General features: G+C 44.2%; 2 protein-coding genes across 2 annotated transcripts; both read right to left on the reverse strand.

Moving 5' to 3' along the window:
- Positions 1 to 7368: 7368 nt before the first annotated feature.
- On the reverse strand, positions 7369 to 32200 carry LOC124662331 (probable glucomannan 4-beta-mannosyltransferase 6). The gene is made up of 9 exons (XM_047200182.1): positions 32098 to 32200; positions 13447 to 13847; positions 13154 to 13252; positions 12791 to 13043; positions 12557 to 12667; positions 10337 to 10473; positions 10130 to 10243; positions 7950 to 8335; positions 7369 to 7528 (listed from the first exon to the last, which is right to left on the reverse strand). Exons 1-9 carry the CDS (start codon positions 32198 to 32200, stop codon positions 7369 to 7371), a joined length of 1764 nt encoding a protein of 587 aa, XP_047056138.1.
- Positions 32201 to 32354: 154 nt separating this feature from the next.
- LOC124662332 (probable glucomannan 4-beta-mannosyltransferase 6) lies at positions 32355 to 38626 on the reverse strand. The gene is made up of 9 exons (XM_047200183.1): positions 38514 to 38626; positions 36406 to 36820; positions 36152 to 36250; positions 35785 to 36037; positions 35547 to 35657; positions 35318 to 35454; positions 35111 to 35224; positions 32936 to 33321; positions 32355 to 32514 (listed from the first exon to the last, which is right to left on the reverse strand). Exons 1-9 carry the CDS (start codon positions 38624 to 38626, stop codon positions 32355 to 32357), a joined length of 1788 nt encoding a protein of 595 aa, XP_047056139.1.
- Positions 38627 to 72089: the final 33463 nt, after the last annotated feature.

Raw genomic sequence — 72089 nt, forward strand, 5'->3', positions numbered from 1 at the left:
GAACAATGGACTAAGCCTTGAATTGCAAGTTTTGCGTGAACAGGATTTCACTCAAAGTCATGACCAGTACATGGCTGCCAGTAGCCTACCCCGCGGGTGAAGCATATGCGTCATACTTCGTGGTCTCTTCATGAGTTTACTAGAGATCACCCAAATCTCATAGATTGCGACGTTTAACAATCGGACTCATATAGGTGTGTTATTTCAAGAATGCTCGTAGGACAGCATCTTTGCTAAAATAGCCAACATAAACACATTAAGGCTTGTTGCCAACCTGCCTTACAGCAACCGAGAGTTGTGCATCTTCACATAGAGAGGGTTACATAATACTCTCCTCAATTAAACCACTAGTTTGTTCTTCCCAGGTCCTAATTCACGGGATCTCCGATCACAAAGGTTGGGTTACCACTATGGCGTAACATCAACGGGTCTCAAACCCATCTCCCTCGATGCACTTTCTATCACATTACGTGATAGTCCCTTTGTAAAGGGATCTGCTAGGTTTTTGTCTGTTTGAATATATGTAACAGTTATTACTCCGGAGTTTCGCAATTTCCTACGGACTTCAAACGTCTCTTGACGTGTCTTGATGACTTCGCGTTATCCTTAGAATTGTTCACTTTGACAATTACAGTTTGATTGTCACAATTCAAAAGGATTGCCGGAACAGGTTTTTCAACCACGGGCAAGTCCATCAAGAGCTCACGCAACCATTCTGATTCAACAGTGGTTGTGTCTAAAGCGAGAAGTTCTGCTTCCATAGTTGACCTCGTCAATATGGTTTGCTTACAAGATCTCCATGACACTGCGCCACCTCCAAAGGTAAATACATACCCACTTGTGGCGTACGGATCAGCTACATCCGAGATCCAATTCGAATCACTATATCCTTCAAGCACGACTGGGTGCCCTGAATAATGAATCCCATAACTCATTGTACCACATAGGTAGCGCATGACCCTATCAAGTGCATGCCAATGATCAGTACCCGGGTTTGACATGAACCTACTCAACTTGCTAACAGCAAAAGAGATGTCGGGTCTAGTCGCGCTCGCTAAGTACATGAGTGAGCCAACGATCCGAGAATATCTCAATTGATCTATGGCAATCCTCCGGTTCTTGCGTAGTGTCACACTCGGGATCATAAGGTGTTGAAGAAGGCTTGCTATCAATATAGCCGAACCGGCTCAAGATCTTCTCAACATAATGGGATTGCGTTAGAGTAATCCCACTCTCGTTCTTAATCAGCTTGATGTTCAGAATCACATCGGCTTCTCCCGGATCTTTCATATCAAAGCTCTTTGACAAGAAAGACTTGACCTCGTGTATTACTTTCATGTTTGTACCAAAGATCAGAATATCATCCACATACAAACATAGTATAACACCTTCGCCCCCACCATGGCGATAGTAAACGCACTTGTCGGCCTCATTGACAACAAAGCCTACGAAGTCAAAGTTACGTCAAACTTCTCATGCCATTGCTTAGGTGCTTGTTTCGAGGCCATATAAAGATTTCAGCAACTTGCACACCTTTCTCTCTGCACCTTTTACTACAAACCCATCGAGGCTGATCCATATAGATTTCCTCTTCCAACTCTCCATTAAGGAAAGCTGTCTTTACGTCCATTTGATGAACGATAAGACCATAGGAGGCAGCCATGGATAGTAGTACTCGAATGGTGGTAAGTCTAGCGACAGGTGAATAGGTGTGGAAGTAATCTTCGCCTTCTCTCTGTGTGTAGCCTTTCGCTACAAGCCGCGCCTTGTACTTTTCAATAGTACCATCAGGTCTTAGCTTCTTCTTGAACACCCATTTGCAGCCTACAGGCTTGCATCCGTGGGGTCGTTCTGACAACTCCCAAGTTCCATTAGAAAGAATCGAGTCCATCTCATTTTGGACAGCTTCTTTCCAGTCATCTGCATCTGGAGATGCATATGCCTCTGCAATGGACGTGGGAGTATCATCCACAAGGTACACAATGAAATCATCACCAAAGGATTTTTCAATCCTCCGTCTCTTGCTCCGTTTAGGAGCTTCATTGTCATCCTTCTCAAAGACAATCTCATGTGATAGTTCAAAATACTCATTAGATGTACTAGATTCGGGAACTATCTCGGTAGAAATTCTAGCAATGCTATGCATATCTTTCATAGGAAACATATTCTCAAAGAATGTTGCATCACGAGATTCCATAATAGTATCAACATGCATATCGGGTACTTCAGATTGAACTACTAAAAATCTATAGCCTACACTCCGCGGAGCATAACCTAGAAAGATACAATCCACTGTCTTTGGTCCGAGTTTGCGCTTCTTAGTAATTGGAATATTGACTTTCGCCAAACATCCCCATGTGCGCAAATACGAAAGTGATGGTTTTCTCCCAGACCACTCCTCGTAAGGGGTTTTATCTTTATTCTTGTTAGGAACTCTATTCAGGATATGACATGAAGTCAATAAAGCCTCCCCCCACCATGCCTTTGATAAACCAGCAGTGGCTAACATGGAATTCACCAAGTCAGTCGGCGTGCGGTTTTTCCTCTCGGCAACCCCGTTTGATTGGGGCGAATAGGGAGGCGTCCTCTCATGAATAATGCCATGTTCCTCACGGAATTCATCAAAGATTTTAGGAAAATATTCGCCACCACGATCCGACCTAAGACGCTTGATCTTTCTCTCTAGTTGATTTTCAACTTCAGCCTTATAAATTTTAAAGTAGTCTAAAGCTTCATCTTTAGTTCGCAACAAATAAACATAGCAAAATCTAGTCGCATCATCAATCAATGTCATGAAATATCTCTTTCCACCTTTTGTCAACACACCATTCATCTCGCATAGATCAGAATGTATGAGTTCTAGAGGTGCCGGGTTTCTCTCCTCGGCCGCCTTGTGAGGCTTCCGAGGTTGCTTTGATTGCACACAACTATGGCACTTAGAACCTTTGGCAATGGTGAAATTCGGAATTAAACTTAAACTGGATAGCCGAGACATTAAACCAAAATTAATGTGACATAAACGAGAATGCCAAACACTCGTATCATCACTAACATTGCCACAAATATGGTTCACAGACTTATTACTGAAATCAGAAAGTGAAAAGCGGAACAAGCCTCCGCACTCATAGCCTTTACCAATAAATTGTCCAAACTTGGAAACAACTACTTTATTCGACTCTAAAACAACCTTAAACCCATCTCTGCATAGAAGGGAGCCGCTAACGAGATTCTTGTTCATAGTAGGGACATGATGCACGTTCCTCGACTGCACGATCTTCCCGAAGTGAACTTCGGATCTACCGTGCCAACACCACGAACGAAGCATGTGACCCATTCCCCATCAAGACGGAAGAATCCCGGGCGACCCGGTAAGAAGTGAACATGGATATGTCAGCACACACATGAACATTAGCACCTGTATCAATCCACCAACATGGAGATTGAAGTACCGAAAGAACAAGTAAAGAGATTACCGTACCCATCAGCATTGCTAGCGGTCACCGTGTTGACTTGCCTCGCCTTTTTCTTGCGGTCCGCCCTCTGCAGGCGGTCCTTAGAAAAGTGGCCAGTCTCTCCACATGTAAAGCAGCTCGGATCTGCTTTGTTTATCATCTTCTTCTTCTTGAAGGTTGTAGTCTTCATAGGCTTATTGAAGGAGGGCTTGTTATTCCCTTTGTTCTTGCTCTGTAGGGTTTCTTCGCACCATGTTGGCGCTAGACCGACCCTCTCCTTTCTCGGTATTATCCTTAGCCCGAGCTTTCTCCTCAACATCAAGAGATGCTATCGGATTTTCAACTGATATCTCCCTGTCTCTTGTGTTTGAGAGTTGTGGCAAAGTTCCTCCATGAAGGGGGCAACTTAGCGATGATGCATCCAGCCACAAACTTGTCGGGTAAGGCACACTTAAGGAGCTCAAGCTCTTTCGCAATGCACTCGTATCTCATGAGCTTGTTCGACTACGAACGGTTGTTAACCATCCCGATGTCATGGAAGTTCTCCATGATGTACAGTTCATCTGCTCGCATCGGTTGCACCGAACTTAGCATTCGGTGCCTCCCGGAGCTCTTTACCATCCGTTATGTGCATGTACACATCACACGAGACGATCGACAAGAATGCTCGGAACGCATCCGACAAAGAGAGTATTGTTTTCCTTGAACTTGTTCCGATCTTGATCAGATATAGTTCCTTCGGGTAAACCATCGGTAACATCGAACACTTTCGGATGAGTAAGCCGCAGCATGGCCTTATACTCGCCATCTCTTAAAGTGCACACCGGTAAACTTATCCGGCCTCGGTGCATCGGAAAAACCAGCCATTGTTAACTCAGGAAATTGCCTACAATTAGGTTTTTGGATTGTTGGATAATTAGGCACAATTTCCATGATTAATTCCAGAATATTAAGCATGACGACAGTAACTACTAACATGTGAAACTCGAACATACTAGATGTAGTGATCAACATGAACAGTAGCATAGCAAATAGTACAACATCCATCGCTAAACGGATCGAGATATGTCGCACGTACCGATCTGGTGGAGGTGGCGGTGGAGGTGTAGCGGATGATGTCGCAGCGGTAACGTTGTTGATGACAACGTTGTTGATGACGGGGACGACGGGTCGAAGTAGACGGCGTTGTAGACGACGGTAGGCAGCACCGCCCGACTTGGACGGAAGGCGACCCGTGATGGAGAGCTTGAGCGAGTCGCGCGAGCGCTTCCCAAAACCTAATTCGCCCTCTCCCGTACAGGATCGCAAGGACGAGCGGTTCCGGAGACCTCGCTCTCCCGTTCGCCGATGCACGTCGGCGCGCGGGATGGAGTAGGCTACGATGGCGGCGCAAGCAGAGAGAGGTGAAAACCCTAACTCGTGTATTAGATGTGTTTCTGCGGTAGCCGGGCAGGAGATTATATAGGCTCGGGAAACCCTAGGCAACGTGGGCCACGCCCACGTCGCACGAACGTTTCGAGTCGGTTACAACGATCCGGGAGCGACCCGAACCGACTAACTGCGACGCGTCCGTCTAGGACTCTGTTCGTTTTCCGGAGTAAGGAAAGTCTCGGCTCGAGGCTCAATCCACTCACCACGAGCGCGGCGCGCGTCGGGACGTGACGTGACGTGACGTGACGTGACGTGACGTGTCGAGTCGAGTCGAGTCGAGTCGAGTCGAGTCGAGACGAGCGAGCGAGGAGGAGGAGGAGCGCGCGTGTAGCACTCCTATTCTCACTCACTTACTAGTGGTGGAACAACCCACCTTATAAGGTGGTCTAACTTCCTCCCAACTTTCCATGTGGGACTAAACTTCCCACCTCTTGCCACTCCCTAGTAAGCTGCCACCAACTTGGGCTCAAACTCACAAGGCTGCCACTATGTGGGCTTTGAGATTTATAGGAAAAACTGAAATCTAATTTGGGCCACTAAAAATGGGCCCAATATTTCAACAGAAACGAACGGAAAACTCTAGAAAAAGGCCGACCTTCGCGAAGGGAAGGCAACTCACTCCGCACGCGACAAGTGGCGCGCTGTGGTGCCAGAAAATCCCTGGGAAGTTGTCTCCCTGCTCGCCACGTGTCGCAAGGAGAAGCAAAGTGGGGATGAGGGAGGAGAGAGAAGGCAGTGGGGGCTGCGTTTTTCCCTTTATTTTCTAGATTCGGTTTTCCAAAATGAAATATCTTGAGAACCGTAAGTCCAAATGACGAACCGTTTTCACTTTTGAGATCCTCTCGTCGAGATCTTCAAAACTAGATCCCATGTTGATAGGTTTGGAGATACTTTTTTCGTACTTCCAATAGTAGTATGATTGTACGCATGGTGTGTACCTAATCAGTATTCGTGTTTCAACTGAAAAGTACTTCTGCTTTTAGTGTGTTTGGTGCAGTTTTTCCCTTTACACGCTAACTGTACTCGTCCGTGTGCGGGACTGTACCTGTACTTACGCGCGACTGTACCTGCTCGTGTGTGCACTGTACGTCTGTACATGTACTTGCTCGTGTTCACGACTGTACCTGCTCGTATGCGCGTTTGTACCTGCTCGTCTGCGTGACTGTACTTGTACTCGCTCGTGTGTTCAAGCTGTACTCGTGTGTTGTGCGTGGGCTGTACTCGCTCGTGTGCACGATCGTACTCGTCCGGTGTGCGCGACCGTACCTCCTCGTGCGCTCGACTGTACTTGTACTCGCTCCGTGTGTGCAATCTGTACTGCCTCGTTGTTCGCAAATCGTACTCGTGTATTGTACATAACCGTACTCGTGTGCGCTGATCGTGTTCGCTCGTTTGCACGTGATCGTACTCGCTCGGATGCGCAATCTGTACTCGTTCGTCTACGCGAATGTACCTATGTTTTAATAAAAAAATAAGAATATACACTTATATGTTGTGAGCTAGCAGTAATTGATTTTGCATGTGATAGATAGCTACGTGCGCGCGGCAGTACGCCCATACCTCACGCGAGAAATCAAGTCACGCGTATTCGCGCCTCGCGCGTATTCGCGCCGGCTGATGAGCCAGCTAGCCCGCGACGCGTACTCGTGCGCGGCGGCGCGTGTACTCGCGCGCGAGATTGGAAGAGCGCCACGCGCGGGATTTACGTGGGACGGACACGCGTCAGTTTTTCGGGACGCAACTTTCCCTTCGTAAAGGTTGATCTTTTTGTAGTGGTACCCGAAACGAACTCTTCAACAACTCTAGTCCGAACTCCGGAAAGAGTTCTGTGCTATGGAAAACGACTGTGCTATCGATGTTAAGTTTTTTTTAAGAAAAAAAATCCTGTGGGCGACGAGAACAAGCACATTTCTAAGACAGACGAGAACAGTTTTACCGTGAGATTTTCCTCGAAAACCGGCTCAGCCGCTCGATCAGGGCTACTTAGCCCGCACCGACATAAGCATAGGGCTCTGAGTGAAATTAACTCTGTTGAGACATCTACCTAAAAAAACGCTGTTGAGACATCAAGTTGGCTGTTTGAATGTGAATGTGAAATGTGCCTATATTGTCGGTCCGTATTTTTTCCAACATTCCTTGTCTATTGGGGGATATCTGGACATTTGTCTCGGGAATAAATACCATGGTACCCATGGGTAGGGGTGTGTCTGCTCGACGAGGAGGAGCACCTGGAGCTGTACCGATGGGCGAGAACGCGGCGGAGGAGGCAGTGCGGCAGTGCACGCCGGACAAGGGCCGTATGCTGTCCTTCTTGACGCCGAAGAGGGGCATGTTTATGTCCACAGCAAGGCCATGGCGGCACATAAACAGTGCGCCATGTGTACCGCGTGTGTGTTGCACAGAAACACCCGGAATAAAAACATTTGTAATCACTTGGCCTAACATGCATATTTTGGGTGAAATTGCTCGATCTTGCAAAATTTAATCAGCTACAGGCACTGACGCCCAATATCTCAAATCCGATCATGAAGTACATAATCGACTGGGGCAGCGCGAACAGGTAGAAATAACCGTGCCCGTACAAGAAGTCATAGCATCCGGACACGAGGAGCAACGCGCCCATCAACAGCTCCATGCCATGGAACCTGTAAAAAACCAGCTACTATTACATATCAAATATACAATATAAATAGTATGCATCTCTTTGATGTAGAGACCGCATCTCTATCTTCTTCTTTTTTATTTTATATTTCCTCAAAACATGTTCGTGGGCTCATATAAATTGTACAACTTCAAAAATTGTCATTTGGGTCGTGGAGGTGAATTAGTGAATTATTTCATGTTAAGCGTAGGTTCTCAATCTATTCTGGTTAATTTGGAACCAGTAGAAGCTGCTAATTGTACTTTCACGTCCTTATGAACGATGATTTTAAAAGTTCCAACACCTTGTAAGACGGTACGTACGAATAATTAGAGAATGGAGAACATGTAATGCACTTTATTCTGACATTAGTGCATTTTTTTCATATGTATTCCCAGCGCCAGAATCTGAGAAGAACTAATTACCTTTGTTTGAGGTAATCACCCGGTGTAACGGATTTCACTTTTTGGCCAACATTCCCCGACTTGTGCGTGACGATCCACTCGTTGGCCCTGCCAGCCTCGAAAAGCCCGATGAGGATGGCCTTAAACCTGTGCAACGCCATGGCATTCTCGAACGTCATCCATGGTACGACTAGATGGAGAGAGCGTTGTGGAATCCCAACTGAGTTAAGGAGTGTTGTGACCGTGGGGATGTAGATCATCTCCCATGTTGGGATGGCAACCTGTGGGAACAAGAGCTTGGCAGGGAGTAGCACGCTGAAAAAGAAGAAGGTGAAGAAGGTCGACACGATCCTCCGTGCAACGAAGAAGTCGTAAACGATGTAAAACTTCTTCCAGATTGAAACTTCCTGTATTAAAATTTGAAACGGCTAGGAATTAATACATCAAATATGCAAAAAAAAAGAAGAGAAATATAGAACACTAGAAGGTCTAAGAGGGACCTAGAGCTTGCATTATAAAAACATTCATAGTACAACTTAACACAAGTACCCAGTAAGAAAAAGGAAATTGCACTATGGTCCATATGTTTACAAAAAGGACCCCATACTTCGGATAAAAAATGTAACAAGGTACAACTCCACGAATTTAGGCACGACCGATTGGACCGTTTCCAACGTCGCCACAGATGCGCCACCTGGACATAGGGATTGCCACAACATCACCACCAGCGCAAGAACACACCAGCAGTAGGAGCTATAGATGCCTCGTTAAAACCACATTGCTGCCTTCCAAAATGCAACCCAAGGAAGAGGAAGAAGATAAGACTAGATCTCCAATGGATCACCTTTCAACTAGAAGAGTCAGCGAGGAGGCATTGTTGCGGATATACTTCATGGGTATGCCAACGAAAAAGAACAATTTCGGCAAGCCCAGGTGGCCCACATATGGTGGATGGGCCTATGAGCCAACCGGGCAACCCAATTGTTGATTGACCAAGACATGGAGTCCAGTATCAGAAGCTCTAACCGGATCCGATGACCGCCATAACAGGCCGGATCCGTACCAACATAGGTTAGCCAGATCATTACGTGTACGACAAGTTGTACCAATTAGGTTAGTACTAGTAGAGTCCAACCTGGACTACTCCTTGTAAACCCTAGATCCGGACGTCTTTATAATCCGGATCCCGGGAGCGCTTTAGGCAGAACCAATCCTCTCATTGTAATCGCGCACCTATTGCCCTTATAGAAAATTATATCAGCACGCAGGGTTTCGCCACCGTTGCGAGATCTGAAGCTGGTTAACATGTGTCTTGCAGTCCCGAAAGCTCCCCGTGTTACACCCACCTCTCTCTCTACACGCTGTGAGGTACCCTCCATGGGAGACTCGTCATTCGCACAACGACAGGCATAGGCCGACCATCAACATGTAGGCATCGGAGCATGGCCTAGCGCATCCCCAATGATGAGTACCATATATGGCAGCAGATCCAAAATGGAATCCAATATCTGAGGAGCTTATTAAGGGATATCTGTTACCAGCTCTCCCTCTAGCGACCTTCCTACCAATATAGAAGCCGATTGGAAATGCCGAGGCATGTGCACTAGGGAACATGGTCAGGACGACACTAAGCGGGACCCAACTGTTGCCCGACTACCTCGCCCATCCCCACCCCGAGGGAAGAGAGGGGGGGGGGGGGGGTAGAGAGGAGGGGGAGACGAGTTACAGACTCCCAATACAACGAAACAAGATATAATGTGAAGCGGGACGAAGTAATTGCCATATTAACACAATTTTTTGTGGAGTCTTCATAAAAATACATATATGTTGATTTGGTTGTAAAAATCCTGAAATTTAACCCTTTTAAGCTTACGGGAACACTTATTTTATACGATTTGACATATATGTAGAACCCTTCAACAAAGTGATACATGGAGCCCGGGAAAAAAATGTGCTCTCTTCGTTTATTCTTGTGGTACAAAAAGAGGCAAAATCACTGTTCATGTATATGTGATGATGATTATTATTGCATTTTTTTTTCTTTTGTTATGTTTGGATTTGAGCGGTTGTGTATGTTAGTCATGCAGAAGCCGGTGTAATATTTTCAAAATAACAAAACATCCCTTATCGAAAAAATGTAACGATGATGATGTAAAGTTGAAAAAGAAAATTATAAAAAAAAGTTGAAAAAGAAGTTCGACCTTAGCGGCGAGGATTTCCCAGAACATTTTCTTGAAGAGGAGCGCGGGCCCGCAGGACCAGCGGTGCTGCTGGGACCGGTAGGCCTTGAGAGAGCTGGGCAGCTCGCTCCTGACCTGAAACACACAGTCCGATCTCTAATTAAATCTTAAACTAGTGATCAATGAAGGGCCAGCAATGCTAGTTGCCTGCTTGATCACGGTTGTTACCTTGACGGCGCCGACGTAAACAAATTCCCAGCCGAGGAGCGCTGCTCTGAGTGCCAAGTCCATGTCTTCCGCCGTCGTCCGGTCATCCCATCCGCCGGATTCCTCGATCGCCTGCCTTCTCCACACTCCGGCACTACCTGATTATTGCTTACGTGTGCACATGAGAGCATCTCCACTCGTCCCCACGAACAGGCCCCCGGCGAGCGTTTTTTCCATCCGGACGGCGAAATTCGGCTCAGTCGCGCCCCCGGTTCCTCGTTTTCGTCCGGATTTGGGCCTAAATCCATCCGGCGATCCCACGACATCCCCGGCCCCCCGGGAGCGCTCGGGACTCCGGACGAGTGAAAAGCGCGCGAAACGGCGAGGAAACTTCCCGCGCGTCCGGTGGCCCCAACTTGTCGGCGAGAGAAGCCGATCGTCGTCCTCATCGCATCGTCTTCCGCGCGCCGTAAAGCCTGCCGCCGGTCTGCATTCGCCGGCCACGCGGCGAGTTAATGTCGTCGTCTTCCGCGCACGCATCGTCTTCCGCGCGCACTAAGGCTGCCGCCGGTCAGCTCGCCGCGGACGCGTCGCAATCCACGCGGCATTTAATCCCCGCGCCAGCCACGCCTATATACGCCGGTCCGATCACCGCGAGGCGTACCCCCGTGCTCCACTCTCCTTCCACTCTCCCCCTACTCCCAAGATGGCGTTCTACGGCGACGACGGCGCAGCCAACAACGGCTTCCCCGCCGGTCGCTGCACACGTGGGAGGGGCACCTCCTCCACCGGGCGGGGTACCCCTGCCCGCCGGACACGAGGCCTCCCGGAGGCGGCCGGCGGCTAAGTGCGGCGGCGTTCCGATCCCGCCGCCGCCGCAGGGCCATGCCCTCGACGTCGCCATCGAGGAGGCGAGGATGACGATGACCGACGAGGAGCGCGCCGACCCGCGCCACCACCCCGACAACTACACGCGGTGGAACTCCTACTTCCTCCGGCGGTGGGAGCGGGAGCTGGCGGCCTACGACGGCCCGCCGCCTCCACCTGCGCGCAACAACGCCGTGGGCCGCCGACGGTGGTGGAGCGCGCCGGGCCGGACACTCGAGGCCGTCCTCGAGCACATCGAGGGCGGCAACTTCCCGGTGCTCACGATGCCCCCTCCATCGGCATCGAGGGCATCGGCGAGCCGCCGTCGGGAAACGTCCGGCAGCCACGGCGCATGGCTGCCGGCTCGTCGTCTTCCGGATCGGCGCCGAGGTCATCCTTGGCGCCGGTGAAGAGGAGGAGGCGACGTCGCCTTCGACGCCGGTGCGCGTCAAGAAGGAGCCGGCGTCTCCGCCGGCGACCGGAAGGCGCAGCAGCGGCGCCCTCGTCATCCGAGAACAGCCTTCCGAGCCGCGAACCGGCCGGAAGAAGAAGACGAAGAAAGAGGCCGCCGCCGCAAGCCAGCTCGCCGAGGAGGAGGCGAAGCGCGCGGAGGACGCCGCGATGGCGGAGGCGATCGCCAGGTCGCCGCACGACATGGAGGAGGAGAAGCGCGCGGACGACGCCGCACTGGACTGGGCCAGGCGCGACTGGGAGCGCCAGGAGGAGGAGCGAGCGGCGGCGGCTGCCGGACCCGGCCGCCGCACGCCAACTCGCCGCCCGCGCCACTCCAACCGCCAACGACGACTTCGCGCGGTACCGCCGTCCTGCGACACCTCCATCCGGCGTCGCTGTCCCCGTCGTCGACCTCGAGTCCTCCGACGACGGCCGGTACAATCCATCCCCGGGGTGGGGAGACGCCGGCCGGGCGGCAGCAGCCGGGCGGCGCGGCCGAAGGCCAACGACGACGGCTCCGACGACGACGGCGACGGCGACTACACGGTGTTCTACCGCCATTTCGGCATGTAGAGCGCCGTGTTTTATAATTAGCGTTTGCATTCCCCTAGCCGAATTCGAAATATAGTCGAATTCGGCCTCTATGTATGAACTCCTCCCGTTTTAGTCTAAATATCATTAAATTTAGTCTATATTCACCCGAATTTAGCCGTAGTTTGTCAAGTTTCCGTTTTTAAATTCGCATCGTCGACTTCGCCTGGGCACGCGGCTGGGAAACTACTACTCCCCATGCCAAATCTTCCTCCAATCCGGACGAAAATTTCGCCGGATTTGGGCGTGGGGAGCGCCAACGAGTGGGGATGCTCTGAGTACTACTCCAATAACAATCTCAGACAAGGATCAGTTACTATCTGAATATACCGTTGTAGCCGAAGAAGCTGCAGAGTGAGGACCCTGCCTGCTGCTCCACCTTGAAATGGTAGTCCATGGACATCTCCTGCATCCTCGTCAGCAAACACTCGTCCGCGTTCACTATAAAAGAGCAGCTCATATCAACAACTTTTCGTGAGCAGCTACCACTCCAACAGCAACAGTGTAGATTGAATTCAGCCGTTGCACGTACGTACATAGCCGCCGTGGTTGATGTAAACGTACCGAACTCCCAGCGCGTCTGCACGAGCGCGAGGCGGGGGTCGCGGACGAGGAGCGGGACGGTGTCGGCGAGGAACTCCGGCGCCGGCTGGAAGTCGGCGTCGAAGATGGCGACGAACTCGCAGCTGCGGGCGTAGCCGTGCCGCATCCCTTCCGTGAGGTTGCCGGCCTTGTGGCCCGTCCTGTCGTTGCGGGTCTCGTACCTGACGTCTACCCCGCTGCTGGCCCATCTCTCGCACTCTGCCCTCACCAGCTCCTGCATGAACGCCACGCCGGCCGTGTAAACTTGAAGTGTGGATCATGCATGCATATATACTTGAAGTGGCAGGAGTGGATAGATCGATCTGATCTGGGCGTATATGTGACCTTGATGGTGTCGTCGGTGGAGTCGTCGAGGACCTGCACAATTAATCGGTCTGCCGGCCACGTGAGCCTGCAGGCTGCACCTATTGATAGCTGGTACACCTGTTTCCCCCATAGATTTGTCAGTCGCCATGCATGCTAGTAGATTAACTGCTTCTAACCTACCAGCATCTTCAAAGTCTAGCTAGCTCGATCACTCTCGACACTCGAGCTCGGATCGTCTCGAGCTCAATCATAGGTAGATCGAAATGTACTTCATGACAACGTACAGATTGAGTTAAGATCGCATTGCGTACCTCTCTCTCGTTGTACATGGGGATCTGGACGAGCACCATGGGGAATGCCGCGGAGCCGCCGCCACCGCCAGCCTCCTCGTCCAGCAGGACGGCCGGGTCGACGCCCCTTCGCGCGCTCCTCCCCTTCCCCGGCCGGCGCCGGCGCCTGCTTCGGAACAGGTTCGCCGCCGCGCTGACCGTCCCGAGGAAGACCTTCTCGGCGAGCACCATCACCGACATGACCATGCACAGCGTCACCGCGCCTCTGAGAAGCGGCACGGCGAGGAAGCTCCACGCCCGGAGCAGCTGCTCCAGCACGGAGTCCACCACGGGGGAGAATGAGACAACTAGCCGGTTCACCTCGAGCACGAACGCGTCGCCGGCGGATGCGAGCAACGCCGCCGCCTGGTGATGCTCACCACCTGCATTAGCTCTGTCATGGATGGTCGCGAGGGTAGCAATGAAATGTCGGCTAGATGTAGTATGCTTGATCGATCGATGTTACCTTGTTGCATGGCTGCGGTCTCGGAAATTGGGATGGAGATATTGCTCGCTGTAGCACTGCCACTTCGCCGGTCGAGGAAGGAAGAGCCTAGTGTTGAAGCCGCTTCGTCAGTGCTGAACTTGAACTGCTGATCCGACTTGGACGAGCATGTCTCTTTCTTTTTGGAGTGAAGACGAGCATCGCTCTCATGAAGCTCCAAAACAGCAAAACGGCAGAGATGCTGGCGGGGCCTTGTTGTCTCTTTGCAGGCCCATGTTGCATTATGGCGGTGAAATAGCTGATCCAGACGAAAAATGTAATCGTTTAACTCCAAACATACGGTTGGATATACTCAAATTCTCAGTGACAGTGAAGAAGTTCACATTATTTGTTCCTGCGTTTCTGAATCTTGCATGGGAGCATCACGTGCTTCATACTTTCATGGACTAAATTAGCCTCCATGTTTTCCACTCGATCCGTCGTGCACGGTCATGGAGAGTTGACAATTTAAGCCCCGGATCTGTGATCAGCTGAATTGAGGCCACTCACGCGCCACCCACGGGTAACGATAGATGCATGGAAATGGGAAACCAGATCTGCGGCCGCTGCTGACAGTGAACGTCCAGTCAAGCAAGGGCTTTGCATTAGCAAAACCTCTGCTAAAAAATAATGTCCAAACTAGAACTGGCGACCATTTTGTTTTAATGAGGAATGGCCCCCAAGGCCTGAAAACTGCATTAACTACAGGGGCGCACGTCTCTGTTTACTGCCAATTTGCAAGAGAGGATCGTCACGCCCATCCTCTGAATTCCCTCTGCTAGCTACTGTTGTATCTTCCACCACCTCCCTCTCGGTCTGGTGGACTGCGATTTGGAAAATGAACAAAACAAAGGAGCTGCGTTGCGACGTGACGGTTGCCGTGTATATATCTCATTTGGAACCTGTGGAAGGAATATGCAATAGGCATGTTTTTGAATCTAAGAGTGCAACTGCTAATGTCGTTGCTAGTTTAGGCCGCCTCGAGGAGTGCAGATTTTTCTTTTCGGCGAGCAAGGTTTAGACCTGAAGCATCGCTTTATGTTTTTGTGTTTTCCTGTAGCTTCACTGCATTGTAAAATTCCTCTATCACGCAGGTTATTTACCGATGTACAACTTTGCTCCGTTCATGATCGTCACTTAAGTGTTTGGAAGATCGAGACCTCTTTACGGAGGTGTCTACATGGTTGGGGAACACGGCCACAGAGTTTATTTTCCAACATGGGTGACTGCATAGTCGGAGGATTGAAGCCAATGAACCTTTACAGTAGTTGGCTTTTTATATCGTTTTTTTTGTATCTCTTTTTGCTTGATACTGGACTCCTAAACGGCTGTGTTATTATGCAGAGGCTGGGTGTAATTCTTAAATTTATTTTGAGTAATAAGCTGCCTCTTATCAAAAGCAATGAATCGGCAGAGCTCCTGCCCTTAAACCGTCAAAAAAGAGGCGGTGCGTGCGTACAAACTTATAACGAGGACCGTAAGGAGGGAAAAGTACATCATAGCCATCAAAATTAAGGATCAAGACCCTACAAAGAAATACAGCATGCAATCGGGTCCTTGGTCTTGACCGCTGCAACTGCTCGGCCGCCAGGTTTCGGCGCCTTCCGCACCGTCGGTGATGCAACCACTTGGTGCATCATCGTCGATGCAACCACTTCCACTCATCAAAAATCATCTTAAAATGTATGGCCAAGGCTTAGGTGATCCGTCTTGCACCGCTTGAACATAGGACTATAGACCGTAGCCAAATTGCTTTTATAAAGGATTGTGGTCTACATGAGGGGGTTCTTTTCCTTGCATCACATTGTACATGAGCTAGGGGCTTGATGCTCAAGCTTGATTTCGATAAAGCATATGGTTGGGTGAATTGAGAGTTCCTTCAAGAAATTTTGCAGCTTAAAGGTTTCTCAGCCATGATGGTACATCGTTTGAGGCAGCTGGTCATGGGAGGCCAGATTGTCAACAATGTCAATGGAGAATGGGGTCCTTCTTTTGAAACGTGGGGGGAGTGCGTCCAAGAGGCCCAATATCGCCCATCTTCTTCGACTTTATGGTCGACGGTATGGCTGCAATGCTATCTAGAGCCAATGATGCCGGCTACATCAAGAGGGTGGTATCTGATACGTCCCAAACGTATCTATAATTTCTGATGTTCCATGCTTGTTTTATGACAATACCTACATGTTTTGTTCACACTTTATGTTATTATTATGCGTTTTCCGGAACTAACCTATTGACAAGATGCCGAAGTGCCAGTTCCTGTTTTCTGCTGTTTTTGGTTTCAGAAATCCTAGTATGGAAATATTCTCGGAATTGGACGAAATCAACGCCCAGCATCTTATAATTCCACGAAGCTTCCAGAACACCGGAGAGGCACCAGAGGGGAGCCCTGGGGGGCCCACATAGGTGGCCGGCGCGGCCCAAGGGGGGCGCCCCCTATTGTCTGGCTGCCCCGTAGCCCTTCCGACTCCGCCTCTTCGCCTATTTAAGCCTCCCTGACCTAAATCTTCGATACGAATAAGCCACGGTACGAGAAACCTTCCAGAGCCGCCGCCATCGCGAAGCCAAGATCTGGGGGACAGGAGTCTCTGTTCCGGCACGCTGCCGGGACGGGGAAGTGCCCCCGGAAGGCATCTCCATCAACACCACCGCCATCTTCATCAACACTGCTGTCTCCCATGAGGAGGGAGTTGTTCTCCATCGAGGCTAAGGGCTGTACCGGTAGCTATGTGGTTCATCTCTCTCCCATGTACTTCAATACAATGATCTCATGAGCTGCCTTACATGATTGAGATCCATATGATGAGCTTTGTAATCTAGATGTCGTTATGCTATTCAAGTTGATTTTACTTATGGGATCTCCGGAGACTCCTTGTCCCACGTGTGTAAAGGTGACAGTGTGTGCACCGTGTGGGTCTCTTAGGCTATATTTCACAGAATACTTATTCACTGAGTTATGATTTGAGTTGGATGTCTCTATGAAATTGTGGTGTGTTAGTACCTCCTATGAATGCTCACGATGACGAGTGTCGAGTGTTTATTAGTACTTGGGAATACATCTTTAAGGTTTGCCTACATGATGAATTAGTGTTCGTTATCTTGCCAGAGAGTAATTCAGAGTAGCATAGTGAAGTGCTTATTTATATTCTTTTATGATTGCAATGTGCTTTATATCACTATTAATCTATGTGCTACTCTAGTGATGTTATTAAAGTAGTCTATTCCTCCTCCATGATGTAATGGTGACAGTGTGTGCATCATGTAGTACTTGGCGTAGTTTATGATTGTGATCTCTTGTAGATTATGAAGTTAACTATTACAATGATAGTATTGATGTGATCTATTCCCCCTTTCATAGCTTGATGGCGACAATGTGCATGCTATGTTAGTACTCGGTATAATTGTGTTGGTCTATCATGCACTCTAAGGTTATTTAAATATGAACATCGAATGTTGTGGAGCTTGTTAACTCCGGCATTGAGGTGCTCTTGTAGCCCTACACAATTAATGGTGTTTGTATTCCAACAAGAGAGTGTAGAGTGGTTTTATTATGTGATCAATGTTGAGAGTGTCCACTAGTGAAAGTATGATCCCTAGGCCTTGTTTCCAAATACTGCAATCATCGCTTATTTACTATTTTACTGCATCTTTACTTCCTGCAATATTACTACCATCAACTCCATGCCAGCAAGCTATTTTCTGGCGCCGTTACTACTGCTCATATTCATTCATACTACTTGTATTTTACTATCTCTTCGCCGAACTAGTGCACCTATACATCTGACAAGTGTATTAGGTGTGTTGGGGACACAAGAGACTTCTTGTATCGTGATTGCAGGGTTGCTTGAGAGGGATATCTTTGACCTCTTCCTCCCTGAGTTCGATAAACCTTGGGTGATTCACTTAAGGGAAACTTGCTGCTGTTCTACAAACCTCTGCTCTTGGAGGTCCAACACTGTCTACAGGAAAAGAAGCGTGCGTAGATATCAAGCTATTTTCTGGCGCCGTTGCCGGGGAGGTAAGGTAAAAGGCACTCATACTCCGGACCCAGGTAACTAAGTTATTTTCTGGTGCCGTTGTAAGTGCTTGAAGCTATTTCCTTTAGATCCTGCAATTGCATCTTTTTGTTTCTTGTTAAACACTAGTAAGGCATAATGGAAAATAACAATGAGCTTCTTATTCTATTTCTTGAGTTAAGACATGGATTGTTTGATGCGAAAATTTAAAAACCTATGGAACCTTATTTGCATGCTGGTAGTAATATTAGTATGAACGCTTTGAACACCATTGTTGATAATGATATAGAAAGTTCTAAGCTTGGGGAAGCTGGTTTTGATGAGCATGATCTTTTTAGCCCCCAAGTTTTGAGGAGAATTTTTTTTTGATGATACTTTGCCTCCTATTTATGATGATTATAATGATAGTGGTCTTCTGGTGCCACCTACTATGGAGGATAAATTTAATTATGATTACAATATGCCTCCTATATTTGATGATAGCTACTTTGTTGAATTTTCTCCCACTACAATTAATAAGAATGACTATGCTTATGTTGGGAGTAGTAATTATATTTTATGCATGAGACTCATGATAAGAATGCTTTATGTGATAGTTATATTGTTGAGTTTTTTCATGATACTACTAAAAGTTATTATGAGAGAGGGAAACATGGTTGTATGCATCTTAATAATATTAAGTTTCCCCTCTTTATGTTGAGAATCTTGAAATTGCGCTTGTGTTACTTTTCTATGCTTGTTGCATTATGCCTACATGACTGGTTTATTTACAAGATTCCTTTTCATAGGAAGTGGGTTAGGCTTAAATTTGTTTTGAATTTGCTTCTTGATGCTCTCTTTTGCTTCAACTCTTATTTCTTGCGAGTGCATCATTAAAACTGCTGAGCCCATCTTAATGGCTATGAAGAAAGCACTTCTTGGGAGATAACCCATGTCTTTATTTTACTACAGCAATTTTGTTTTATATTTGAGTCTTGGAAGTTGTTACTACTGTAGAAACCTCTCCTTATATTTATTTTATTGCATTGTTGTGCCAAGTAAAGTCTTTGATAGTAAAGATGATACTAGATTTGGATTACTGCGCAGAAACAGATTTCTTGCTGTCACGAATTTCAATAGGCCTCTCTATAGGTAACTCAGAAGAATCTGCCAATTTACGTGTGTGATCCTCATATATGTACGCAACTTTCATTCAATTTGAGCTTTTTCATCTGATCAAGTTAAGTGCCTCAAAAAATTCGTCTTTACAGACTGTTCTGTTTTGACAGATTCTGCCTTTTATTTCGCATTGCCTCTTTTGCTATGTTGAATGGATTTCTTTGTTCCATTAACTTTCTGTAGCTTTGTGCAATGTCCAGAAGTGTTAAAAATGATTGTGTCACCTCTGAATATGTAAATTTTTGATTGTGCACTAACCCTCTAATGAGTTTGTTTTGAGTTTGGTGTGGAGGAAGTTTTCAAGGGTCAAGAGAGGAGGATGATACAATATGATCAAGAAGAGTGAAAAGTCTAAGCTTGGGGATGCCCCGTGGTTCATCCCTGCATATTTCAATAAGACTCAAGCATCTAAGCTTGGGGATGCCCGAGGCATCCCCTTCTTCATCGACAACTTATCAGGTCACCTCTAGTGAAACTATATTTTTATTCCGTCACATCTTATGTGCTTTACTTGGAGCGTCTGTGTGCTTTTATTTTCGTTTTGTTATTTTGATTCTCTGAATAAATTCATGCTTGTGTGGGAGAGAGACACGCTCCGCTGTTGCATATGAACACATGTGTTCTTAGCATTACTTTTAATGTTCATGGCGAAGGTTGAAACTGCTTCGTTAATTGTTATATGGTTGAAAACGGAAAATGCTTCATGTGATAATTGGTATATGGTCTTGAATAATTTGATACTTCGCAATTTTTGTGCTCATATAGATCATGTTTAAGCTCTTGCATCATGTACTTTGCACCCATTAATGAAGAACTACATAGAGCTTGTTAAAATTTGGTTTGCATGATTGGTCTCTAGAGTCTAGATATTTTCCGGTTAAGGTGTTTGAACAACAAGGAGACGATGTAAAGTCTTATAATACTTACAATATGTTCATATGTGAGTCTTGCTGCACCGTTTTATACTTGAGTTTGCTTCAAACAACCTTGCTAGCCTAGCCTTGTATTGAGAGGGATTTCTTCTCGTGCATCCAAATCCTTGAGCCAAAAACTATGCCATTTGTGTCCACCATACCTACCTACCACATGGTATTTCTCTGCCATTTCAAAGTAAATTACTTGAGTGCTACCTTTAAAAATTATATTCTTTGTCTTTGCAATATATAGCTCATGGGAAAAATAGCCTTAAAAACTATTGTGGTGAAGAATATGTAGCTATGTATCTTATTTCTTAATAAGTCGCTTGTTGAGCGGTAACCATGTTTCTGGGGACGCCACCAACTATTACACCTTTGTTGAATATCATGTGAGTTGCTATGCATGTTCGCCCTGTCTGAAGTAAGGGCGATTTTCATGATAAATGGTTTGAGTATGCATATTGTTAGAGAAGAACATTGGGCCGCTAACTAAAGCCATGATTCATGGTGGAAGTTTCAGTTTGGACAATCAATCCTCAATCTCTTATGAGAATATTATCTCGTTGTTGAATGCTTATGCATTAAAGAGGAGTCCATTATCTATTGTCTATGTTGTCCCGGTATGGATGTCTAAGTTGAGAATAATCAAAAGCGAGAAATCCAATGCGAGCTTTCTCCTTAGACCTTTGTACAGGCGGCATAGAGGTACCCCTTTGTGACACTTGGTTGAAACATATGCTATGCAATGATAATCCATGTTAATCCAAGCTAATTAGGACAAGGTGCAAGCACTACTGGTATACTATGCATGAGGCTTGCAACTTATAGGATGTCTTATACATAACACATATGATTTATTACTACCGTTGAAAAAATTGTTTCTTGTTTTCAAAATGAAAAGCTCTAGCACAAATATAGTAATCCATGCTTCCCTCTGCGAAGGGCCATTCTTTTACTTTATTGTTGAGTCAGTTCACCTATTCTTTCTATCTTAGAAGCAAACACTTGTGTAAACTGTGTGCATTGATTCCTACATGTTTACCTATTGCACTTGTTATATTACTTTGTGTTCACAATTATCCATGAGATATATATGTTGAAGTTGAAAGCAACTGCTGAAACTTATATCTTCCTTTGTGTTGCTTCAATGCCTTTACTTTGAATCTATTGCTTTATGAGTTAACTCTTATGCAAGACTTATTGATGCTTGTCTTGAAAGTACTATTCATGAAAAGTCTTTGTTATATGCTTCAGTTGTTTACTCATTGTCTTCACCATTGCTTCGAAACGCTGCATTCATCTCATATGCTTTACAATAGTATTGATCAAGATTATGATAGCATGTCACTTCAGAAATTATCTTTGTTATCGCTTACCTACTCGAGGGCGAGTAGGAACTAAGCTTGGGGATGCTTGATACGTCCCAAACGTATCTATAATTTCTGATGTTCCATGCTTGTTTTATGACAATACCTACATGTTTTGTTCACACTTTATGTCATTATTATGCGTTTTCCGGAACTAACCTATTGACAAGATGCCGAAGTGCCAGTTCCTGTTTTCTGCTGCTTTTGGTTTCAGAAATCCTAGTAAGGAAATATTCTTGAAATTGGACGAAATCAACTCCCAGCATCTTATAATTCCACGAAGCTTCCAGAACATCGGAGAGGCACCAGAGGGGAGCCCTGGGGGGCCCACACAGGTGGCCAACGCGGCCCAAGGGGGGCGCGCCCCCTATTGTCTGGCTGCCCCGTAGCCCTTCCGACTCCGCCTCTTCACCTATTTAAGCCTCCCTGACCTAAATCTTCGATACGAATAAGCCACGGTACGAGAAACCTTCCAGAGCCACCGCCATCGCGAAGCCAAGATCTTGGGGGACAAGAGTCTCTGTTCCGGCACGCTGCCGGGATGGGGAAGTGCCCCCGGAAGACATCTCCATCAACACCACCGCCATGTTCATCAACGCTGCTGTCTCCCATGAGGAGGGAGTAGTTCTCCATCGAGGCTAAGGGCTGTACCGGTAGCTATGTGGTTCATCTCTCTCCCATGTACTTCAATACAATGATCTCATGAGCTGCCTTACATGATTGAGATCCATATGATGAGCTTTGTAATCTAGATGTCGTTATGCTATTCAAGTGGATTTTACTTATGTGATCTCCGGAGACTCCTTGTCCCACGTGTGTAAAGGTGACAATGTGTGCACCGTGTGGGTCTCTTAGGCTATATTTCACGGAATACTTATTCACTCGAGTTATGATTTGAGTTGGATGTCTCTATGAAATTGTGGTGTGTTAGTACCTCCTATGAATGCTCACAGTGACAGCGTGGGGTGTTTATTAGTACTTGGGAATACATCTTTAAGGTTTGCCTACATGATGAACTAGTGTTCGTTATCTTGCCAGAGAGTAATTCAGAGTAGCATAGTGAAGTGCTTATTTATATTCCTTTATGATTGCAATGTGCTTTATATCACTATTAATCTATGTGCTACTCTAGTGATGTTATTAAAGTAGTCTATTCCTCCTCCATGATGTAATGGTGACGAGTGTGTGCATCATGTAGTACTTGGCGTAGTTTATGATTGTGATCTCTTGTAGATTATGAAGTTAACTATTACTATGATAGTATTGATGTGATCTATTCCCCCTTTCATAGCTTGATGGTGACAGTGTGCATGCTATGTTAGTACTCGGTATAATTGCGGTTGTCTATCATGCACTCTAAGGTTATTTAAATATGAACATCGAATGTTGTGGAGCTTGTTAACTCCGGCATTGAGGTGCTCTTGTAGCCCTACACAATTAATGGTGTTTGTCATCCAACAAGAAAGTGTAGAGTGGTTTTATTATGTGATCAATGTTGAGAGTGTCCACTAGTGAAAGTATGATCCCTAGGCCTTGTTTCCAAATACTGCAATCATCGCTTATTTACTGTTTTACTGCATCTTTACTTCATGCAATATTACTACCATCAACTGCATGCCAGCAAGCTATTTTCTGGCGCCGTTACTACTGCTCATATTCATTCATACTACTTGTATTTCATTATCTCTTCGCCGAACTAGTGCACATATACATCTGACAAGTGTATTAGGTGTGTTGGAGACACAAGAGACTTCTTGTATCGTGATTGAAGGGTTGCTTGAGAGGGATATCTTTGACCTCTTCCTCCCTGAGTTCGATAAACCTTGGGTGATTCACTTAAGAGAAACTTGCTGCTGTTCTACAAACCTCTGCTCTTGGAGGCCCAACACTGTCTACAGGAAAAGAAGTGTGCGTAGACATCAGTATCTCAAGTCATTCCAGGGGAGCGACTCACCAACAATACACATATGTCACGATGATTCTGATTGATCCTACCGATTTTGGAATCGTGAACCTCATGCTCCTTCTACTTTGCTTCGAGAACATATCAGTCAATTTTGACAAAAACGAAGTGGTCATAACTGGGGTTTTGACAATGGATAAACGCGGGTGGCAAATATGCTCAACTGCAAATTAGTCATGCTGCCCAAGAAGTATGTGGGTTTACTAGTGAGTGATGGTACGCTTAGGGTAGCGGACTAGAGATTTGCAATGGGAGTCTCCCCATGTTTGCAATGGGAGTCCACCTCCTGCTCAATTCGACATACTACACCATTTACAACTCGAGATTCCGCTTTTGTTGGGAAGGAGTTGGGAACAAGAAGAAATGCCACATGGTGGATTGGGCTCTGCTTTGTAAGCCCAAGGAACTCGGGGGTTTGGGGATCCTCAATATCAAAACTATGAATGTAGGATTGATGCTCGAAAGGATATGGAAGTTGTATCAGAACAAAGAGGGACTGTGAGCTGATCTTAGCAGTGCATATTGCGAAGTACCTAGAGGTGTGCGACATATTATCCAAGTAAGTGCCGGCGTGCGGCTCCCAACCCTAGAATGCCTTACAGAAAATGAAATGGTATTTCCAATTGGGGGCCAGACAGAATTGATCTTTTTCTGGCTAGATTGGTGGTCTGGGTCGACGGCTCCGCAAGCAAGATTCCCCTGCCTCTTTAGTTGTTGCGATGAACCCTTTATCTTTGTGCTTGGAATTAGAGTGGCGGGGAAATTTTGGGAGAATGATGTATTCGGTTCCGCGGATGGTTTGGCCTGGCGGAGGTGGTTTTGCAGGAGAACCTATGCCGCGAGATCCAGGCTCTTCCCACGGTGGACAAGAGCGACGAGATGTCTTGGTCATTAGACTCCTTACGGGCCTTGACCACATGGTCTATTTACCTTAGCCTATAGCGAGGGGCGGCTCTCGCACACTTCAAGGAAGTATGGTGGACTAGGGTACCGCCCAAAACTAAGGTCTTCCTCTCTGGCAACTCATCCGATGTAAATTGCCGTCCTGTGAGCACGTGGCCAAGCAGCGAGGCCCCTCCAATTGGATTTTTTTCTTTATGCGGTGAACCTAAGGATTGCAATCATATCTTCTTCACCTGCCACTTGGCGGGATACATGTAGGCTGGAGTTAGGAAACTTCTACGGTGCAATTGGAACCCAGATGGGGCCGGTTAGTTCATTGCTACCTCCAAAGGCCTTTCAGACTCCCTTTGTAGACTTAAGTCTGGTTTACCTTTGTGGCCCTTTGCTGAACCCTTTGGAACATATGCAATAAACAGACTATAGAAGGAAAGCTGATTGGTAACCCGATTGACGCTTTTTTCTAAATATCAATTCATATGTTGTGTTGGAGGGTTCTGTTTGAACAGAGGGATTAGAAGCTACTAGACAAGGTCAGGAGGTTGCATGCGCGGCCTAGAGCCTGAGCCGAGCTTCTTTATTCGACCCACTTTAGGGCCTACTATGTATTATATGTCTTATCCATCTTAGCTCTCATGTGCTTTAGCTTCTCTTTACGCTTGGTACACACATTGCTATTGGTGAACTTGTTCTAGGGATTTATCTGGTGTGAGTGTGTTGGTGTTTCTATGAGCTTATGACTGTTGCAGTTTGGGCTTTATATATAAAAGCGGGGCCAAGAGGCCTCATGTTTAAAATGAGAGAAATTGTTGTGTTGTTCACGCCATTCATCATTGATCCGCATGGAGAAGAACCACCACCACTCTCACCGTGCTACCGCAGAACGACGACACCATGACGCCGGAGGCTGCACCACGCCCTAGCCCTAGGGCATCGTCCCAGGCCGACTCCTTCGAGCGAGGGGTGGGAAGAGGAGGATGGGAGGTCTTGCGGCAGCCGCTTTTAATAGGGTCCCGCTGTCGTCGCCCCTTGGGAGCGGTCGAGAGGAACGAGCTTTAGCCTAGACAGGTCATGCGACTTTGACATAATTGCCTCTCCTTCCTATTTTATAGTTTACAAATTTTATGCTAGTCTTAAAACTTGCAATTTGTATAGCTTTTAAACCATAAGTTTGAACCGTCTAAATATTTGAGTTCTTATTCAAGGGAGCTACAAAATAAGATCAATATTTTTTTGATAATTTCAAAAAATGATTTTCAAAACTCATTTAAACATGACGAAACTTGTTAAATTTTTTCTTTGAAGCAATTATGTACTCGTTGTAAACTTGGTTTATTAAAGTTAGAAAAAATTGGTAATTGTCTAAGAGTTTAGTTTGGAGAGACGATTTTGTCTCTAGCTTTAACGAGTTTTTATTTTTATTGTGCACCATCGTATTTGAAATGTTTAGCCCGGCGTAAGCCGCCATAGTGCGGTAAAAGAAATTATGTTTGAATGTGTTTCAACATTTAAATCTCCATGACACTGCGCCACCTCCAAAGGTAAATACATACCCACTTGTGGCGTACAGATCAGCTACATCTGAGATCCAATTCGAATCACTATATCCTTCAAGCACAGCTGGGTGCCACTGAATAATGAATCCCATAACTCATTGTACCACATAGGTAGCGCATGACCCTATCAAGTGCATGCCAATGATCGGTACTCGGGTTTGACATGAACCTACTCAACTTGCTAACGAGCAAAAGAGATGTCGGGTCTAGTCGCGCTCGCTAAGTACATGAGTGAGCCAACGATCCGAGAATATCTCAATTGATCTATGGCAATCCTCCGGTTCTTGCGTAGTGTCACACCGGGATCATAAGGTGTTGAAGAAGGCTTGCTATCAATATAGCCGAACCGGCTCAAGATCTTCTCAACATAATGGGATTGCGTTAGAGTAATCCCACTCTCGTTCTTAATCGGCTTGATGTTCGGAATCACATCAGCTTCTCCCAGATCTTTCATATCAAAGCTCTTTGACAAGAAAGACTTGACCTCGTGTATTACTTTCATGTTTGTACCAAATATCAGAATATCATCCACATACAAACATAGTATAACACCTTCGCCCCCACCATGGCGATAGTAAACGCACTTGTCGGCCTCATTGACAACAAAGCCTACAGAAGTCAAAGTTCTGTCAAACTTCTCATGCCATTGCTTAGGTGCTTGTTTCGGAGCCATATAAAGATTTCAGCAACTTGCACACCTTTCTCTCTCGCACCTTTTACTACAAACCCATCGAGGCTGATCCATATAGATTTCCTCTTCCAACTCTCCATTAAGGAAAGCTGTCTTTACGTCCATTTGATGAACGATAAGACCATAGGAGGCAGCCATGGATAGTAGTACTCGAATGGTGGTAAGTCTAGCGACAGGTGAATAGGTGTGGAAGTAATCTTCGCCTTCTCTCTGTGTGTAGCCTTTCGCTACAAGCCGCGCCTTGTACTTTTCAATAGTACCATCAGGTCTTAGCTTCTTCTTGAACACCCATTTGCAGCCTACGGGCTTGCATCCGTGGGGTCGTTCGACAACTCCCAAGTTCCATTAGAAAGAATCGAGTCCATCTCATTTTGGACAGCTTTCTTTCCGATCATCCGCATCTGGAGATGCATATGCCTCTGCAATGGACGTGGGAGTATCATCCACAAGGTACACAATGAAATCATCACCAAAGGATTTTTCAATCCTCCGTCTCTTGCTCCGTTTAGGAGCTTCATTGTCATCCTTCTCAAAGACAATCTCATGTGATAGTTCAAAATACTCATTAGATGTACTAGATTCAGGAACTATCTCAGTAGAAATTCTAGCAATGCTATGCATATCTTTCATAGGAAACATATTCTCAAAGAATGTTGCATCACGAGATTCCATAATAGTATCAACATGCATATCGGGTACTTCAGATTGAACTACTAAAAATCTATAGCCTACACTCCGCGGAGCATAACCTAGAAAGATACAATCCACTGTCTTTGGTCCGAGTTTGCGCTTCTTAGTAATTGGAATATTGACTTTCGCCAAACATCCCCATGTGCGCAAATACGAAAGTGATGGTTTTCTCCCGGACCACTCCTCGTAAGGGGTTTTATCTTTATTCTTGTTAGGAACTCTATTCGGGATATGACATGAAGTCAATAAAGCCTCCCCCACCATGCCTTTGATAAACCAGCGGTGGCTAACATGGAATTCACCAAGTCGGTCAGCGTGCGGTTTTCCTCTCGGCAACCCCGTTTGATTGGGGCGAATAGGGAGGCGTCCTCTCATGAATAATGCCATGTTCCTCACAGAATTCATCAAAGATTTTAGGAAAATATTCGCCACCACGATCCGACCTAAGACGCTTGATCTTTCTCTCTAGTTGATTTTCAACTTCAGCCTTATAAATTTTAAAGTAGTCTAAAGCTTCATCTTTAGTTCGCAACAAATAAACATAGCAAAATCTAGTCGCATCATCAATCAATGTCATGAAATATCTCTTTCCACCTTTTGTCAACACACCATTCATCTCGCATAGATCGGAATGTATGAGTTCTAGAGGTGCCGGGTTTCTCTCCTCGGCCGCCTTGTGAGGCTTCCGAGGTTGCTTTGATTGCACACAACTATGGCACTTAGAACCTTTGGCAATGGTGAAATTCGGAATTAAACTTAAACTCGGATAGCCGAGACATTAAACCAAAATTAATGTGACATAAACGAGAATGCCAAACACTGGTATCATCACTAACATTGCCACATATATGGTTCACAGACTTATTACTGAAATCAGAAAGTGAAAAGCGGAACAAGCCTCCGCACTCATAGCCTTTACCAATAAATTGTCCAAACTTGGAAACAACTACTTTATTCGACTCTAAAACAACCTTAAACCCATCTCGCATAGAAGGGAGCCGCTAACGAGATTCTTGTTCATAGTAGGGACATGATGCACGTTCCTCGACTGCACGATCTTCCCCGAAGTGAACTTCGGATCTACCGTGCCAACACCACGAACAGAAGCATGTGACCCATTCCCCATCAAGACGGAAGAATCCCGGGCGACACGGTAAGAAGTGAACATGGATATGTCGAGCACACACATGAACATTAGCACTGTATCAATCCACCAACATGGAGATTGAAGTACCGAAAGAACGATAAAGAGATTACCGTACCCATCAGCATTGCTAGCGGTCACCGTGTTGACTTGCCTCGCCTTTTTCTTGCGGTCTGCCCTCTGCGGGCGGTCCTTAGAAAAGTGGCCGGTCTCTCCACATGTAAAGCAGCTCGGATCTGCTTTGTTTATCATCTTCTTCTTCTTGAAGGTTGTAGTCTTCATAGGCTTATTGAAGGAGGGCTTGTTATTCCCTTTGTTCTTGCTTTGTAGGGTTTCTTCTGCACCATGTTGGCGCTAGAGTCGACCCTCTCCTTTCTCAGTATTATCCTTAGCCAGAGCTTTCTCCTCAACATCAAGAGATGCTATCAGATTTTCAACTGATATCTCCTGTCTCTTGTGTTTGAGAGTTGTGGCAAAGTTCCTCCATGAAGGGGGCAACTTAGCGATGATGCATCCAGCCACAAACTTGTCAGGTAAGGCACACTTAAGGAGCTCAAGCTCTTTCGCAATGCACTGTGTATCTCATGAGCTTGTTCGACTACGAACGGTTGTTAACCATCCCGATGTCATGGAAGTTCTCCATGATGTACGGTTCACTTGCTCGCATCGGTTGCACCGAACTTAGCATTCGGTGCCTCCCGGAGCTCTTTACCATCCGTTATGTGCATGTACACATCACACGGACGATCGGCAAGAATGCTCGGAACGCATCCGACAAAGAGAGTATTGTTTTCCTTGAACTTGTTCCGATCTTGATCAGATATAGTTCCTTCGGAGTAAACCATCGGTAACATCGAACACTTTCGGATGAGTAAGCCGGAGCATGGCCTTATATCGCCATCTCTTAAAGTGCACACCGGTAAACTTATCCGGCCTCGGTGCATCGGAAAAACCAGCCATTGTTAACTCAGGAAATTGCCTACAATTAGGTTTTGGATTGTTGGATAATTAGGCACAATTTCCATGATTAATTCCAGAATATTAAGCATGACGACGGTAACTACTAACATGTGAAACTCGAACATACTAGATGTAGTGATCAACATGAACAGTAGCATAGCAAACGAGTACAACATCCATCGCTAAACGGATCGAGATATGTCGCACGTACCGATCTGGTGGAGGTGGCGGTGGAGGTGTAGCGAGATGATGTCGCAGCCAGTAACGTTGTTGATGACAACGTTGTTGATGACGGGGACGACGGGTCGAAGTAGACGGCGTTGTAGACGACGGTAGGCGGCACCGCCCGACTTGGACGGAAGGCGACCCGTGATGGAGAGCTTGAGCGGTCGCGCGGAGCGCTTCCCAAAAACCTAGTCGCCCTCTCCCGTACGGGATCGCAAGGACGAGCGGTTCCGGAGACTCGCTCTCCCGTTCGCCGATGCACGTCGGCGCGCGGGATGGAGTAGGCTACGATGGCGGCGCAAGCGAGAGAGAGTGAAAACCCTAACTCGTGTATTAGATGTGTTTCGCGGTAGCCGGGCGAGGAGATTATATAGGCTCGGGAAACCCTAGGCAACGTGGGCCACGCCCACGTCGCACGAACGTTTCGAGTCGGTTACAACGATCCGGGAGCGACCCGAACCGACTAACTGCGACGCGTCCGTCTAGGACTCTGTTCGTTTTCCTGAGTAAGGAAAGTCTCGGCTCGAGGCTCAATCCACTCACCACGAGCGCGGCGCGCGTCGGGACGTGACGTGACGTGACGTGACGTGACGTGACGTGTCGAGTCGAGTCGAGTCGAGTCGAGTCGAGTCGAGACGAGCGAGCGAGGAGGAGGAGGAGCGCGCGTGTAGCACTCCTATTCTCACTCACTTACTAGTGGTGGAACAACCCACCTTATAAGGTGGTCTAACTTCCTCCCAACTTTCCATGTGGGACTAAACTTCCCACCTCTTGCCACTCCCTAGTAAGCTGCCACCAACTTGGGCTCAAACTCACAAGGCTGCCACTATGTGGGCTTTGAGATTTATAGGAAAAACTGAAATCTAATTTGGGCCACTAAAAATGGGCCCAATATTTCAACAGAAACGAACGGAAAACTCTAGAAAAAGGCCGACCTTCGCGAAGGGAAGGCAACTCACTCCGCACGCGACAAGTGGCGCGCTGTGGTGCCAGAAAATCCCTGGGAAGTTGTCTCCCTGCTCGCCACGTGTCGCAAGGAGAAGCAAAGTGGGGATGAGGGAGGAGAGAGAAGGCAGTGGGGGCTGCGTTTTTCCCTTTATTTTCTAGATTCGGTTTTCCAAAATGAAATATCTTGAGAACCGTAAGTCCAAATGACGAACCGTTTTCACTTTTGAGATCCTCTCGTCGAGATCTTCAAAACTAGATCCCATGTTGATAGGTTTGGAGATACTTTTTTTTCGTACTTCCAATAGTAGTATGATTGTACCTGTGGTGTGTACCTGCTTGTATACGTGTTTCATTTGAAAAGTACTTACTGCTTTTAGTGTGTTTGGTGCAGTTTTTCCCTTTACACGCTAATCGTACTCGTCCGTGTGCGGGCTCATGTACCTGTACTTACGCGCGACTGTACCTGCTCGTGTGTGCACTGTACGTCTGTACATGTACTTGCTCGTGTTCACGACTGTACCTGCTCGTATGCGCGTTTGTACCTGCTCGTCTGCGTGACTGTACTTGTACTCGCTCGTGTGTTCAACTGTACTCGTGTGTTGTGCGTGGCTGTACCTGCTCGTGTGCACGACTGTACCTGTCCGGTGTGCGCGACTGTACCTCCTCGTGCGCTCGACTGTACTTGTACTCGTCTGTGTGTGCAACTGTACTCGTCTGTTGTTCGCAACTGTACTCGTGTATTGTACATAACTGTACTCGTGTGCGCGACTGTGCTCGCTCGTTTGCACGACTGTACTCGCTCGGATGCGCAACTGTACTCGTTCGTCTACGCGAATGTACCTATGTTTTAATAAAAAAATAAGAATATACACTTATATGTTGTGAGCTAGCAGTAATTGATTTTGCATGTGATAGATAGCTACGTGCGCGCGGCAGTACGCCCATACCTCACGCGAGAAATCAAGTCACGCGTATTCGCGTCTCGCGCGTATTCGCGCCGGCTGATGAGCCAGCTAGCCCGCGACGCGTACTCGTGCGCGGCGGCGCGTGTACTCGCGCGCGAGATTGGAAGAGCGCCACGCGCGGGATTCACGTGGGACGGACACGCGTCAGTTTTTCGGGACGCAACTTTCCCTTCGTAAAGGTTGATCTTTTTGTAGTGGTACCCGAAACGAACTCTTCAACAACTCTAGTCCGAACTCCGGAAAGAGTTCTGTGCTATGGAAAACGACTGTGCTATCGATGTTAAGTTTTTTTTAAGAAAAAAAATCCTGTGGGCGACGAGAACAGCACATTTCTAAGACAGACGAGAACAGTTTTACCGTGAGATTTTCCTGAAAACCGGCTCAGCCGCTCGATCAGGGCTACTTAGCCCGCACCGACATAAGCATAGGGCTCTGAGTGAAATTAACTCTGTTGAGACATCTACCTAAAAAAACGCTGTTGAGACATCAAGTTGGCTGTTTGAATGTGAATGTGAAATGTGCCTATATTGTCGGTCCGTATTTTTTCCAACATTCCTTGTCTATTGGGGGATATCTGGACATTTGTCTCGGGAATAAATACCATGGTACCCATGGGTAGGGGTGTGTCTGCTCGACGAGGGAGGAGCACCTGGAGCTGTACCGATGGGCGAGAACGCGGCGGAGGAGGCAGTGCGGCAGTGCACGCCGGACAAGGGCCGTATGCTGTCCTTCTTGACGCCGAAGAGGGGCATGTTTATGTCCACAGCAAGGCCATGGCGGCACATAAACAGTGCGCCATGTGTACCGCGTGTGTGTTGCACAGAAACACCCGGAATAAAAACATTTGTAATCACTTGGCCTAACATGCATATTTTGGGTGAAATTGCTCGATCTTGCAAAATTTAATCAGCTACAGGCACTGACGCCCAATATCTCAAATCCGATCATGAAGTACATAATCGACTGGGGCAGCGCGAACAGGTAGAAATAACCGTGCCCGTACAAGAAGTCATAGCATCCGGACACGAGGAGCAACGCGCCCATCAACAGCTCCATGCCATGGAACCTGTAAAAAACCAGCTACTATTACATATCAAATATACAATATAAATAGTATGCATCTCTTTGATGTAGAGACCGCATCTCTATCTTCTTCTTTTTTATTTTATATTTCCTCAAAACATGTTCGTGGGCTCATATAAATTGTACAACTTCAAAAATTGTCATTTGGGTCGTGGAGGTGAATTAGTGAATTATTTCATGTTAAGCGTAGGTTCTCAATCTATTCTGGTTAATTTGGAACCAGTAGAAGCTGCTAATTGTACTTTCACGTCCTTATGAACGATGATTTTAAAAGTTCCAACACCTTGTAAGACGGTACGTACGAATAATTAGAGAATGGAGAACATGTAATGCACTTTATTCTGACATTAGTGCATTTTTTTCATATGTATTCCCAGCGCCAGAATCTGAGAAGAACTAATTACCTTTGTTTGAGGTAATCACCCGGTGTAACGGATTTCACTTTTTGGCCAACATTCCCCGACTTGTGCGTGACGATCCACTCGTTGGCCCTGCCAGCCTCGAAAAGCCCGATGAGGATGGCCTTAAACCCGTGCAACGCCATGGCATTCTCGAACGTCATCCATGGTACGACTAGATGGAGAGAGCGTTGTGGAATCCCAACTGAGTTAAGGAGTGTTGTGACCGTGGGGATGTAGATCATCTCCCATGTTGGGATGGCAACCTGTGGGAACAAGAGCTTGGCAGGGAGTAGCACGCTGAAAAAGAAGAAGGTGAAGAAGGTCGACACGATCCTCCGTGCAACGAAGAAGTCGTAAACGATGTAAAACTTCTTCCAGATTGAAACTTCCTGTATTAAAATTTGAAACGGCTAGGAATTAATACATCAAATATGCAAAAAAAAAAAGAAGAGAAATATAGAACACTAGAAGGTCTAAGAGGGACCTAGAGCTTGCATTATAAAAACATTCATAGTACAACTTAACACAAGTACCCAGTAAGAAAAAGGAAATTGCACTATGGTCCATATGTTTACAAAAAGGACCCCATACTTCGGATAAAAAATGTAACAAGGTACAACTCCACGAATTTAGGCACGACCGATTGGACCGTTTCCAACGTCGCCACAGATGCGCCACCTGGACATAGGGATTGCCACAACATCACCACCAGCGCAAGAACACACCCAGCAGTAGGAGCTATAGATGCCTCGTTAAAACCACATTGCTGCCTTCCAAAATGCAACCCAAGGAAGAGGAAGAAGATAAGACTAGATCTCCAATGGATCACCTTTCAACTAGAAGAGTCAGCGAGGAGGCATTGTTGCGGATATACTTCATGGGTATGCCAACGAAAAAGAACAATTTCGGCAAGCCCAGGTGGCCCACATATGGTGGATGGGCCTATGAGCCAACCGGGCAACCCAATTGTTGATTGACCAAGACATGGAGTCCAGTATCAGAAGCTCTAACCGGATCCAGTACCGCCATAACAGGCCGGATCCGTACCAACATAGGTTAGCCAGATCATTACGTGTACGACAAGTTGTACCAATTAGGTTAGTACTAGTAGAGTCCAACCTGGACTACTCCTTGTAAACCCTAGATCCGGACGTCTTTATAATCCGGATCCGGGAGCGCTTTAGGCGAGAACCAATCCTCTCATTGTAATCGCGCACCTATTGCCCTTATAGAAAATTATATCAGCACGCGGGGTTTCGCCACCGTTGCGAGATCCGAAGTCAGTTAACATGTGTCTTGCGGTCCCGAAAGCTCCCCGTGTTACACCCACCTCTCTCTCTACACGGCGTGAGGTACCCTCCATGGGAGACTCGTCATTCGCACAACGACAGGCATAGGCCGACCATCAACATGTAGGCATCGGAGCATGGCCTAGCGCATCCCCAATGATGAGTACCATATATGGCAGCAGATCCAAAATGGAATCCAATATCTGAGGAGCTTATTAAGGGATATCTGTTACCAGCTCTCCCTCTAGCGACCTTCCTACCAATATAGAAGCCGATTGGAAATGCCAGGCATGTGCACTAGGGAACATGGTCAGGACGACACTAAGCGGGACCCAACTGTTGCCCGACTACCTCGCCCATCCCCACCCCGAGGGAAGAGAGGGGGGGGGGTAGAGAGGAGGGGAGACGAGTTACGAGACTCCCAATACAACGAAACAAGATATAATGTGAAGCGGGACGAAGTAATTGCCATATTAACACAATTTTTTGTGGAGTCTTCATAAAAATACATATATGTTGATTTGGTTGTAAAAATCCTGAAATTTAACCCTTTTAAGCTTACGGGAACACTTATTTTATACGATTTGACATATATGTAGAACCCTTCAACAAAGTGATACATGGAGCCCGGGAAAAAAATGTGCTCTCTTCGTTTATTCTTGTGGTACAAAAAGAGGCAAAATCACTGTTCATGTATATGTGATGATGATTATTATTGCATTTTTTTCTTTTGTTATGTTTGGATTTGAGCGGTTGTGTATGTTAGTCATGCAGAAGCCGGTGTAATATTTTCAAAATAACAAAACATCCCTTATCGAAAAAATGTAACGATGATGATGTAAAGTTGAAAAAGAAAATTATAAAAAAAAAGTTGAAAAAGAAGTTCGACCTTAGCGGCGAGGATTTCCCAGAACATTTTCTTGAAGAGGAGCGCGGGCCCGCAGGACCAGCGGTGCTGCTGGGACCGGTAGGCCTTGAGAGAGCTGGGCAGCTCGCTCCTGACCTGAAACACGCAGTCCGATCTCTAATTAAATCTTAAACTAGTGATCAATGAAGGGCCAGCAATGCTAGTTGCCTGCTTGATCACGGTTGTTACCTTTACGGCGCCGACGTAAACAAATTCCCAGCCGAGGAGCGCTGCTCTGAGTGCCAAGTCCATGTCTTCCGCCGTCGTCCGGTCATCCCATCCGCCGGATTCCTCGATCGCCTGCCTTCTCCATACTCCGGCACTACCTGATTATTGCTTACGTGTGTGCACATGAGTACTACTCCAATAACAATCTCAGACGAGGATCAGACGATCAGTTATCCATCTGAATATATACCATTGTAGCCGAAGAAGCTGCAGAGCGAGGACCCTGCCTGCTGCTCCACCTTGAAATGGTAGTCCATGGACATCTCCTGCATCCTCGTCAGCAAACACTCGTCCGCGTTCACTGCATCAGATCAGCTCATATTAGCAACTTCTCGATCGTCAGCAGCTACCATTCCAACAGCAACAGTGTAGATTGAATTCAGCCGTTGCACGTACGTACATAGCCGCCGTGGTCGATGTAAACGTACCGAACTCCCAGCGCGTCTGCACGAGCGCGAGGCGGGGGTCGCGGAGGAGGAGAGGGACGGTGTCGGCGAGGAACTCCGGCGCCGGCTGGAAGTCGGCGTCGAAGATGGCGACGAACTCGCAGCTGCGGGCGTAGCCGTGCCGCATCCCCTCGGTCAGGTTGCCGGCCTTGTAGCCCGCCCTATCGTTGCGGGCCTCGTACCTGACGTCCACCCCGCAGCTTGCCCAGCGCTCGCATTCCGCCCTCACCAGCTCCTGCATGAACGCCACGCCGGCCGTGTAAACTTGAAGCGGATCATGCATGCATATATACTTGAAGTGGCAATTTGAGGAGTGCATAGATCGATCTGATCTGGGCGTATATGTGACCTTGATGGTGTCGTCGGTGGAGTCGTCGAGGACCTGCACAATTAATCGGTCTGCCGGCCACGTGAGCCTGCAGGCTGCACCTATTGATAGCTGGTACACCTGTTTCCCCCCATAGATTTGTCAGTCGCCATGCATCCTAGTAGATTAACTGCTTCTAACCTACCAGCATCTTCAAAGTCTAGCTAACTCGATCACTCTCGAACTCAAGCATATGCAGATCGAAATGCATTCCATGAAAACGTAGCATTGCGTACCTCTCTCTCGTTGTACATGGGGATCTGGACGAGCACCATGGGGAATGCCGCGGAGCCGCCGCCGCCACCGCCAGCCTCCTCGTCCAGCAGGACGGCCGGGTCGACGCCCCTTCGTGCGCTCCTCCCCTTCCCCGGCCGGCGCCGGCGCCTGCTTCGGAACAGGTTCGCCGCCGCGCTGACCGTCCCGAGGAAGACCTTCTCGGCGAGCACCATCACCGACATGGCCATGCACAACGTCACGGCGCCCGTGAACAGCGGCACGGCCAGGAAGCTCCACGCCCGGAGCAGCTGCTCCAGCACGGAGTCCACCACTGGGGATAATGAGACAAGTAGACGGTTCACCTCGAGCGCGAATGCGTCGCCGGCGGATGCTAGCAACGCCGCCGCCTGGTGATGCTCACCACCTGCATTAGCTCTGTCATGGATGGTCGCGAGGGTAGCAATGAAATGTCGGCTAGATGTAGTATGCTTGATCGATCGATGCTACCTTGTTGCATGGCTGCGGTCTCGGAAATTGGGATGGAGATATTGCTCGCTGTAGCACTGCCACTTCGCCGGCTGAGGAAGAGCCTAGTGTTGAAGCCGCTTCGTCAGTGCTGAACTTGAGCTGCTGATCCGACTTGGACGAGCATGTCTCTTTCTTTTTGGAGTGAAGACGAGCATCGCTCTCATGAAGCTCCAAAACAGCAAAACGGCAGAGATGCTGGCGGGGCCTTGTTGTCTCTTTGCAGGCCCATGTTGCATTATGCCGGTGAAATAGCTGATCCAGACGAAAAATGTAATCGTTTAACTCCAAACATACGGTAGGATATACTCAAATTCTCAGTGGCAGTGAAGAAGTTCACACTATTTGTTTCTGTGTTTCTGCATCTTGCATGGGAGCATCACGTGTTTCATACTTTCATGGACTAAATTAGCCTCCATGTTTTCCACTCGATCCTGTGGCCGGCTGTCCCTCCGTCGTGCACGGTAATGGAGAGTTGACAATTTCAGCCCCGGATCTGTGATCGGCTGAATTGAGGCCACTCACGCGCCACCCACGGGTAACGATAGACGCATGGAAATGGGAAACTAGATCTGCGGCCGCTGCTGACAGTGAACGTCCAGTCAAGCATGGGCTTTGCATTAGCAAAAGCTCTGCTAAAAATATTTTTTTTTAGACTAACAGGGAGCGCTCCCCAGTTCCATCTTCTTTATTGAAAATGAAGCACATAAGCGTTTTAACAACAACGAAAATAAAGATCCAGCCTATCAGCTAAGCCGAGGGTCTTAGCAACAAACCGAGAGTCTCCAGGAGGACAGTCACAACCAGAAAAACGAACCATCTAGCAACACACACACCAGTTTTCCAACTTCTAGTAAGCAAGCACACAACGAGACACTAAGAATAAAGCACTAAAGCACTGCCATCATCACTCCAAAGCCAAAGCATCATATCACCACATGGATGTCGCCTGATTCCTCTGGGTGCTTCAGCAGATAGGCTTCAGAGGCGCGCCCTTGATGGAGAGAAGCTGTGGATGACTTCCAAGTCGAAATCCAGTCAAAAGATGTGCATTTCAGTCCGGCATCAGCGACGGCACCATCTTCAGTCTTCTCACCAGGGCACACTTGAATTTTTCTACCAGATCCCATTCCAAGTTTTTGAATCGAATATGCCAGATCCTTAGGTAAGATAGGAGTAAGCCCCACACCTGTTTCATAGACAACCAAGTTTTTCTGTTAAACACCAAATGGTTCATGTTGTTCCAAATGCACCACATAATGGCAGATGAGACAACATTGAACTGCTCAATTTTTTAATTGCAAAGCCATTTAGATGCAAGGGATAAGTAATCAACAATCTCTACACCAAAAATCTCTTGCACCACAGACCAAAGCAACCTAGAAACCAAGCAGTCAAAAAACAGGTGCTTAATAGATTCTAATTCACTACAAAGCTCACAAACCAGAGGTTTTTGAATACCTCTATGTCTAAGATTATCTCTAGTCATGATTTTGTTTTGGGATAACAACTAGAGAAAGATTTGAACTCTAGGTGGGATTTTTAAATCCCAAACAGCAGGCAGGAAACTGGTTGAATCCCTCTAAAATTGATAATAGCATACAGAGATTTAGATGAGTAGAATCCTTTTGACTCATACTTCCAGATAAGCTGGTCCTCTTCCTCAGAGAAAGTAATAGTCTGAGCAATTTCACCTATCTCAAGCCACATTTCCATCATCTGAGGAGTAAAAGTTCTCCTAAAGTCACACTTTAACTGTTGTCCATCCCATAAATCAGCAACAGTTTTCATTTATTGATTAACCACAAAGTAAATGTCCCAATACTGAGTGGACAAAGGTGCATTTCCAAACCAAGTGTTCTCCCAGAATCTAACAGTCCTACCATTCCCAATTTTCCATTTATAGCCAAATTTAACAGCTCTAGATTCCCACATCATACCCTTCTAGAAGACAGAGGGATTTATATCTTGGCAACAAAAGATATTAGGATTTCTAGTGTTATATTTACTATCTTTTTCCACATCATACCCACATCTACTATCTTTTTCCAGAGACTACCTTCCCCATATATGTATCTTTTAATCCAAGAGCCAACTAAACAAATATTTAAATCCTGGAGGTTTGGTATACCAAGCCCGCCATATTCCTTCCTCATACAGATAGAAGGTCAGTTAGCTAAGTGTATTTTCTTATTTCTATTTGCATCATCCCACATACAATTAGCAATCTGAGTATTGATAAGATCTATAGCCCACTTAGGGAACTTAAAAAAGGAAAGCATGTATACATGGATGCTAGACAAGACAGTTTGAATGAGGATTCTTTTTGCCTCCAAAGACAGCAATTTCCACCTCCATCCTGCCATTCTACTAACCAGACTGTCAACCAAAGGTTGCAGATCTTCTCTTTTAAGCTTACTAAAGTGTAGAGGAAGTCCTAAATATTTAACAGGAAACTTCCCAACCACACATTAAAAGATATCTAAGAAAGGAGCAAGTTCATCCTCTACCATGTTAATAGCCATCAATTCACTTTTATGATAATTAATTTTCATCCCTGATACTTGTTCAAAACAAGTAAGAGTCCATTTAAGATTTATGGCATTTCTTTCATTTTTTTGCAGGAACAGTAATGTGTCATCTGCATACTGCAGACTAATCACTTCCCCAGGAACTAAGTGTGGGCATAATCCTGTGATCATGCCACAGGATGCGCCCTTATTTATCATTTTGGAAAAGGCATCAATCACAAAATTAAAAATGAGAGGAGCAAAAGGGTCCCCTTGCCTTAAACCTTTACCAGTGAGGAAAAAATCTCCCTCGACATCATTTACCTTAACCCCAACAGAGCCCCCTTGGGTAATCTGTTTAATCATAGAGATAATTTTCTCCCCAAACCCTCTAAGATGTAGAATTTCATAAAGAGAGTCTAAGTTTACTCTATCATACGCCTTTTCATAATCTATTTTGAAGACTAATCCTTTCTCTTTTTTCCTATGCACTTCATGAATGATCTCATGAGCTATTCTGAGCATGCCTTTTTGGTCAGTTGCAGGACCTTCTGAACCCTCTAAGATATTAATTCTTTTCTTCCTTCTTCTTTGGTTAGCTACTGCATGGAAATAAGCTGTATTCCTATCTCCCTCCAGGATATTTCTATCTCTGGATCTATGCCTAGCCTTTTTCTCCTCAATGACCCAATAAGTATTGAGCTCAATGAGTATATCTTCTAGTCTTTTCCTACTTGGTTCATCTAGAGGCTGGGTTTCAGCCAAGATATCTAAAGTATCATATTCCTCCATGAGTTCTTTTTTGTGTTTCCTAATGTCAGCCTCTAAATTAGCAGTCCAACCTCTAGCTAACCTCCTAAAGTATTTGCACTTATCATGCCAACTATCAATGGCAGACTTATTTCCCCCACCTAAACTCCAAGCTTTGATAACTAGATCCTTAAAATCAGGCCTGGATAACCACCATTTCTCAAATTTAAAACCACTTTTCTTTGGTATTTGACCACAACCAGAGTCCTAGACAATGGGGGTATGATCACTCCCCACTCTAGGCAGGGCTCTAGCATGAGCTAAAGGAAACTTTTCTTCAAACTCGGTGGTACAGAATATCCTATCAATCCTACTCATAATCAGATTTTCTTGATTATTGGCCCAAGTAAAAGATCTACCAGAAAGCCCAATTTCTATCGAAGCCCAAATATCTACCCAAGCATTGAACTTGTCTGCCCATCTATGATCAATATTGCCATTACTTTTTTCTAACTGGGATCTAACAAGATTAAAATCACCACCAATAATGGCAGGACCATCCCAATGAAGAAAAAGCTCATGTAATTTGATAGCGTGCAAGACACACGTCCGTTGGGAACCCCAAGAGAAAGGTGTGATGCGTACAGCAGCAAGTTTTCCCTCAGTAAGAAACCAAGGTTTATCGAACCAATAGGAGCCAAGAAGCACGTTGAAGGTTGATGGCGGAGGAGTGTAGTGCGGCGCAACACCAGGGATTCCGGCGCCAACGTGGAACCTGCACAACACAATCAAAGTACTTTGCCCCAACGTAACAGTGAGGTTGTCAATCTCACTGGCTTGCTGTAAACAAAGGATTAGATGTATAGTGTGGATGATGATGGATGTTTACGAAGAACAGTAAAGAATAGAGTTTACAGTAGATTGTATTTCAGATGTAAAGAATTGGACCGGGGTCCACAGTTCACTAGTGGTGTCTCTCCCATAAGATAAACAGATGTTGGGTGAACAAATTACAGTTGGGCAATTGACAAATAAAGAAGGCATAACAATGCACATACATATATCATGATGAGTACTATGAGATTTAATCGGGGCATTACGACAAAGTACATAGACCGCTACCCAAGCATGCATCTATGCCTAAAAAGTCCACCTTCGAGGTTATCATCCGAACCCCTCCAGTATTAAGTTGCAAACAACAGACAATTGCATTAAGTATGGTGCGTAATGTAATCAACACAAATATCCTTAGATAAAGCATCGATGTTTTATCCCTAGTGGCAACAGCACATCCACAACCTTTGAACTTTTTGTCACTATCCCAGATTTAATGGAGGCATGAACCCACTATCGAGCATAAATACTCCCTCTTGGAGTCACAAGTATCAACTTGGCCAGAGCCTCTACTAGCAACGGAGAGCATGCAAGAACATAAATAACATATATGATAGATTGATAAGCAACTTGACATAGTATTCAATATTCATCGGATCCCAACAAACACAACATGTAGCATTACAAATAGATGATCTTGATCATGATAGGCAGCTCACAAGATCTAACATGATAGCACAATGAGGAGAAGACAACCATCTAGCTACTGCTATGGACCCATAGTCCAGGGGTGGACTACTCACACATCGATCCGGAGGCGATCATGGCGATGAAGAGACCTGCGGGAGATGATTCCCCTCTCCGGCGAGGATGCCGGAGGCGATCTCCTGAATCCCCGAGATGGGATTGGCGGCGGCGGCGTCTCTGGAAGGTTTTCCGTATCGTGGCTCTCGGTACTGGGGGTTTCGCGACGAAGGCTTTAAGTAGGCGGAAGGGCGGAGTCGGAGGAGTCACGGGGGCCCCACACGCTAGGGCCACGCGGGCCCCCTGTAGGCCGCGCTGCCCTAGTGTGGCGGCGCCCCGTGGCCCCACTTCGTTTCCTCTTCGGACTTCTGGAAGCTTCGTGGAAAAATAGGTTAGTGCCGGAAAATGCATAAATATGACATATAATGTGTATAAAACATGTGAGTATCATCAATAAAGTAGCATGGAACATAAGAAATTATAGATACGTTTGAGACGTATCGAGCATCCCCAAGCTTAGTTCCTACTCGCCCTCGAGTAGGTAAACGATAACAAAGATAATTTCTGAAGTGACATGCTATCATAATCTTGATCAATACTATTGTAAAGCATATGAGATGAATTCAGCGATTCGAAGCAATGATGAAGATAATGAGTAAACAAATGAATCATATAGCAAAGACTTTTCATGAATAGTACTTTCAAGACAAGCATCAATAAGACTTGCATAGGAGTTACTCATAAAGCAATAAATTCAAAGTAAAGGTATTGAAGCAACACAAAGGAAGATATAAGTTTCAGCAGTTGCTTTCAACTTCAACATATATATCTCATGGATAATTGTCAACACAAAGCAATATAACAAGTGCAATAGGTAATCATGTAAGAATCAATGCACACAGTTGGTACAAGTGTTTGCTTCTAAGATAGAAAGAAGTAGGTAAACTGACTCAACAATAAAGTGGAAGAATGGCCCTTGATACGTCTCCGACGTATCGATAATTTCTTATGTTCTATGCCATATTATTGATGATACCTACATGTTTTATGCACACTTTATGTCATATTCGTGCATTTTCTGGAACTAACCTATTAACAAGATGCCGAAGAGCCGATTCTTGTTTTCTGCTGAATTTGGTTTCAGAAATCCTAGTAACGAAATATTCTCGGAATTGGACGAAATCAAGACCCAGGGTCCTATTTTGCCACGAACCTTCCAGAAGACCGAAAGGGATACGAAGTGGGGCGACGAGGCGCCGCCACCATAGGGCCGCGCGGCCAAGGGGGGCCCGCGCCGCCCTATGGTGTGGGCCCCTCGTCAGCCCTCCGACTCCGCCCTTCCGCCTACTTAAAGCCTCCGTCGCGAAACCCCTGATGCGAAAAAACCACGATACGGAAAACCTTCCAGAGACGCCGCCGCCGCCAATCCCATCTCGGGGATTCCGGAGATCCCTCCGGCACCCCGCCGGAGAGGGGATTCATCTCCCGGAGGACTCTACACCGCCATGGTCGCCTCCGGAGTGATGAGTGAGTAGTTCACCCCTGGACTATGGGTCCATAGCGAGTAGCTAGATGGTTGTCTTCTCCTCATTGTGCTTCATTGTTGGATCTTGTGAGCTGCCTAACATGATCAAGATCATCTATCTGTAATACTCTATGTTGTGTTTGTCGGGATCCGATGGATAGAGAATACCATGTTATGTTGATTATCAAGTTATTACATATGTGTTGTTTATGATCTTGCATGCTCTCCGTTATTAGTAGAGGCTCTGGCCAAGTTTTTGCTCTTAACTCCAAGAGGGAGTATTTATGCTCGATAGTGGGTTCATGCCTGCATTGACACCTGGGACAATGTGATGAAAGTTCTAAGGTTGTGTTGTGCCGTTGCCACTAGGGATAAAACATTGGCGCTATGTCCGAGGATGTAGTTGTTGATTACATTACGCACCATACTTAATGCAATTGTCTGTTGCTTTGCAACTTAATACCGGAAGGGGTTCGGACGATAACCTGAAGGTGGACTTTTTAGGCATAGATGCAGCTTGGATGGCGGTCTATGTACTTTGTCGTAATGCCCAATTAAATCTCACCGTACTTATCATGACATGTATGTGCATTGTTATGCTCTCTCTATTTGTCAATTGCCCGACCGTAATTTGTTCACCCAACATGCTTTTATCTTATGGGAGAGACACCTCTAGTGAACTGTGGACCCCGGTCCATTCTTTTAATACTGAAATACAAATCTGCTGCAATACTTGTTTTACTCGTTTTCTCTGCAAACAATCATCTTCCACACAATACGGTTAATCCTTTGTTACAGCAAGCCGGTGAGATTGACAACCTCACCGTTTCGTTGGGGCAAAGTACTTTGGTTGTGTTGTGCAGGTTCCACGTTGGCGCCGGAATCTCCGGTGTTGCGCCGCACTACATCCCGCCGCCATCAACCTTCAACGTGCTTCTTGGCTCCTCCTGGTTCGATAAACCTTGGTTTCTTTCGAGGGAAAACTTGCTGCTGTGCGCATCATACCTTCCTCTTGGGGTTCCCAACGAACGTGTGAGTTACACGCCATCAAGCTCTTTTTCTGGCGCCGTTGCCGGTGAGATCAAGACACGCTGCAAGGGGAGTCTCCACTTCTCAATCTCTTTACTTTGTTTATGTTTTGCTTTATTTTATTTACTACTTTGATTGCTGCATTATATCAAAACACAAAAAAAATTAGTTGCTAGCTTTACTTTATTTACTGTCTTGCACGCTATATCAAAAACACAAAAAAATTAGTTACTTGCATTTAGTTTACTTTTGTTATCATGTCTAGCTCTGTACCTGTTACTTCTTCACCTGAGGAATTAGTTTTTACTTTTAAACAAGGGGATGAGGAAAGTTTTAAAGATGCTTGGTCCAGGATTTTTACTTCTTATCGTCAAACTGAACCTCAAATGACTCTAAGTTTGCTCCTTAGTAATTTTTATTTTGGTCTTATGATTCGCTATAGATATGCCTTGGATGCTCTAGTGGGAGGAGATTTCCTTCATTGTAATGGGGATCAAGCTTTTAATGCCATAAAGAAGTTGGTTACATCACATGATTCATCTAATAACTTTGATTCAACCCTTATTAGCATTCATTATAGATTAAACACTCTTGAGACAAGTGCATCTCGCTTAAATGAAAATTATGGATACATTCGTAACCGTCTTGATCAAGTTTTAGTGAAATCTGAACCTTCATTGTGGAAACCTACTATTAAAATTGTCATAGGTGACCAAACTCTTCGTGCTAATTGTGATATTATGACTGAATTTTGCCTAATGCCTAAGGGTATTCATAAATCTTTGAAACTTTGGGAATTCACCGAAGGGGAGAAGGAATAACTCTTATTGATAACTCTGTTATAATTCCTAAAGGGATAGCTGCGGGTGTGCATACAACCATTCTTGGGATAACAATATCCATTGATTACCTTGTCATTGAATGCGCAGGAACAGGACAAATCACACTCGGAAGATCCCCGCTGAAATTATTGGGAGCAGTCATAGACGTGAGAGAAGGCACCCTAAAATTCACCTCTACACCCGGGGGTAGCCATATATTCCCTAAGCCAAAGAGTAAGGACAAGAAAGGTAAGGGTAAAGCCCAAGGTAATGTCAATGCTTCATCCTTTGATAACACTTGAGACACAGTTTCTGCGCCTAGCTGAAAGGCGTTAAAGAAAAGCGCTTATGGGAGACAACCCATGTTTTTACTATAGTATTTTTGTTTTATATTTGAGTCTTGGAAGTTGTTTACTACTGTAGCAACCTCTCCTTATCTTAGTTTTATGTTTTGTTGTGCCAAGTAAAGTCTTTGATAGTAAAGTAAGTACTAGATTTGGATTACTGCGCAGTTCCAGCATTTCTTTGCTGTCACGAATCTGGGTCTACCTCCCTGTAGGTAGCTCAGAAAATTAAGCCAATTTACGTGCATGATCCTCAGATATGTACGCAACTTTCATTCAATTTGGGCATTTTCATTTGAGCAAGTCTGGTGCCCTAATAAAATCCATCTTTACGGACTGTTCTGTTTTGACAGATTCTGCCTTTTTATTTCGTATTGCCTCTTTTGCTATGTTGGATGAATTTCTTTGATCCATTAATGTCCAGTAGCTTTATGCAATGTCCAGAAGTGTTAAGAATGATTGTGTCACCTCTGAACATGTTAATTTTTATTGTGCACTAACCCTCTAATGAGTTGTTTCGAGTTTGGTGTGGAGGAAGTTTTCAAGGATCAAGAGAGGAGTATGATGCAATATGATCAAGGAGAGTGAAAGCTCTAAGCTTGGGGATGCCCCGGTGGTTCACCCCTGCATATTATAAGAAGACTCAAGCGTCTAAGCTTGGGGATGCCCAAGGCATCCCCTTCTTCATCGACAACATTATCGAGTTCCTCCCTGAAACTATATTTTTATTCCGTCACATCTTATGCACTTTGCTTGGAGCGTCGGTTTGTTTTTGTTTTTGTTTTGTTTGAATAAAATGGATCCTAGCATTCACTTTGTGGGAGAGAGACACGCTCCGCTGTAGCATATGGACAAGTATGTCCTTAGGCTCTACTCATAGTATTCATGGCGAAGTTTCTTCTTCGTTAAATTGTTATATGGTTGGAATTGGAAAATACTACATGTAGTAACTCTAAAATGTCTTGGATAATTTGATACTTGGTAATTGTTGTGCTCATGTTTAAGCTCTTGCATCATATACTTTGCACCCATTAATGAAGAAATACTTAGAGCTTGCTAATTTGGTTTGCATATTTGGTTTCTCTAGAGTCTAGATAATATCTAGTATTGAGTTTTGAACAACAAGGAAGACGGTGTAGAGTCTTATAATGTTTACAATATGTCTTTTATGTGAGTTTTGCTGCACCGTTCATCCTTGTGTTTGTTTCAAATAACCTTGCTAGCCTAAACCTTATATCGAGAGGGAATACTTCTCATGCATCCAAAATCCTTGAGCCAACCACTATGCCATTTGTGTCCACCATACCTACCTACTACATGGTATTTATCCGCCATTCCAAAGTAAATTGCTTGAGTGCTACCTTTAAAATTCCATCATTCACCTTTGCAATATATAGCTCATGGGACAAATAGCTTAAAAACTATTGTGGTATTGAATATGTACTTATGCACTTTATCTCTTATTAAGTTGCTTGTTGTGCGATAACCATGCTTCGGGGGACGCCATCAACTATTCTTTGTTGGATATCATGTGAGTTGCTATGCATGTCCGTCTTGTCTCGAAGTAAGAGAGATCTACCACCTTAATGGTTGGAGCATGCATATTGTTAGAGAAGAACATTGGGCCGCTAACTAAAGCCATGATTCATGGTGGAAGTTTCAGTTTTGGACATATATCCTCAATCTCATATGAGAATAATAATTGTTGCCACATGCTTATGCATTAAAGAGGAGTCCATTATCTCGTTGTCCATGTTGTCCCGGTATGGATGTCTAAGTTGAGAATAATCAAAAGCGAGAAATCCAAAATGCGAGCTTTCTCCTTAGACCTTTGTACAGAGCGGCATGGAGGTACCCCATTGTGACACTTGGTTAAAACATGTGCATTGCAAAGATCCGGTAGTCCAAGCTAATTAGGACAAGGTGCGGGCACTATTAGTATACTATGCATGAGGCTTGCAACTTGTAAGATATAATTTACATAACTCATATGCTTTATTACTACCGTTGACAAAATTGTTTCATGTTTTCAAAATAAAAACTCTAGCACAAATATAGCAATCGATGCTTTCCTCTTTGAAGGACCATTCTTTTACTTTTATGTTGAGTTAGTTCACCTATCTCTCTCCACCTCAAGAAGCAAACACTTGTGTGAACTGTGCATTGATTTCTACATACTTGCATATTGCACTTGTTATATTACTCTATGTTGACAATTATCCATGAGATATACATGTTACAAGTTGAAAGCAACCGCTGAAACTTAATCTTCCTTTGTGTTGCTTCAATACCTTTACTTTGATTTATTGCTTTATGAGTTAACTCTTATGCAAGACTTATTGATGCTTGTCTTGAAGTACTATTCATGAAAAGTCTTTGCTTTATGATTCACTTGTTTACTCATGACATTACCATTGTTTTGATCGCTGCATCCACTACATATGTTTACAAATAGTATGATCAAGGTTATGATGGCATGTCACTTCAGAAATTATCTTTGTTATCGTTTTACCTCCTCGGGACGAGCAGAACTAAGCTTGGGGATGCTTGATACGTCTCCGACGTATCGATAATTTCTTATGTTCTATGCCATATTATTGATGATACCTACATGTTTTATGCACACTTTATGTCATATTCGTGCATTTTCTGGAAACTAACCTATTAACAAGATGCCGAAGAGCCAGTTGCTGTTTTCTGCTGATTTTGGTTTCAGAAATCCTAGTAACGAAATATTCTCGGAATTGGACGAAATCAAGACCCAGGGTCCTATTTTGCCACGAACCTTCCAGAAGACCGAAAGGGATACGAAGTGGGGCGACGAGGCGCCGCCACCATAGGGCCGCGCGGCCAAGGGGGGCCCGCGCCGCCCTATGGTGTGGGCCCCTCGTCAGCCCTCCGACTCTGCCCTTCCGCCTACTTAAAGCCTCCGTCGCGAAACCCCTGATGCGAAAGAACCACGATACGGAAAACCTTCCAGAGACGCCGCCGCCGCCAATCCCATCTCGGGGGATTCTGGAGATCTCCTCCGGCACCCTGCCGGAGAGGGGATTCATCTCCCGGAGGACTCTACACCGCCATGGTCGCCTCCGGAGTGATGAGTGAGTAGTTCACCCCTGGACTATGGGTCCATAGCAGTAGCTAGATGGTTGTCTTCTCCTCATTGTGCTTCATTGTTGGATCTTGTGAGCTGCCTAACATGATCAAGATCATCTATCTGTAATACTCTATGTTGTGTTTGTCGGGATCCGATGGATAGAGAATACCATGTTATGTTGATTATCAAGTTATTACATATGTGTTGTTTATGATCTTGCATGCTCTCCGTCATTAGTAGAGGCTCTGGCCAAGTTTTTGCTCTTAACTCCAAGAGGGAGTATTTATGCTCGATAGTGGGTTCATGCCCGCATTGACACTCGGGACAAGTGACGGAAAGTTCTAAGGTTGTGTTGTGTTGTTGCCACTAGGGATAAAACATTGGCGCTATGTCCGAGGATGTAGTTGTTGATTACATTACGCACCATACTTAATGCAATTGTTTGTTGCTTTGCAACTTAATACCTGGAAGGGGTTCGGACGATAACTCGAAGGTGGACTTTTTAGGCATAGATGCGGTTGGATGGCGGTCTATGTACTTTGTCGTAATGCCCAATTAAATCTCACTGTACTTATCATGACATGTATGTGCATTGTTATGCTCTCTCTATTTGTCAATTGCCCGACCGTAATTTGTTCACCCAACATGCTTTTATCTTATGGGAGAGACACCTCTAGTGAACTGTGGACCCCGGTCCATTCTTTTAATACCGAAATACAAATCTGCTCGAAATACTTGTTTTATCGTTTTCTCTCGCAAACAATCATCTTCCACACAATACGGTTAATCCTTTGTTACAGCAAGCCGTTGAGATTGACAACCTCACTCGTTTCGTTGGGGCAAAGTACTTTGGGTGTGTTGTGCAGGTTCCACGTTGGCGCCGGAATCTCTCGGTGTTGCGCCGCACTACATCCCGCCGCCATCAACCTTCAACGTGCTTCTTGGCTCCTCCTGGTTCGATAAACCTTGGTTTCTTTCTGAGGGAAAACTTGCTGCTGTGCGCATCATACCTTCCTCTTGGGGTTCCCAACGAACGTGTGAGTTACACGCCATCAGCCCTTCGCAGAGGGAAGCATTGATTACTATATTTGTGCTAGAGCTTTTCATTTTGAAAACAAGAAACAATTTTGTCAACGGTAGTAATAAAGCATATGTGTTATGTATAAGATATCCTATAAGTTGCAAGCCTCATGCATAGTATACCAATAGTGCTCGCACCTTGTCCTAATTAGCTTGGATTAACATGGATTATCATTGCATAGCATATGTTTCAACCAAGTGTCACAAAGGGGTACCTCTATGCCGCCTCGTACAAAGGTCTAAGGAGAAAGCTCGCATTGGATTTCTCGCTTTTGATTATTCTCAACTTAGACATCCATACCGGGAGAACATAGACAACGGATAATGGACTCCTCTTTAATGCATAAGCATTCAACAACAGTTAATATTCTCATAAGAGATTGAGGATTGATTGTCCAAACTGAAACTTCCACCATGGATCATGGCTTTAGTTAGTGGCCCAATGTTCTTCTCTAACAGTATGCATACTCAAACCATTTGATAATGAAAATCTCCCTTACTTCAGACAAGACGAACATGCATAGAAACTCACATGATATTCAACAAAGGTAAAAGAGTTGATGGCGTCCCCAGAAACATGGTTACCGCTCAACAAGCAACTTATTAAGAAATAAGACACATAAGTACATATTCTTCATCACAATAGTTTTTAAGCTATTTTTCCCATGAGCTATATATTGCAAAGGCAAAGAATAGAAATTTTAAAGGTAGCACTCAAGTAATTTACTTTGGAATGGCGGAGAAATACCATGTAGTAGGTAGGTATGGTGGACACAAATGGCATGGTTATTGGCTCAAGGATTTGGATGCATGAGAAGAATTCCTCTCAATACAAGGCTAGGCTAGCAAGGTTGTTTGAAGCAAACTCAAGTATAAAACGGTGCAGCAAGACTCACATATGAACATATTGTAACTATTATAAGACTTTATATTTTCTCCTTGTTGTTCAAACACCTTAACCAGAAAATATCTAGACTCTAGAGATCAATCATGCAAACCAAATTTTAACAAGCTCTATGTAGTTCTTCATTAATGGGTGCAAGGTACATGATGCAAGAGCTTAAACATGATCTATATGAGCACAACAATTGCCAAGTATCAAATTATTCAAGACATTATACCATTTTCCACATGCGGTATTTTCCGTTTCCAACCATATAACAATGAATGAAGTAGTTCAACTTTCGCAATGAACATTAAGAATAAAGCTAAGAACACATGTGTTCATACGAAACAGCGGAGCGTGTCTCTCTCCCAAACAAAGAATGCTAGGATCCGATTTTATTCAAACAAAAACAAAAATAAAAACAAAACAGACGCTCCAAGTAAAGCACATAAGATGTGACGGAATAAAAATATAGTTTCACTAGAGGAACCTGATAAGTTGTCGATGAAGAAGGGATGCCTTGGGCATCCCCAAGCTTAGACGCTTGGGTCTTCTTAAAATATGCAGGGATAAACCACGGGGGCATCCCCAAGCTTAGACTTTTCACTCTTCTTGATCATATTGTATCATCCTCCTCTCTTGACCCTTGAAAACTTCCTCCACACCAAACTCAAAACAAACTCATTAGAGGGTCAATGCATAATTCATATATTCAGAGGTGACATAATCATTCTTAACACTTCTGGACATTGCACAAAGCTACTGAAAGTTAATGGAACAAAGAAATCCATCAAACATAGCAAAACAGGCAATGCGAAATAAAAGGCAGAATCTGTCAAAACATAACAGTCCGTAAAGACGAATTTTTTAGAGGCACCAGACTTGCTCAGATGGAAATTCCCAAATTGAATGAAAGTTGCGTACATATCTGAGGATCAAGCACGTAAATTGGCAGATTTTTATAAATTTTCTACATAGACTACTGCTCAAATTCGTGACAGCAAGAAATCTGTTCCTGCGCAGTAATCCAAATCTAGTATTGACTTTACTATCAAAGACTTTACTTGGCACAACAATGCAATAAAATAAAGATAAGGAGAGGTTGCTACAGTAGTAACAACTTCCAAGACTCAAATATAAAATAAAGTGCGGAAGTAAAATAATGGGTTGTGTCCCATAAGCGCTTTTCTTTAACGCCTTTCAGCTAGGCGCAGAAAGTGTGAATCAAGTATTATCAAGAGACGAAGCATCAATATCATAACTTGTTCTAATAATAGAATCATATGGTAACTTCATTTTCTTTCTAGGGAAGTGTTCCATACCTTTCTTGAGAGGAAATTGATACTTAATATTACCTTCCTTCATATCAATGGTGGCACCAACAGTTCGAAGAAAAGGTCTTCCCAATATAATGGGACAAGATGCATTGCATTCAATATCCAAGACAACAAAATCAACGGGGACAAGGTTATTGTTAACCATAATACGAACATTATCAATCCTCCCCAAAGGTTTCTTTATAGCATTATCAGCAAGATTAACATCCAGATAACAATTTCTCAATGGTGGCAAGTCAAGCATATCATAAATTTTCTCAGGCATAACAGAAATACTTGCACCAAGATCACATAAAGCATTACAATAAAAATCATTGACCCTCATCTTAATGATGGGCTCCCAACCATCTTCTAACTTCCTAGGAATAGAAGTCTCAAGTTTTAGTTCCTCCTCTCTAGCTTTCATGAGAGCATTTGTAATATGTTTTGTAATGGCCAAATTTATAGCACTAGCATTGAGACTTTTAGCAAGTTTTTGTAAGAACTTTATAACTTCAGAGATGTGACAATCATCAAAGTCTAAACCATTATGATCTACAGCAATGGAATCATTGTCCCCAATATTTTGAAAAATTTCAGCAGTTTTATCAATTTCAGCAGTTTTAGCAGTTTCAGGCAATTTTGCACGCTTTGCACTAGGAGTAGAAACATTGCCAACACCAATTATTTTACCATTGATAGTAGGAGGTGTAGCAACATGTGAAGCATTAACATTACTAGTGGTGGTAATAGTCCAAACTTTAGCTACATTATTCTCTTTAGCTAGTTTTTCGTTTTCTTCTCTTTCCCACCTAGCATGCAATTCAGCCATCAATCTAATATTCTCATTAATTCGAACTTGGATGGCATTTGCTGTAGTAAAACTTTTATTATCAATATCCTTATTAGGCATAACTTTCAATTTTAAAAGATCAACATCAGAGGCAAGTCTATCAACCTTAGAAGCAAGAATATCAATTTTATCAAGCTTTTCCTCAACAGATTTGTTAAAAGCAGTTTGTGTACTAATAAATTCTTGAAGCATGGCTTCAAGACCAGGGGGTACACTCCTATTATTGTTGTAAGAATTCCCATAAGAATTACCATAACTATTACCATTAGCAGAAGGATATGGCCTATAGTTGTTACCAGAATTATTCCTATAAGCATTGTTGTTGAAATTATTACTTTTAATGAAATTCACATCAACATGTTCTTCTTGGGCAACCAATGAAGCTAAAGGAACATTATTAGGATCAACATTAGATCCACCATTCACAAGCATAGACATAATAGCATCAATCTTATCACTCAAGGAGGAGGTTTCTTCAACAGAATTTACCTTCCTACCTTGTGGAGCTCTTTCCGTGTGCCATTCAGAGTAATTTATCATCATATCATCAAGAAGCTTTGTTGCCGCCCCCAAAGTGATGGACATAAAGGTACCTCCAGCAGCTGAATCCAATAGGTTCCGTGAAGAAAAATTATGTCCTGCATAAAAGGTTTGGATGATCATCCAAGTAGTTAGTCCATGGGTTGGGCAATTCTTCACCAAAGATTTCATTCTCTCCCATGCTTGAGAAACATGTTCATTATCTAATTGCTTAAAATTCATTATGCTACTTCTCAGAGATATAATTTTAGCGGGAGGATAATATCTACCAATAAAAGCATCCTTACATGTAGTCCATGAATCAATACTATTTCTAGGCAGAGATAGCAACCAGTCTTTAGCTCTTCCTCTTAAGGAGAAAGGAAACAATTTCAATTTTATAATGTCACCATCTACATCCTTATACTTTTGCATTTCACATAGTTCAATAAAATTATTAAGATGGGCAGCAGCATCATCGTAACTAACACCGTAAAATTGCTCTCTCATAACAAGATTCAAGTAAAGCAGTGTTTAATTTCAAAGAATTCTCGCTGTAGTAGCAGGTGGAGCAATAGGTGTGCATAAGGAATCATTATTATTTGTGCTAGTGAAGTCACACAACTTAGTATTCTCAACAGTACCCATTTTAGCAGTAGTAAATAAAGCAAACTAAATAAAGTAAATGCAAGTAACTAATTTTTTTGTGTTTTTAATATGGAGAACAAGACAGTAAATAAAGTAAAGCTAGCAACTAATTTTTTGTGTTTTTGATATAAAGAGCAAACAAAGCAGTAAATAAAGTAAAACAAAGCAAGACAAAAACAAAGTAAAGAGATTGGATGTGGGAGACTCCCTTGCGAGCGTGTCTTGATCTCCCCGGCAACGGCGCCAGAAAAAGAGCTTGATAGCGTGCAAGACACACGTCCGTTGGGAACCCCAAGAGGAAGGTGTGATGTGTACATCAGCAAGTTTTCCCTCAGTAAGAAACCAAGGTTTATCGAACCAGTAGGAGCCAAGAAGCACGTTGAAGGTTGATGGCGGCGGAGTGTAGTGCGGCGCAACACCAGGGATTCCGGCGCCAACGTGAAACCTGCACAACACAATCAAAGTACTTTGCCCCAATGTAACAGTGAGGTTGTCAATCTCACCGGCTTGCTGTAAACAAAGGATTAGATGTATAGTATGGATGATGATGGATGTTTGCGAAGAACAGTAAAGAACAGAGTTTGTAGTAGATTGTATTTCAGATGTAAAGAATTGGACCGGGGTCCACAGTTCACTAGTGGTGTCTCTCCCATAAGATAAACAGATGTTGGGTGAACAAATTACAGTTGGGCAATTGACAAATAAAGAAGGCATAACAATGCACATACATATATCATGATGAGTACTATGAGATTTAATCAGTGGCATTACGACAAAGTACATAGACCGCTATCCAAGCATGCATCTATGCCTAAAAAGTCCACCTTCGAGTTATCATCCGAACCCCCTCCAGTATTAAGTTGCAAACAATAGACAATAGCATTAAGTATGGTGCGTAATATAATCAACACAAATATCCTTAGACAAAGCATCGATGTTTTATCCCTAGTGGCAACAGCACATCCACAACCTTAGAACTTTCTGTCACTCGTCCCGCATTTAATGGAGGCATGAACTCACTATCGAGCATAAATACTCCCTCTTGGAGTCACAAGTATCAACTTGGCCGAGCCTCTACTAGCAATGGAGAGCATGCAAGAACATAAATAACATATATGATAGATTGATAATCAACTTGACATAGTATTCAATATTCATCGGATCCCAACAAACACAACATGTAGCATTACAAATAGATGATCTTGATCATGATAGGCAGCTCACAAGATCTAACATGATAGCACAATGAGGAGAAGACAATCATCTAGCTACCGCTATGGACCCATAGTCCAGGGGTGGACTACTCACACATCGATCCGGAGGTGATCATGGCGATGAAGAGACCTCCGGGAGATGATTCCCCTCTCCGGCAGGGGTGCCGAAGGCGATCTCCGAATCCCCCGAGATGGGATTGGCGGCGGCGGCGTCTCTGGAAGGTTTTCCGTATCGTGGCTCTCGGTACTGGGGGTTTCGCGACGAAGGCTTTAAGTAGGCGGAAGGGCGGAGTCGGAGGAGTCACGGGGGCCCCACACGCTAGGGCCGCGCGGGCCCCCTGTAGGCCGCGCCGCCCTAGTGTGGCGGTGCCCCGTGGCCCCACTTCGTTTCCTCTTCGGACTTCTGGAAGCTTCGTGGAAAAATAGGCCCCTGGGCGTTGATTTCGTCCAATTCCGAGAATATTTCCTTACTAGGATTTCTGAAACCAAAAACAGCAGAAAACAGCAACTGGCTCTCCGGCATCTCGTCAATAGGTTAGTGCCGGAAAATGCATAAATACGACATATAATGTGTATAAAACATGTGAGTATCATCAATAAAGTAGCATGGAACATAAGAAATTATAGATACGTTTGAGACGTATCATAATTCAGAAAGGAAATCATCCTTCTTATCATCATAAGGAGAACCATAAACAGTAGTAATTCTAACAGTTACATTTACTATTTTATTCCTAGTAACTACACTAATAGAGAAGTTCCTAATATCCCAAGCAACAATATCAAAATGTCAAGGTTTATACCCACCAAGATCACACCAGCAGAGGCAACTGCAGGAAGATGATTCCAGGCATAATTCCTATTTCCTAGAACACACTTAAGAAAGGAATTACTAAATTGCTGCTTTTTTGTTTCTTGAAACCCAATATAATCTAGTTGCAAAGGAACTAAATTTTCATCAATATATCTCTGCCCACCCAGGGCTTGAATCCCTCTACAATTCCAAAAGCCACACTTCATCTAAAGATTTTCATGGGGTGCTTGCCCCGTTTTTTCCTAAAAATAATGTCCGAGCAAGAACTAACGTCCATTTTGTTTTAATGAGGATCAAGCAAGGTGGCCCTCGCAAATATGAGGGCACTATCTTTAGTGTGTCAAAAAATACTTGATGATTTTTATGTGCAAGTTTAGTTAATTGTGGTGAGTAAATAATCATATATAATAGGGGCTTAATCTCAGAAAATAGAAATTTGGTAGGTAATGATTTATTTTTTGTAACATTTGAATTTCTAAGGGATTAATATTCAAATCACATATTTGACTTCAAGCTTTGATTTGGTAATATTCATATCAAAATATAGTTGAACACTTTGGCAAGGAATACATGGTTCAGTGTTTGTATCCACCGGTTGCGGAAGTTTTGAATGGTGTGTCATGCATGTCAAATTCTATTAAGACACTGTCTGAGTTCACTAATTGACCTTCGGCCGGCCTGCATGCATTTTCCTTGCAACAATTGATAGGAATATTTTTCTTTTTTGATAAACACAGTACAAACGCAGACGCTCATATACACGTACATATATTCACCCTATGAAGACACACAAGCACGCTCTACCCCTATGAGCACCTCCGAAAGACTGAGCCAGCGGATTGGATCTTGAAATTGATGAAGTCATCACAGGCGTCTCGCTGTCGACGGAAACGTCGCCTCCTACTGAATGAATATTCCGCCTTTATAAAACACACATGTCAAATCTGGAATTTAAACTGTGGTGGGCTGGGGGTACAACCACCCTCCTAACCACCCAACCTCAGGTTGGTTCTCTGATAGGCATATATTTATCTCTGAATAGGCAAACACTATTTCTATATATATGTGGATATAATCAAGGCACTACGGTTTTGAGGAGAAAGGAAATATTTAGATTGGTCGAGTGCATAAATGCACTGGAGTTGGAAACCAATTAAACTTAATGTATTTTTTAAACATGGAAGTGCTACATAAATTAATAAAGTTGGAGACTAATAGAACTAATCACGTGTGCATGTATAGTAATGTTTCTTTACTCCTTTTATTTTAATTTCGTGCGGACAGACACGTACATGCCAAACATAACATATTGTGCGGGTCCAAAATATATGTTGGTACATGTTACCTAAACTCTATTAATCTTAACCATTAAAATTATAGATTTAACAGTTAAAATAATTATGGTGATGTGGATTAACGTGATGTCTCTATTGTAGACTCATGTATTATGCTTTTAGTATATAATAGATAGATGGCCCCGAAGGCCTGAAAACTGCATTAACTAAAGGGGCACACATCTCTGTTTACTGCCCATTTGCAAGAGAGGTTTGGCACGCCCTTCCTCTGAATTCCCTCTGCTAGCTAGTAGCTACTGTTGTTTCTTCCACCACCTCCCTCTCGGCTTCGTGGACTGCGATTTGGAAACTGAATAGAACAAAGGAGCTGCGTTGCCATGTGACAAGGCTGTCGTGTATCTCATTTGGAACTTGTGGAAGGAACGCAATAGGCATGTTTTTTAATCTAAGAGTGCAACTGCTAATGTTGTTGCTAGTTTAGGCCTCGAGGAGTGCAAATTTTTCTTTTTGGTGAGCAAGGTTTAGACCTGAAGCATCGACTTTTGTTTTTATGTAGTTTCACTGCATTGTAAAATTCTTCTATCATGCAGGTTATCTACCGGTGTATAGCTTTGCTCCGTTCATGGTCGTCACTTCAGCGTTTGGAAGATCGAGACCTCTTCACGAAGGTGTCTACACGGTTGGAGAATACGGTCATGGAGTTTATTTCCCAACATGGGCGGCTGCATAGTCGGAGGATTGAAGCCAACGGAGCTTTACAATAGTTGGCTTTTTCTATCGTTTTTTTGTATCTCTTTTTGCTTGATACTAGACTCCTGAACGGCGGTGTGCATCCTATTATGCAGAGGCTGGGTATAATGCTTAATTTTTTGTTGAGTAATAAATCGCCCCTTATCGAACATAATGAATCGGCAGAGCTCCTGCCCTTAAACCGTCAAAAAAGGGGTGGGGTGGTGAAAGGATCGTATGCCGCACCTAGAGGGGAGGGGGGGTGAATAGGTGCTAACCAATTTTTAGTTCTTTTTCAATTTAGGCTTGACACAAAGGTAAATTCTCTAGATATGCAACTATGTGAATTTACCCATATGACAAGGTTAACAACTAAGCAAGCTATAGCTACACAATATATGAGAGATAATAGGATAGAGGTAACCGAGAGTGGAGCATGCGGAGACACGGAGTTGATTCCCGTAGTTCCCTTCCTTTGCAAGAAGGTACGTCTAAGTTTGGAGGAGTGTGGTTGCTACGAAAGCCAAACCAACGCCACGAAGGCTTCACTCAGGTCTCCGGTGAGCACCGCCACGAAGGTCTAGCCCACTTCCACTAAGCGATTTCCTCAAGGCGGAAACCGGGGCTTTACAAGGTTCTTGGGGCACACATCCACAACCAAATTTGAGGCTCCCAAATCTGTAACAACAACACAGAGAACAACATCAACTACAAACAACTAGGGTTTCTCAAAAGAGGAACACTAGCAAATGGGCCCTCAAGCATATGAGGGGTAAATGCAAATTGCTTCGGTGAAGATGTAGATCGGGGTCTTCTCATTCGAATCTCCAAAGATCAAGAGCTTTGGTTGGGTGGAGGGGGAGATTTTGTGATTCTTGTGTTTCTTGAGTTGGCTCTAATGGTGATGAACTTGTGCAATGATTGAGCAGCTTGGGGAGGAGGAAGAAAGGGGGTATAAATACCCCCTTCCAAAATCCAGCCGTTGGGACATTTCGAGGGCCGGATTATCCGGTGCAAGTGAGAGCCGGATAATCCGCCCCCCGCCCCCCCCCCGCGGAAAATCCGGCCTCTGAGAATTTCCGGGCAAATGTCCGGCCCTGATCCAGGGGGTTACTGAGCCACACGTCCAAAAGTCCTTAGCCGATTTTTTGGGGGGGGGGGGGGCGGATATTTTGCAAATATCCGACCCAGAAAATTCGGCCTGGAGAATGTATTCTTGCTCCCATTTATGTTGTTTTTCCACACGAAAACAGCCATATGCATATACATATATATTCACTGCACCATCTCATCAAACATTAGAGTATCACATATATTGACATCAAACATTCAAAACATAAACCGAGAGATGTTCTTTCAATCCCCCCCTTTTTGGTGTTTGATGACAATATACGGATTTGCAATAAAAACCACTAGAGAGAACTAACATGTTGGCAAAACATAGAGGCACTCCACCTACATGTGTGCATACAAGTAATTTGCATTTGAATACAAATGCACAACATATAGGTGCGAGGTGCCTCAACATAAGAGATATCAAACATGAGCTCAAACAAGAGACATAGGCACATATATATAGTTGACACAAGGTGATAGAAATCATACCCATATGGAGATATATAATTCCGGATATATAAATAACACACCATATCATAAACCTTGGTCTCAACATATAGAATTCCGAAGACCTTAAAAATATGTCTCACAACCACACATAGCACATAGTTTTGAACGAACAAACCAAGCCAAATAGTTCAAACAAATGACATAAAAGAGGACACAAGCGCTAAAGAAATGGTAAGCGCATATGCTTGTGCCCTACCCATGCAAATCCCGTAGAGAAGGCCTAAATAGAACACTTCTCCCCCTTTGGCATCGAGACGCCAAAACGGGGAAAAGTGCGATGCTACGCGCCCCACGGAGATCACTCGGAGTCCGTCTCGGAGACATACTCGTCATCACTGTCAGCAGCTGGAGGAGAGTCGCGAGCGATGTTGGCCCTCTGAATACTCTGCTCAAGTTCAGTCCACGGAACCTGGGAAGAGTGTCACCCACTGTAGGCGGGGTGAACTGGAGGCTGAGGTGGAGGTCCTTGCTCACCACTAAGCCTGTGAAGAATGACCGCCTGAGTATGTTGAATCTCTGAGCGCTGACGGCTGGCCTCATAGTTTTCCTTGTGAATCTCAATGTTCATGCACAGAACATTGCGCTGAAACCAACTGAGCTTCTTCACATTCTTCTGAATCACAGGAGTAGCAACAGGGCGACCGGGTGCATAACCACTAGAGCGAGCATCTGCCATAAAGGAGCCGAACCAGGTGCAGACAGGAACTGGCTTCTTCTTATAAGCCTTCTTGAAAGTGTGACTCTCTGTAGGGAACTGGCTCAAGTCTTCTGCTAGCGCAGTGTTGTTGATGAGAAGCTGAATGTATGGAGCATAAGGCGTAGTTGTCCGGGAGACCATGGCATCATGAATCTCATTAAAGATGTAGTCCATGACATCAAAAGTGAAATTTGATTCCTCATCACCATCACGAGCACACTGAAAGGCAAGATGCATAAGGTCCACTAGAGTTCGACGGAGAGCATCATTGTTTCCACCACTTGGAGCAATGGTGGATATAAAGAAGCGGAGCAGCTGACCATAAATAGGTAGAAGCCCCTTGGTAGTACCAACATCACCAGACTGGTCATATAGATCATATAGCACATCCTTATCTGTCTTCTAAGGGCCATGGAGGCGGTGACCACCTTCAAAGGGAAGGCCAAGAACCGCAGCAAACCGGCGAAAAGAGGCCTCACAGGAAGAGGAAACAGACATCCACTGAATAGTGTGCTCTTCATCCTTCTTGAAAGCTAGAGTAGCAAAGAATTGCTTGATCAAATCAGGACTGTAATCACACTGGACCTTCATTAGTTTCTGCAAGCCCATCCTTCCGGTGACCCAAATAGCATCCTCAAAGTGATTATTCACAGCTAGAAGATCCACATCAATGGCTTGCATAGGTCTCACCTTCTTCATAGATTCATAGATATCCTTGAAGATGTAACTCTGCTCCATGCACCAGAAGCGCTTATCCTTAATATCAAAATCCCTCTCAACATCTTCATACCAGTTCTTCTGTCGGATAGCAGCATAAGAGATACTATCCATAGTCTTGTAGTTCTCCCTTGTTGCCTTGCCTTTCCGTTGCAGAGTGGCGGACTTCCGAGGAGCGTTCTGTACAAACTCATCACTCGTCCTTTGAGTCCGAGTACGCCTCCGAGAACCACTACCTGTGATAGACAAAGATGGATAGCATAGAGAAAAGAATGCTCATAAGTCATGTATTGATACAGTAGTGTACTCTAGAAGCATACTATGAGTCGGTAAAAGATTAGACATGATAGATTGAACAAAACTGCAGCAGCAACATAGCTCCAGGCCGGATAATCCGGTGTCCCCGAGGGGCGGATAATCCGGCCTCGGATAATCCGGCCATCGCGGGGGCCGGATAATCCGGCCCTGCGAATCTGCAGAAATCTAAAGCAAAAAACTTGTCTAGAACCAGATCGGCCTCATAGCATGCAAAAGGAGTATACTACACACGATTTGGAACAACTAGACAACATCCCCATCAAGAAAATAGCACATATAAATCACAACACCTAGGGTTAGGGATTATGAGCCATACCCTCTTCCATTGGGGGAGCCGCTTGGAGGGGACGAAAGCTAGGGAGGAGGAGCACCCGATCCACCCAAAAGCTCCGAGAGGGAGCGGACGGGGTGGCTCCGGCGAGGAGGAGGAGCTCCGGCAAGTTGAGGGAAGAGAGAGAGAGAGAGGCGAGTGGGGGAACTGGTTCTGGAACCGTTCACCCCGCGGCCTCCCTCTCAAAACCCACCGAAACCTGCCCAGGCCGGATATTCCGGCCCAAAGTTGGGGCGGATAATCCGGCCTAACCGGATTTTTCGGATAGTCTTGGGGCCGGATTATCCGGTTTTCTGGAAAATTCCAGAATAACGGAAATCCTGCCTATCTTTTGTTGGTTATTTGCCTATGCCCATATGTGATGCAATAATACATCGCGTCACATATAAGATGCAAATTGACCAATAAGATGGGACAACCGAGATCATCCGACCGAAACTACTCAAGCTCCAAGTTTTTACCAAAACATGACATAGGAGCAAGATGGAAATGGCTTGTAGATGAGTGTAGGCTTGGGTTTAGAATATATGAACTGTTAATGGTACATGATCACTCAAGTTTGCAAGATACGAGCAAATAAGGCCAAACTAGAGTGATTTCCCATAAGAAAAAGTAGATGTCAAATAAAATCCAATTAAGATCCAAATAACCCCAACTCTTCACAAAGAAGAGTATGGTGGCCTAGGCCACCATGTAGGAGTGTTATGGTTTGGCACCGCGAAGATATATCTTGGGCCCAAAACCAATACTCGTCATTGAAGCTCACATATCAATATGTATGATATAAAGAGAATGATTTCTTACTATCGGCATCATGGGGGGAGGGATAGCTCAATAGTTTAAATCGCACTCCCCCTATTTTCATGCCCACATCTAAACCAAATAAAGTTTTGAGACAAAGGTGTGTTTGCAAGATGGTCAAGCTATACTCCTTGAATCAATGATATTTAGCTCATTCCTCAAATAGCAAAACCTTGCTTCATCAAGAGGCTTCGTGAATATATCGGCAAGTTGATCTTTGGTAGGAACAAAGCATAGCTCAATATCACCACGGGCAACATGATCCCTAATAAAATGATTCCGGATCTCAATATGCTTCGTTCTTGAATGTTGCACCGGATTATAAGCAATCTTGATGACCCTTTCATTGTCACATAAAAGAGGCACTTTGTCACAAGTGACACCGTATTCCTTTAAAGTTTGCGTCATCCATAACAATTGAGTGCATCCACTTGCGGCGACAACATATTCGGCTTCGGCGGTGGAGAGAGATATACAATTTTGCGTCTTAGAAGACCAACACACCAAGGACCTACCAAGGAATTGGCAAGCCTCGGAGGTTGATTTCCTATCATCCTTGTCTCCCGCCGAATCCGCGTCGGTGTATCCATTGAGAAAGAAACTGGAGCCTTTAGGATACCAAAGACCATATCTTGGGGTATCAACTAAATATCGAAAGATTCTTTTGAGAGCCATCAAGTGACTCTCTTTATGAGAAGCTTGATACCTTGCACACACACCAACACTCAACACTATGTCCGGTCTAGATGCATAAAGGTAAAGCAAGGATCCAATCATGGAGCAATATACCTTTTGATCCACCTCTTTACCATTGGGATCTAGTGCAAGATGACATTTAGTAACCATAGGAGTGGCTACACCCTTCATCTCGGTCATCTTGAACCTCTTGAGCATGTCTTGGAGATATTTTGCTTGATTGATGGAAGTCCCCTCTCTCAATTGCTTGATCTCAAAACCAAAAGAGAACCTCATCTCTCCCATCATAGACATCTCAAACCTATCGATCATAAGCTTTGAAAATTCATCATTGAAAGCTTTGTTAGCAGAGCCAAAGATAATATCATCAACATATAATTGGCAAACGAAAAGTTCCCCATTGACCCTCTTAGTAAAAAGAGTGGGATCGGTTAGCCCAACATCAAACCCACGGTCTACCAACAATTCTATAAGGTGCTCGTACCAAGCTCTAGGAGCTTGTTTGAGACCATAAAGTGCTTTATCAAGCTTATAGACATGGTTAGGGAAGTCGGGATCCTCAAACCTTGGGGGTTGCTTAACATAAATCTCTTTATGCAAAGGACCATTAAGAAAAGCACTTTTCACATACATTTGTTGTAACTTAAAGTTATGATGCGATGCATAAGCAAGAAGGATACGGATGGAATCAAGGCGAGCCACGGGAGGATAAGTTTCTCCAAAGTCAATTCCTTCAGTTTGAGAGAAACCTTGAGCCACCAATCTTGCCTTGTTCCTCACAACATTTCCAAACTCATCTTGCTTGTTCTTGAAAATCCATTTAGTGCCTATAACATTGCGACACTCCTTTGGCTTCTCTACTAAATACCACACTTTGTTGCGCTTGAAGTTGTTGAGTTCATCGTGCATAGCTTCCAACCGATCCTGATCTTCAAGAGCTTCAAAAACTTTCTTGGGTTCCACTAAGGAGATATAAGCATGATGATTGCTAAAGTTAGCCAATTTTCTTCTTGTGGAAACTCTTCCTCTTACATCACTTAGGACCTTATCATGAGTGTGTCCAAGAATTTCCAAGTTCCTATCTCTTCTTTCTAGACGACGGGCCTCGATCTCCTCCTTGGTTTTTCTTGGCCTTGGAGGTATCACTTGATCAACTTGATCGTTTGGGTCCCCGTCTTAACCTTCAACTTGAGCTTCCACAATTACTTGATATTGCTCAACATCATATGCTTGATCTTGGACATTATTCGGTGAATGACAAATATTGAATGGATCCTCATCGGAGCCATCATGAACCTTTGGTTGATCTTGTCCTTGATCTTGCACACTAGAGGGAGGGTTTTGTTCTTGTTCTTGGGTTGGTGCATTATTAGCTTCAAGAGATGGAGTTTGTTGATGTTGAGAAGATGAGGGCTCCACCATGGTAGAGCATAGTCCTTCCCGAGACGCCGCACCGTGTCCCTCAATGGGGCGGAAAAGTCTCACACCCATTCTTACTATGTCATCTTGAGGTATTTTATCACCTGCACAAACATCAACTTGCCCCACTTGGGAGCCATCATTTTCTTCGAACTTCACACTACAAGATTCGATGATAATCCCGGAGGATACATCAAAGACTCTATAAGTGTGAGATTCAGCACCGTAACCAATAAATATACCCTCCAAAGCATTAGGAGCAAATTTAGATAAACAAACTCCTTTGATTTTATAGAAACACTTACACCCGAACACCTTGAAGTATGAGATATTAGGCTTGTTCCCGGTGAGTATTTCATATGGAGTCTTGTTCAAGCCCTTGCAGAGATAGAGCCGGTTAGAAGAGTGGCAAGCGGTGGAGATGGCGTCGGCCCAAAAGTTATAGCAGGATTTGTACTCCGCCATCATAGACCTTGCCATATCCATAAGAGTCCAGTTCTTCCTCTCCGCACACTACTAGGAAAAGGCCTATAGCCGCACAAAATATCGCCGGCGCACCAAAAAAGTGGTACGCCGGTGGTACTTACCACAGGCAAACCAATATAGCTTTGCGCGGTGGTACTGGTATACTGCCGGCGGACTTTTTTGGTGGTGCGCCGGAGCTATGGGTCTTATGGACCTGACAAGTTACAACTGTTGCATGTCACATGCCACCGGCGAACCAGCTACTAGCTTCGAGAACGCTAGGTAGCCATCTCCGGCGGTGCAAAAACATTGTCCGCCGGCGATTTTTTTGCTTGGACATCACATGCATGTACGCGCACAGGTAGCAGCCTAGAAATCTTATCCTATCAGCTCTCGTGAGGAGCGTGCTGCCATAGCCTAGCTCCATGAGCTGTCATACAGTATGTAGCACTTTAATTAAAAGAGAACGTTGGAGATCACCGGACAAAGTGGGTGGGGCCCATTGATGTCCCATAAGTATAGGGCATCGTGTGTAGCCTTTTCGATAAGTAAGAGTGTCGAACCCAACGAGGAGCTAAAGGTAGGATAAGTATTCTCTCAAGTTCTATCAACCACTGATACAACTCTACGCGCACTAAACGTTTGCATTATCTGGGAAATAAAACTACGGTAGCAATACGGGTATGAGAGATAGCTTTGCAAGATAATAAATACATGAAAGTAAATGTTAGTGCTGCAGCAATAAAGTACACTAAGTAACCATATACTAACAGTACCATGAGTGTGGAAAAGTGGTGGTAATTATGGTGGCTTTGTCCAAGATTAATTAGTGAAGACATTTAGTTCATTGTCTTTGATGTAGTTTTCAATGTGGGAGAGGCTAAATATACAAGCGTTCCACTACTTGGGATTACAAGTACTATATGATTGGATTGTTAGCAAACATCCGTAAATACTAACAACGCATTAAGGTTTCCCCAACCATATCCTTAAGTTTATGGTCCTCTTACTCCCATACATGCAACTAACCGGTTTGAGCCCTTAGGTTTCTGTCACTCCGGCAGGACTACCCCCTTCCTTTGCACATACTACTAACCCTAGGGTGTTGATCCATGCGCGCACAAGTATAATGAACACCAAACGATAGTACCATATCAACATACAACTCTAATGAACCATAGACATTCAACAAAGCAATCAAAAGACAAATATACTACATAAACATGACATAGATCATAGGATGAATACTATAGCATTAAACACCATGTTTACATACGACGGTACAGAGGTTTATGAGAGGATGAACCACTGAATACAAGGAGGAGATGGTGATGGAGATGGCGGTGAAGACGTCGGAGAGGGCAGCGCGGTGGCACAGGGCGGCGGCGGCGCCGGTGGCGCAGGGAACTCCTTTCCCCGCCGCCGGCAAGGTTGGGGAGCGCTGCCCCTTAGCCTCTCTCCATCATGGCTTCAAGGGAGCCCTCCCCCATGGAGATGGGATCCATGGGGGAGGCAAAAATGTGGCTTTTGGTGGCTGAAATTCGTGGGTGGAGGTGTCCTCCACGAGTTAGGTTTCCTCCCTTTATATATCTTCTTGGATTTCCGTCACCCCTTTTAGGGTTCCACCAAAACGGGTCTATAGGCCGCGTACGAACTCCGATTGGGCCGAATTTTAACTCCAGAACGTTCAGCAGAAAATTATCTACAACTTCCTCTTCAGGCCCAACTCCGTTGGAGGTGATCTTCGAGGGTCAAACAGACAATCTCCGAAAACAGTTCTGGGACAGATTTCAGCAAAGTTCCAATTCGACTCCAACAAGGTTTCCTCTTGTATTCTTGATAATTCCTACACATCAAAGTGTAAAACAAGAACATTGTGCACTTTTGCAACTATTAATACGTTAGTCCAAATAAATCATAAACATAATACAAAAACAAGTGACAAAGGCATAATATTAACATGAAACAATCAAAAATTATAGATACGTTTTGGACGTATCAACATCCCCAAGCTTAATTTCTGCTCGTCCTCGAGTAGGTAAATGATAACAAAATAATTTTAATTGTAAATGATGTGATCAGGTCTTTAACAATTGCATGATGTATGGATAACTAAACTTAGCAATCATGTTACCTAATGAAAAGTATCAACCAACTAAGAGTTCATAATATGAAATTTATAAACATCAACAAGATTGTAATGATCATAGTAAAGCATGGTAGAGCGGTATCTCGCTTGCCCTTAATTGTGGAGCAAAACATAAATGCCAAGGCACCTCTGAAGTTCAAGTGAAGACTAGAAGTAAGAATATCAAAGATAAAAGCATCAAAGTTATGCCACAGTTAACCGCGTTCTGGGACAAGCACATTACACTAAGAATGACAGTTATGCTCTCAAAAAGGTGCTCAAAGAAAGGATGGTGACTCAACATAAAAGTAAAAGATAGGCCCTTCGCAGAGGGAAGAAGGGATTAACATGTGCTAGAGCTTTTTATTTTTAAAACAGAAGTAAAATTATTTTGGGAAGTGTTTGTTGTTGTCAAAGAATGGTAGTGGGCACTCTAACCCCCTTGTCAACCAGACTTTCAAGAGCGGCTCCCATGAAGGATGTTATCTCTACCAGCAAGGTAGATCATCTCTCTTCTCTTTTGTTTACACATGTACTTTAGTTTTATTTATAGGTGACACTCCTCCAACCTTCGCTTTCACAAGCCATGGCTAACCGAATCATCGGGCGCCTTCCAACATTCACATACCATGGAGGAGTGTCTATTTGCAAATTAAGTTGCTTACGGATAAATCAGGGCAAAACATGTGAAGAGAATTATTAATGAAAGTTGTAATTAATTGGGGTTGGGCACCCCGTTGCCAGCTCTTTTTGCAAAATTATTTGATAAGCAGATGTATATGCCACTAGTCCATTAGTGAAAGTCTGTCAGGAGTAAATGACAAGGTTGAAAGATAAAACACCACATACTTCCTCATGAGCTATAAAACATTGACACAAATTGAGAAGTACTTTGAAGGTTTTAAAGGTAGCACATGAAAATTTACTTGGAATGGTTTGAAATGCCATGGATAGGTATTTATAATGGACACTTTGGAACAACTTGGTTTATAGGGATTTGGATGCACGAGCAGCATTTCCGCTCAGTACAAGTGAAGGATAGCAATAGAATGGGAAGCGACAATCAAGAGAGCAATAACCGTCATAATCATGCTTGTGACAGAATAAAATTAACGGAGGCATAAAAGTGATACAAGAACTTTGAAGCAAAGTAAATCATCGAGGCTTAATTGACTTTTATTTTTCAGTCATATGCATGCGTGAGCATGTGCCAAGTCAATTTCAAATGAATCATTCAAAGGAGGACACCACAATACCATACCATCTTATGAGCAGGACAATGCATGTTAACATCAAAATATCATAATATACACTATTAGCTAGTTGAGACTATCCATAAGAAAATATAACCACTAAACAATATCATTCACACATCTTTTTTAAGTTTCATCAAATATACATTAACCAAGTAAACGTTGAAAATAGAAGATAAATAAAATATGTGACGATCCACTTATTAATGTAACCGGTGTTTGATGCTAGGATAAATAGATAATAAGATACAGCCGCTTCAAGTTTCGTCAAATTCATATGTTGCTCAAAAAACAAAGTTTAAAGGTTTGCAAACCGAGGGGTTATTGATGAAGAGGGATGCGGGGACATCCCCAATCTTATGACTTTGGCCATTCTTCAATATTTCAGAGTTTGGTGTTCCTTCATTTTCACTTCAACACAAAAACTTTCCCATTCTTTTCTGCGGTTAGACATTAGTGCAATAGATAATATTTCCAAAGTGCTGCTATTAAATCAAATCAAATTTTGTTTGTAGGTTCAGAAAGGTTGCTTAAATGGCCAAATTATAAATGAAAGGTAAGAACCCATAAAAATCAAATGAAAACGAAAAGAGGCCACTCTAGCAACAAAAGTCAGAATCTGTCCAGAAAAACAGCAGCTGGAAAACGTAATTATTAGGTGCACTTAAACATGTCCGAAATTTTAGCCAATTTTTGTGCATGCACATAATTAGGTGATACATAATCAGTAATTTTTTCGTGATTTTTAGAACTACCAGTAAAATATGAAAAATCACGCAATGAGCAGTAGATTCTGAAAACAGAAAATCACTTTTTACAAATGTATCAACTAAGCTAAATGGATAAAATTTGGTATTTTATTTTTGATAAACTAATAGATCAGAGACTAAACAAGACCTAAACATGCTAGCTACATCAAGGAAAACTCTAAAAGAAAACCAAAAGTAACAACCAAATAAAGAATCCAACAAAGAAGCAAAATGAAAGAAAATATTTTTGTTGTTTTAAAATTATAAGTGAAAGCAAATAAGCAACAAATACCAAATAAGAAGCCTAAGAAAACTAAAGAAGGTAAAACCAAGACATATAAAAGCAATTATAATACACGTTAAGACGATTCATATCATGTAGACGGGTAATATAGAGTATGAACGAGATAACCTCATGTTTGTTGATGAATAGGGGATGACTCGGGCATCCCCAAGCTTAGATGATTGTATGTTCTTGAATATATTTTTGGGATGCACCTACATATCCCCAAGCTTGAGCTCTTGCATCTTCTTGTTCATCTCATATCGCCATATCGATTGGATTTTATAAGCTACATCCACATAAAACTTCACAAAACTCATTAGTAGGGTTAGTACTCATTAAATAAAATCCACTCATTTTCAAGCATTGACAAATTACATAATATTTATCTAACATTAGCCACTGTATATACCTAAGTTCTTATTATTTCCATTGTACGTCGAAAACTAAGAAAATCAAGGGACCCTAAGTAGAATATTGAATAAACACAATAGAAATCTGTCAAGACTGAACAGTCTGTAAAGGTGACACTTAACGAGATAGTTACGTAGCTCAAATGAAGAAACTCAGAACTAATGAAAGACAGGTAATAATCTTAGGTTTATGCACAAAAACTTTCAAGTCAAAATACTATTCTGAGATTTATCACGATTTTATTTAAAGAGAAGCACAAAATCTGTCTAAACAGAACAGTCAGTAAAGATCGAATTATTAGACCTATCTACGTAGCTCAAATCAGAAAAGTCAAAACTAATGAAAGTTGCGTACATATCTGAGGATCACGCTTGAATTTTTTCAGAATGTTTCAATTTTTCTGGAATCTATACAGCTCAAAACGGTGGACAGCAAAAATCTGTCCCTGCGCAGAAATCCAAATCTAGCATCAACTTTCTATTAGAGACTATAATTAGCATTTTATTTGTATGTACAGAGGTATATACAAAATATTTACATGTTTTTGGATGAGAAGCTTCCATGGAAAGATTTTCTTTGATTTCATAGGCATGAACACAAGTGTTTAAGGTCGACCCCCACTTAATCAGTGCTCATCTTTCCAATCACTCTCTTTTTGAAAACGTTTAGATAATAATTACAACTAATTTTTTTTTGTATTTCGCATTCCCTACCCATACTAAGATAGAGAACAACTTAAAACTGAAAATAAAAATTACTTAGAGATAAAGCAAACAAGTGCACACAAGAATATTCACCTACGCTATAGCTCTCCGGCAACGGCGCCAGAAATGGTCTTGATGTCCCACAAGTATAGGGGATCGTGTGTAGCCTTTTCGATAAGTAAGAGTGTCGAACCCAACGAGGAGCTAAAGGATAAGTATTCTCTTAAGTTCTATCAACCACTGATACAACTCTACGCGCACTAAACGTTTGCATTATCTGGGAAATAAAACTACGGTAGCAATACAGGTATGAGAGAGAGCTTTGCAAGATAATAAATACATGAAAGTAAATGTTAGTGCTGCAGCAATAAAGTACAATAAGTAACCATATACTAACAGTACCATGAGTGTGGAAAAGTGGTGGTAATTGTGGTGTCTTTGTCCAAGATTAATTAGTGAAGACATTTAGTTCATTGTCTTTGATGTAGTTTTCAATGTGGGAGAGGCTAAATATACAAGCGTTCCACTACTTGCGATTACAAGTACTATATGATTGGATTGTTAGCAAACATCCGTAAATACTAACAATGCATTAAGGTTTCCCCAACCATAGCCTTAAGTTTATGGTTCTCTTACTCCCACACATGCAACTAACCGGTTTGAGCCCTCAGGTTTCTGTCACTCCGGCAGGACTACCCCTTCCTTTGCACATACTACTAACTCTATGGTGTTGATCCATGCGCGCACAAGTATAATGGACATCAAAGGACAGTACCATATCAACATACAACTCTAATGAACCATAGACATTCAACAAAGCAATCAAAAGACAAATATACTACATAAACATGACATAGATCGTAGGATGAATATTATAGCATCAAACACCATGTTTACATAGGACGGTACAGAGGTTTATGAGAGGATGAACTACTGAATACAAGGAGGAGATGGTGATGGAGATGGCGGTGAAGACGTCGGAGAGGGCAGCTCGGTGGCGCAGGGCGGCGGCGGCGCAGGGAACTCCTTTCCCCGCCGCCGACAAGGTTGGGGAGCGCCGCCCCGTAGCCTCTCTCTTTCATGGATTCAAGGGAGCCCTCTCCCATGGAGATGGGATCCATGGGGGAGGCAAAAACGTGGCTTTTGGTGGCTGAAATTTGTGGGTGGAGGTGTCCTCCACGAGTTAGGTTTCCTCCCTTTATATATCTTCTCGGATTTCCGTCACCCCTTTTAGGGTTCCACCAAAACGGGCCTATAGGCCGCGTCCGAACTCCGATTGGACCACATTTTAACTCCAGAACGTTCAGCAGAAAATTATCTACAACTTCCTCTTCAGGTCCAACTCCGTTGGAGGTGATCTTCAAGGGTCAAACAGACAATCTCCGAAAACAGTTCTGGGACAGATTTCAGCAAAGTTCCAATTCGACTCCAACAAGGTTTCCTCTTGTATTCTTGATAATTCCTACACATCAAAGTGTAAAACAAGAACATTGTGCACTTTTGCAACTATTAATAGGTTAGTCCAAATAAATCATAAACTTAATACAAAAACAAGTGCCAAAGGCATAAT

Source organism: Lolium rigidum, chromosome 6, assembly GCF_022539505.1.
Source record: "Lolium rigidum isolate FL_2022 chromosome 6, APGP_CSIRO_Lrig_0.1, whole genome shotgun sequence".
NCBI classification, from domain to species: Eukaryota; Viridiplantae; Streptophyta; class Magnoliopsida; order Poales; family Poaceae; genus Lolium; species Lolium rigidum.

Bases quoted from the DNA above. Each gene is read 5' to 3' on its own strand.
- LOC124662332 (XM_047200183.1), bottom strand. From the start codon at position 38,626: ATGGAAATGTGGCTTGAGATAGGTGAAATTGCTCAGACTATTACTTTC. The intron at 36,038-36,151 runs GTCACATATACG...GCGTTCATGCAG, and splicing joins CCACCGACGACACCATCAAG to GAGCTGGTGAGGGCGGAATG. The intron at 32,515-32,935 runs GTAATTAGTTCT...GGTTTTTTACAG, and splicing joins GGTGATTACCTCAAACAAAG to GTTCCATGGCATGGAGCTGT.
- LOC124662331 (XM_047200182.1), bottom strand. From the start codon at position 32,200: ATGCCCCTCTTCGGCGTCAAGAAGGACAGCATACGGCCCTTGTCCGGC. The intron at 12,668-12,790 runs GTACGTTTACAT...GCTCTTTTATAG, and splicing joins GCAGACGCGCTGGGAGTTCG to TGAACGCGGACGAGTGTTTG. The intron at 7,529-7,949 runs GTAATTAGTTCT...GGTTTTTTACAG, and splicing joins GGTGATTACCTCAAACAAAG to GTTCCATGGCATGGAGCTGT.